Source organism: Chenopodium album, chromosome 16 (assembly GCF_948465745.1).
Source record: "Chenopodium album chromosome 16, dcCheAlbu1.1, whole genome shotgun sequence".
NCBI lineage: Eukaryota > Viridiplantae > Streptophyta > Magnoliopsida > Caryophyllales > Amaranthaceae > Chenopodium > Chenopodium album.
Window position 1 is genome coordinate 22262267 of NC_137849.1, and position 72089 is coordinate 22334355.

The following is a 72089-nucleotide window of genomic DNA, read 5'->3' on the forward strand; positions in this document are numbered from 1 at the left end:
AGGAATATCAATCACCTCCTCATCCACAAGCTTTGAAGGCTCCTTGTTGTCTTCACTAACCTTCTTGCTTTCGACACTCAAAGGCACATCATCACAAACCTCAAGAACATTGTTAGTTGAAGAAACAATCATGCATACATTATTATTGGAATGAGGTGAATTGATGCACATAATTCCATTCATAAAAGACAATGATTCATGCATCGATTTAAGCTCAAAACTAGCCTTATTATTACCAACCCTCAAAGTAATAAGGCCTCCCTTTATATCTATCAAAGCTCCCGAAGTACCTAAGAAAGGCCTCCCTAAAATGATAGGTATGTTGTCATCTTCCGCTATCACAAAGAGCATTTTGAAGCAATTTTCCATTGATTTTGCAAGGGATAGAGAAATTACCCGAATCTTTCATTTTCTTGGGTAAATCATTGTGAATCAAAGCGCTACAATACTCCTCAACCTTTACCGAGTCAATCTCATTGCACTCTCTCTTGCCACTAAAGATTTCCTTAAGGAACTTAGAATACCTTGGCATTTGGGTCATGGCTTCGGTCAAAGGGATTGAAAGATGAACTTCCCTAAGCATGTTAAGAAATCTCCCAAATTGTTCATCGATTTTGTTTCTCAAAAACTTTTGGGGATATGGAAGCTTGGGTTTGATCACCTCCTCATGCACTTTTTCATCACTCTTCTCTTCCTCTTGGGCTTCTTTGCTCACCTTCTTTGACACATCAATCTCTTTTTCCTCACTTGAATCACTCACCTTCTCACCTTCCTCACTCTTCGTAGAAACTCTCTCTTTAAGAACTTTCCCACTCCTTGTGGTGATAGAATACACAGGTTTCTTAGGTTCAACTCCTTGTGAGGGTAAAGAATAAGGGCTAGCATTCACACTCTCTTTCAAGGTATTCGCTAATTGAGTGATTTGTGTTTCAAGCATCTTGTTGTGTGTCATCATCTCATTGAACTTTTTGTCACTTACCGACATGTAAGTGTTCAAAATTTTAGTTTCGTTCTTGATGATTTCTTCCAAGGTAGTTCTAGAAGATGAAGGTTGAGAATAGGAATTCTTACCATTACCTTAAGTTTTTGGAGCAAATCCGGGTGGGGGTCCCCTTTGATTGTTGTTTTGAAAATTTCCCCGGTTTTGGTTGCTCCAATTACCCCGATTTTGATTTTGGCCATTGTTTTGGTATTGGTTACCATAGCCTTGAACTTGGCTTTGTTTTCCATACCCTTGAACTTGACTTTGATTATTATAGCCTTGATTATTATAGTTTCCTCGGAAATTTTGATTTCCTTGATTTCTATAACCACCATTGTTATAATTATCAAAGTTCCCTTGTTGGTGAGCATTTCTATTCCCAAAGTTCCTTGGTCCATCAAATCTTTGTCCATTGTTTTTATTTGAAACAAAGTTCACTTGCTCACAATCATTATTATCAACATCATCACAATTTTCAAATGCATGTGGATAATTAGAAGCATCATGATCATATGACCCACATACGTCACAAAACACACATCCATTTGGCATATTATTCGAAGTAGAAGGAGGAGTAGAGTTAGAAGATGTACCTCTCCCCTTATTATGGGAGGGAAGAATTGGTGCTTGTGAAGAAGCACTCTCAAGCTTTGCCTTAATTGAGGTCATCTCCTTTCCCAAGTTTGAGATTTATGAGGAGAAATTGTTGATGGCATTGAGATGGTCGATTGAATAAGTCGTTGAACCGCTTTTTCTTGTCGACTCTCTCTCACCTTCTTGCCAATCCATGTGGTACCTTACCACATCTTCAATTAAGTCCACCACTTCATCCTCTGTTTTGTTCATGATAAGGCCTCCAGCACCGGCATCTAAGCAAGACTTTCCTTGGGGGCTTAGACCTCCATAGAAGATTTGATGATTTGATAGGTGGGAATCCCATGGTGTGGGCACTCTCTTTGGTACTCCTATACCTTTCCCACGCCTCATAAAGACTTTCATTTGGCTTTTTCTTAAAGCTTTGAATGAGAGCTCTTGCTTCGGCCGTCTTCTTTTGTGGATGTAACCGAGATAGAAACTCCTTAGTCACTTCATCCCTTGTTCTCAAAGAGTTTGGCTTCACCTCTTTGTCCAACAACTCTAGAGCACGTCTAATAAGAGAGAAAAGGAAAAGTGTAAGTCGAATGAACTCTTGAGAAACCCCATTCACCTTGATGGTATTGCAATACTTCTCAAACTCCTTAAGATGGTTGAGGGGACTCTCATGCTTTGCACCACTATATTGACGCCTCTCTATCAAAGTAATCATCGCCAGTCTTATCTCAAAGTCATTTGCCGGTGTCGTAGGAGGAGTAATTCCGCTTTCAAACCTATAAGCTCTCGGAGTTCCCAACTCCGTCAATGCTCTTCTCGGATTAGCACCCATGCTTTCTCGTTCTTCTTCTTCTTCTTCTTGATGGATTTCCTCTCTTGGGGGACTTGAGCTTGAGGAACGATTAGCAACCCTTATCCTTGTTATGGTCCTCTCAATTTCCGGATCAAATGGCACTAAATTTCAATATCGTGCCCTACGCATACAAATCTCAAAGCAAAATATCAATAGCACAGCTACAAATGTATCCTGAAAGGAAGAAAATGTTTTTGTATTTTTCAAATAAATGGCATAGACTCAATCAACAATAGCAAATCACCATGCCTTCCCCGGCAACGGCGCCATTTTTGACGCGGGTGAAACCTAGGTCGTTGGTGTCTAAGATTCCCCGATCAAAACAAAATTTGTAAAACCAAACCTAATCCTAAGTATAGGGGTAAGTCCAAGTCGAACCCAAGGGAATGTGGTATTTGCTAGGGTCTCAAGCTAAGCTATTCCCAAGTCTTAAACAATGGGTTGGTCTAAGCTATACTATCGAATCAACTCAATCAAAGCTTAACAAATAGAATTCAAATATCAAAGCACTAGGGAATTTAGGATCCACATGCACTCATGATAAACTTGCTAATTTGTCGGGAATTTGATAAATCAAGCAATGCGAGGGAAAACGATATTTGCAATCAAAATCACTCAAAGAGTTATTTCCTAGGGTCAAGCTAGATGTCTCTACAAATGACTTCAAAGGAAAATCGCAAATCAAGATCAATCGATAATAATAGCTTTCGAATCAATATTTCGTGTCATTGAAATCTACTATGCAATCTAGCTTGAAAATCAAGGTTATCTACTCCTCTTCAAATCAAACACATGCACAAATTTCATCAACCAATTTAATCACATCATCAAATCAATCAAAAACCCCAAATTAGCTATAGATTATCACTAATACATGCTTCACCACTTCCCTAGCAAAGGAACTACTCACTACACATTGTAAATTTGAAAAGCATAACAAAAGTAATCATCAATTCCATCATCAACATTGTAATCCAACTATCAACAATCAAATCAAACAAAACTAATGAAATTCAACAATATATCAAAAATCAAACATAAAATTGCATTGAAAAGGAAAGAATTCTTACAAAACTTTGATCAATATCAAAGAGGAATGAAGATCAAAATGTAGCAATCATCAAATACTAAGTTTCCCTCTCTAAAATTCTAAGAACAAAGTCTCCAAAATCTTGATCTTCTTTCTCTAACATTCTAATCAAAATCTCATCAAAAAACTAATTCTTTAATTCTTCTCTAATGATTCTCTCTCTATAAATGAAGGAATTCTATATATAGTAAAACTAATTAAGGAGAAGTTAATTAGACGTCCAAAAAGAACCCCAAATGGCGCGGCCTCTTATCCCATTGCGCGGCCGCAACAAAATGGGTACGGAACAGGGAGAAGCAGGCTGCGCGGCCGCACCCGACACCTGTACGGCCACGCCACTGCCTTGCGCGGTCGCTCCTCCCTCGTGCGCGCCCGCACCTGAGAGCAGGGGAGACCTCTTTCGTGCGCTTGTTGATGCTCCCGTGCGCTCGACTTGATACATGTTGGGGGAGGCAGTCACTAGAGGCATTCACAGTGGGTTCAACACCGACTTTGATGTCCATGCGGCATGAGAGCGCGGCCTTGAAGACTTGGCTTATGCACTCCTTGACTTTTGAGTTTCACGGAAGAACCGGGTTGCATCCTAAGCTTTGTATGCCTCAAGAGAACGCCAGCGAGCTTCTCGAATATCACCAATCTCCTAAAATCAAAGAGAAGCAAACAAGTAAAGGAGAAAAGGCAAAATAAACTAAGAAATCCAAGAAAAATGAGAAAACAACTAAAGAAAATGCAAAATAGAGAAAATACAAGTAAAACTAAAGAAAAAGAAATAAAAGAGATACAAAAGCAATGAAAAATCATCCTAAAAGAGGCTAAATGAGTGCCATAAATGACACTTATCAGGTTATATCTCTAAGGCCCAAACCACCATCCATACATCTTATGCTTAATGAGAGCATCCCTTTTTCTCCAATTTATAGGCCTTGCTTGAGTGCTATTTCCCCACCAAAATTTCATTGATGTCGAGTTAATCTTTCGTGCTATGACTTTTGGACACCAATATGTAGAGAAAATGTGTTGAACCATAGCAATCAAGACACTATTTATGAGGATAAGCTTACCACACTAGTTCAGGGCTGCAAATTTTCAAGTGGAAACTTTCTTTTCAATTCTCTCCACAGCTCCACCTAGCCTCAATGACGATCTCCCATCCACATCCATTGCACATCCTAAATATGTACCCAATTCTTTTTTGTCCTTTACTTCTAAAGGTTTTCTCATAATTTTGATAAACCTTGACAGAGTATTTGGGCTAAAGAGAATTGACGACTTTTTCAAATTTATAGTTTCCCCTGATAGCTCAAAAAACTTTTTCAAAGTCTCCTTAAGTAGATGGCACGATTGAGGAGTCGCTTTAAAACAAACCAGAGCATCATCCGTAAAGAACAAATGGCTTATTGACAGAGCTCTCCTCGACACTCGTATTCATTTTAGCTGCCCCCTAGCTTCTAATTTACGGAGTTGGCGTGAGAGAACTTCCATAATTAGAATAAACAAGTAAGGCGAGAGAGGATCTCCTTGTCTAAGCCCCACTTTTGGAGAAAAGGATGGAGTTGGTTCCCTGTTCACTATCACTACATAAGTGACTGTCGAGATGCACTTGTAAACCCACATGATCCACTTCTTCGGAAATCATCATCTTTAGCACATGCAATAGGAAATCCTAACAAACCCTATCATATGCTTTGCTTAAATCAATCTGTAGGATTCCTTCAAACCGACTTCTTCGTTACCTTTTCTTCACTTCCGTTAAAATCTCATGAGCTGTGAAGCAACTATCCACTATTAGCCTGTTAAGTACAAACGCATTTAGAGTTTCACCAATTAGATAGAAAGGGCATGATTTTAGCCTATTCACCATACACTTCGAAATTATTTTGTATAATCTATTGCAAAGGCTTATAGGCCTATATCCTGCCACTCCTTCAAGGCTTATAAGCATGATTCACCTCATGTTACAAATAACAACGCGTGGTCTCATTAACTGTAATGGGAATAATAACCATGTGTCGAAGGTAGTACATTCCAAGTGCACATCCTCTATTGTCGTTTCTCATTGAAAACGAAACAAAGTTGTTGTATGAGTTTCAATTGTTGCATAATGACCCACAATGATGACTAGCATATCTAAAACTTAGCCAAAGAAATATGATTTCATATCGACTAGGAGTTCTAAAATATTTAATATGGAACATGATGATTATGCAAGTAAGAAAGATGATTTCACAAGTTATAACTCCAAGTGGTTCAAAACCATGAAATCTTAAATAGATTCTAAGTCTGTAAGCAAGTGTATGACACTTGATTAATTTACCTAATTAGGTGAGACCCATTATAAGTAATACAGATAAGAAAGAAAAATGTATTCTAACCAAAGCAAAGACTTGTTAAAAGGTTCAACAAATTCATAGTATGACTATGACTACGATGAAGCCTCTACATTAATTATGTTGCTAAGATCTATTAAAGATATTTTAGTGATTTCTACCTTATGAGATTTGGTAGATGGATTTCAAAACACTTCCTTGAAATTGTTCATGATAGAAGATTTGTATACGATACAATCAAAATAGTTTTGAAAATCCAATAATCCTAAGGATGTGTAAGAGGTTCATTTATGGATCAAAGAAAGCATCATGGAGTTGGTATTCTTAATTTTGTGAGTTAATCAAAATTGTTTGATGTTCTCATAAAATAAAGATGTTATGTATACAAGATGTTTAGTGGGAGCTATGAAGTCATCTTGGTCTAGTATAAAGAGCAATTATTCATTGCTTGAAGGGTCAAGTGATGGCTAATGCATTTTGTATGAAAAACCTTGAAGAAGAAGATGAGTACAGTTAGGAGTCAAGATCTATTGTGATGTTTGAGTTTGGTTAAGAGCTTATATTGATAAGATTCTGATGAGATTCAACATTATATTGAAAAGAGTTTTAATCCCATATAACATCTTAAAGATTCAATGCTTTGAGAAAGGTTGATGAAATTAAGGTTTTAAGTGATGCTCCTTATGCACATTGCAAAGGATGCATCATGCATATCATGGCCTATACTCATCTATTTGACTCACGTGTTTTAAGAACAAGTGACGATAGATTTCAATCGAAATCCAATGTAACATTGAAATACAATTAGAAGTTTCTAAATTCTAGTAAAAGGATGAAGGAAGATTCTTAGTGTATGGAGATGAATATTATTATTAAAATTTAGAAGTTGCAAAATTCATATTTATGAGAATGTCTCATGAATTATACTCACTAAACCCCTTCCATGGCCAAAGTATGAAGTCATACTAAGGTTATTGGATTGAAGCAAGTTATGTAATTTAAGTTGTATATGTTTTGAGAAAGCATATTACATAAGTAATACATTAACTTGCAGAATTATGTTTATCAATTGAAACAAAGTTTCAATCTCATTGAATTATGGTTTTTGAAATTAAATAAAATGTCCAAAATAATTATGAAGTGATGGGCTCATTAGGTTGATAACCTGGTGAATGAAACCCCACAGGTGAACTAAATTCATACATTATTTAAGTTCCTAGGTCGAAATCATTAAAGTGGACATAAATGATTTCAAATAATAGACTAGCATGTAATATTGATTGGATAGCGCAGTTTCATGGGCTATAGGGGCATAGTGATGCTCGGTCAATCACATGGATATGCATGATCGAACTATTGACCTACTTTGAAGTTTAAGTATAGAGATTCCGGATATATTAGTGGATTCCTTTAACATGAGTGGAACATTGATTCCATTCAATGATTGATTTAACTATGGTACATTCAAACGTCTACCTGTAACCAGATATTATAAAGGATGTTTCCTGGTTACTTCAAAAGTTGAGTGGGAGCTTTGGTTGCCACAATATTGGATCGAGTCTACCTATTTAATTAGGAATGTGTCATCGCACCTTGAAGAGGAAGAATTCACTAAATGCGTGGCTGCGCTCAAATGTATTACTCAGTAATCATTTGTTTTGTAATTTTAACTCAGTTTTCAAGAAATGATTTATAGATTAATATGCTCTCGACATGTGATGCAATCATATTATCAAATCGGCACATATTGACTTAAGGAATTTGAATATTGCACACTTGTCTCAGACAAGTGGAAGATTGAAGGATTTATGTCTTCGTCAAGTGCAATTACTAGACATATAATGGATTGAATTATGGAGATAATTTAGTTTGTTCTTTTGGGTCATCATTATCTGTTTCTAGACGTGATCAATGATCTTTGGGCTAGTCAAATAGTCTAAAGCCCAATAGAATGGATCCTATAAGGTCACACAAAAGGGTGCTGGATTGAACAAAAGAAAGAAGCCCGTTATTGGTCCTCATGGAGTGGCCGACCATATGGGTTTGAAGAGGGAATAGTTTAGGCTTGGTTTGGACTCTAATTATACACATGATGTATAAATAGAGGCCTTGCCTAGGGTTTGAGATAGAACACATAACATGTCAATTGAGAATTGACTAGTGAGCAACCAAAACTCTAGCCTCACATAATCTCTCTCCTTACTCCCTTCCTCCCATTCGTACAACTGTACAGCCCCCTAGTGCAAGTGGCGCACGGTGGTGGTGTGGTGGTGTTCGTGGTCGGTTTCCTCCTCCCCTCTTTGTAGATAGTGGTTCGAAGTGTTCGTGCCCAACTACCTTGCAGTAGTGGAGGTTCAATCCTACTCCGTGCACTAAGTAAAGGAGCAACGCTTGGGGCTTTATTATCTCCCTAATTGACAGTCAATCGCTTGTGTAAATCACGCGTCAAAGGTATGTATTATGTGATTCTTTATGTGTTATTCTTGTAGATCCTGTTTAGGTGCTAATGAATATGATTCGTGAAATTCCGCATTATAGTACCTAAAACCCTACATCTAGCTATTCTATACTTCTCAATATCCAAAAGCCCAATCACCTTCCTCGTATACAAAGGCACCGGCGGCCTTGCCACCAGCATATCATAATTCAGGACATAAATGCCTCTAAACTTGTATCTCACCTCCCTATGAGCTTGATTCAGTTGTTGTGGACAATGTGTTTGCCTATGCCCAATCTTCCCACAACTATGGCAGAAGGTAAAGACTCCTTCATATCTCAAATCCACCCAAACTGCTTTTCCATCCCCTCTTTCATAGAAGAAGCCTGGGATTAGAGCTAGATCCAAATCAATAGTTACTTTAGCTCTAATGATAGCATGAGGTATATCCTCCCTCGAGGCACTATCAAACTTTATAATCCTTCCCACCATTTCCAGAGCTCGTCCTGCAACATGAGTCTGGCATTCCATTGTGGGAAGACCTTCTACTCTTATCCACATGGCACCAGTGGAGAAATCAACTCGATTTATATCCATTCTCGGTACTCAGCCTTTAAACACAAGGAGAGCCCCTTTATATGGGGTTGTACGAATAGATAACAACATATCCCTATCATCTATGTTATTACAGAAGAAGAAAAAAGAGCCATTTATATGACTTGCTTTCTGCACTAAAATTGGGCGTCCAGTTTTCCAAAATTAGTCGATCCATTCTTGTAGATGTTGTTCTTGAAGGACACTAAGATCAATGACTTTGGCTACCACTGCCAGATTATATCTACCAGCATCCTCTAGGGTATCATACGGTTGTCTTGTAATTTCAATCCCCATACTTTCTAGCTAGTTAACAGACATTTGTGTACGTCTTAGAGAAGCTCTCTATTTAGAATAGAGAGAAGGAAGAAGCTCTCTCTAGAATAAAAGGAAGAATTAAAGGAAAGCTTAAAGGGTGAACGGAGATTTTTAGTGAGGGAAAAACAAAGGGAATTTAGTGAGAGAAAAGAGAGGAATTTTTAGAGAGAGAGTATTGACTAATTATCATATTTTTTTTTTCTTCTTCAATTATCTCAATTACATTTGCTTTTTACAATTTATTTTCCCCCCTATCCATCTATCTCCATATTTTATTACTTTCTCAAAATTCTCCTAAAACTTCGAATATGAAGAAATAGAACAAGTATTTAAAAACGGAGGGAGTAATCGCTAAAATTGTATGCTGATAAAAACGTATTAACTAAAAAAACGCAGGAAAACATTAGACGGGCCCCATGCATCATCATGATATTCATACGATCAGCCTATCAGTCATTCATGCTCTTTCACCAGCACCAGGCGCGAAAATGATGACAGTAACACTCTGCTCAACCTCAACTTCATCATCTTCCCCAAATTTTCCTCCAAATCCAAAACTCCCCAATTCTCTCTCCAATAATCCCACGAATGCCGCCATATCTCGACGACAAACCTCTCTTCTCCTCTCAATCACCCCTTTTCTTCTCCAATCACCACCTCCTGCAGTTGCATTCAACCTTGGAATTTGTGGGTATTCTTAATTTTCTTCATTTCTACCTTTCAATTGTATTTTTTCATCTTAATTTGAACTGAAATTGATTGTTTTTATCTGGGTAAATCCCTAAATTTTGATCTTGTTTGTCAAAATGTTTGCAGCTGGACCAAAAGATTGGTTGAGAGAGCAGAAAAAGAAGTCGATTAAGTATCTTTTAGCCCCAATTGATGCTTCCCAAGAAATTCTTCGCTATGCTTATCGATTGCTAAGTATGTAGATTTCTTTTTTTTTTTTTTTTTTTTTTTTTTTTTTTTTTTTTTTTTTTTTTGGGTTAAACCAGCCAAAATGCCAAATGCCATATTTTAAAATTTGAATTTATGCCCTTTATTTATACAATTATTCATTTTTTTGTAATAAATAGTGGCGAAGGATGTTAACTATGAGCAGAAGGATTTGGAGGAAATTCAAGGGATGTTAAAATCTGCTGCTAGGGATTGTGTTGCTGATGATAGGAATTCTTTGGTAGCATTTCAAGCTAAAACTGGTGTTGAGGTTTGATTCCTCTTATAATTTATTCATTGTCGTCGTTAAATGATTTGTTGATCAATTTTTTCTGGTTGTTGTAATAGCAATAGGAACCTGAAATTCCGAACCCCTTCACGTGGATTATAGATGTTGTATTCGTCCCAGATGATGTTATTAATGTACTCCATAGTAAAGATAAGCTCTCGAATGTAGTAGAGAGAAAGAAGAGCTTGAGATGAGTTTTGTTAATCTAATACTACCTCCGTTAGTCCGTTTTATATTAATTACAACAAAGGGTATTAGTTTTGAGACATTAGAAATTCTTTTGTTGCAATTAATAAGTAATGGAGGTAGTAAATAGTAATCAACTCTCATACACCTTCCTCAATCTTGTTGTGTAAGTTGGGTGGTAAGTCCAAGCTTGAAAGATCAATTATAATGCTGAGTTGTAGGAAGAGCCTTGGTGAGTAAATCATCCTTTTGCGTTTTACTAAGACATAACCCGGCATCTACTTGTTCTCGAGGGCAATGGTAGTCATTTTCTGATATGCATTGTCCTTTCATGGAAGACAGGATAGTGAGCTGTGTTCTGCTGGTCTGTTATCACAGTGCATGACTTTAGGAAGAGTGGGAAAAAAAATCTGCGATCTTTCAAATTTCCTGCTAAGCAGACTATCTTGCAGTACTGGTCATGCTCCAGATGACTTCCTGACAGCCTTCTACTTTTTAGTCTTTCATGGCACCAATCTATTTTCTATAATATGTACTTATGTAGTAAGCACTTAAAGATCTGCTGCTGAATGGACAACCTCTCCAGTCAGCATCAGAATATGCATTTAAAAACCAATGGAGGATCAACATAAATGAAACAATATGATTTACATATATCTTCTGAGTTATTGTACCCTTCGAAGCTCATAGTACTCTAAATTTTAAGTGTTTCAAGTATCTTTGTGCTTTAACGGTGAAGGCTATATCGAGTTTTTGCTTAAATGTGTTAATGACTTCTGCTGGTCAATAACAGTTCATCCACATAAATCAATACCACCATGAATTCTCCATCAAAGTCTCTTTTTGGAAAATCTGATCTTGAGTAGATTGATTAATACCCAACCCTAGCTTAATTTAACAAAGCTCTAATTCATTGTCTGGAAGCTTGCTTTAGACCATATAATGATCTTTTCAACTTGCATATTTGATATGACTTTACTTAGTTATATCCAGGAGGAGGTTTCATGTATATTATAGTTAGTGTGACCCAAACTATACAAGTTCATACGTTATTATCTCATGTCGATAAACAATTCTAGAATCTTCTAGTATTATCTTGTATAATCATGATTTCTAAAGAAATCATTTGGAATAACATATGTTGACAAACTTGGGGCATTTAGTGCTGAAGTTTCTTCATTTTACTAGCATGTGCACAAGAAAGCTACTAGAAATGTTATATGCTGATAAGACTTCTAGAATTTGCAGTGAGAGAACATGTGTGGTGATATAGATTTTTATACACACTTCATCCATCACCATAAATCATTTATTGGTAATATTTTAGAAATGCTCCACCAATATGATCCTCTAAGATTTCATGCTAACACTTTCAAAAACCCTCCTCTCATAATTCTCACTATCAAAAGCAGTTATAACTATTGTTTTAATCAAAAATAATTATATATTGTTGTAAAGGTCAAGTATTATGTAGCAAGTTGTATATTTCATGTTAGATTTATTAACTATTAACTTCTTAAAAATCTTAATACGTAGATCACATTTGTTTATTGTTTAATTCTATAGAGTTTCACACATCTGTCATGGCCTCAAAAATAGTTATCTCCTAAAGTTCAATTACTTCCTTCATTTCAAAATAATTATAACATCTTGACTTAGAAATAATAATAAAACCTTGGTGGATCATATAAGTGAATCACTATCAAAATTTTACCCTAACACTAATATATGTAATTGATGTATGGTAGATGATGTAGTGTAGAAAATCCTACATCACGACACATGCTTTTCTTGCTGCAAATTATAGAATTCTCATAGGCATATAATGTTTCTAGTAGCTTTCTCATGTACACTTACTAGTATAATGTGAACTTTTTTTCTTAAAAAAAAAGCTCCAATTTGCTGACAGAAGGTGCTCCACATTATTTCTCTAGAAATTATGATATCGTACAAGATAATTCTTGAAGATTCTATAATTGTTTACCATCATATTATGATATATATATAAAAACCTGGAATTATGTTATATCATGTCATATGCTTAAAGTGTGGGCTTATGGAACTTAGGCCACACTAACCCAACAATTCATAATGTCTAATATCTAGTTCATATAAGGGCCAAAGGGCAATGAAATTCTAACAATTGCTTGCAACAAGCAAGAAGGTGTCTTTTAAATCTTACCCTTTTGACTTGTTGATACCAATAGCTACTAATCTAGCTTTCAATCTCTCAACAGCCTCAATTTTGTATACCGTTTTTGAGCCAATATCTTTTTCTCCTTAAGAAAGATCTGTTGCCTTCCAAGTATCATGGACTTATTTCGAAAATTCAAGGTATCTCTTTCTTATTTTGCGTGGAAGTTTTCTTTCATACATGGCTCCAATAAAATTAAAATTCTTAATAATTTGCAAAAATCTAGTTTAAGACCTTGTTTTGGAATTGAAGTATTTATTTGAATTTGTGAATGTGCTTGTTGATTTATTAATGAGCTTGGAAAAGTCGGATCTTCAAATGAAATATGAGAAAGTAATTGTATTGGTTTATGGTTTGTAAAAATGTAAATATGCATCGATATATGAGGCGGATGTTGGAGGTGTAATCCTGATATTATCAAAATCGCACCTTTTTTTAAACTTGTTTTATTTATATGATCTTGTGGTGACTTTATATAAAATTTGTCTAGAGAATGTTTTTTCGTTTGACTTTGTGTCTGTAGCTTGTAACCTCCTGTTTTTGTTGATGATAGGTTTGCACGTTTAAATTAGTTATGACTAATGCAGCATCATTACTTGACGATGGTGACTCTGCCAAATTGGAAGCTGAAGCCAGGCTAAGTGATCTTATAAGGTAGATGAAGCATGACACTAATTATTAGTAGCAAATTTTAAAATCTGTTTGTTTCTAATATTGTTAAGGAAAAATTGCCACTATTAATCCCAACTTTGCCTCATCCGCCAATATTAATCACACCTTTCGTTTATTTCCTATCACTCCTGTTTAGGGTAAAAATACCCCACACACATGGCCAAATTAGAGAGGGACAAGAGGCACTCTAGGATGGGTCCAACATGGACCATTCCTCGGCTTACACGTGTCAGATGATAAATGGAATGGCGGCCTTGAGGGCCCTATTCCCAAGAACGCCGCAAAACGGCGCAGCTAGGAGGACACATTTTGCAACGACCCTATAAATAGGGAGATTCCCCCCATTTTGGGGACACCATTTATTGCAACATATCTACATTCTCTCACATCAGAGAAAACACCTGATCTCGGAATCCGAGAAGATCTCACATTTACCTTTTCCGCACCTTTTCATCTTCTACGATCAATACTAACTTGATCATCAGAGGCGGAGCTCCTACCAACCGGAGTCTCCGTGTTTTGCAGGTACAGGCCGCGCAGGACCAGTCTTGGTGATGTAACTCTCCCGAGGGACCAAAAAACTCCCAAAGCATTTGGCGCCGTCTGTGGGGAGAGTACCTCTAAGATGGTTCAAGAGTCTGTATCAGCGCCTGAACCCAACCGACCTAGAGCCGATGAGGAGGTCTATACAGACCACGACTGTGAAGTCGAAACCCATGTGGCCCCTGATGGGTCACTCATCTCTAAGCGCATCCGTCCCCAGAGATAGACTGGAACTGAGCAACAATGAAGCTGGTCCAGCAAGTCTACTGGACCACCTCCCGGTGAAACCCAGACGGCAAGGGGTCAGGCTCCAGTCACCCGAGACGAACTCATGAAATTCATGACAAGTTTCAAGGGTGTAATCAAGGACCTGATTAACGAGAGGACGGCTGGCTCTAGCGAGGGTCAGTCGGCCAAGAAGACTCCTCAAGCTGAGAAGAGAAAGCCAGTAGAGACACGCAGCCTACTCCACATCCAAAGAAGGCCACACCTGCAATTGACTGGTCCAAGATCCTTGTGCCTCAGACGGGCAAAAGGAAGGTCATGCGAGCTATTCAGCCGCATGGTAGCAAGAAAACCTTCTTCGATGCTCGACACATCATCGAGCATAACAAGAGTCAGCAGCTGTCTGAGGCAGTTTCTGCATCGAGCTTTCCAGACTGCTTCAAAAATACCTCAGCAAAGAATTCCTAATCCTTGCATGAGAGCCATACAAGCGGCAAGTCCGTCCATACTGGCCCTCAGATGATTGGTTCAGCCCGTATGTGCCTCAGATGCTATACGGACAATATGTCCCACCATTCATGCAGCCGTCCCTCTTTCGAGGTTAGGGGCACACAATGTCCAGCCCTTGGACTCAGGCTTGGTGAACAAATCTCTGCGTTCACTAGGGAGATAACCGAGGCGGCACAGCCAGCCAAGGTTAAGAATGTCTTGGGATCACCTCATGGCCTACAACAACCTTATGCACATGCAAGGGTTGGATGATTCCATGTAGTGCAGATGCTTCCCGAGTACCTTGAAGGGCATAGCCCAACAATGGTTTGACAACTTGCCAGCCGGATGTATTGACAGCTTCAAGAGGCTTGCCTTCTTGTTTGATTCCAACTTCTCGATGAACATCCCTGCCAAGAAAACGAGCCTCGACTTGAGCACCATATGGCAGGGAGAGAGAGAAGGATTCCGCTCCTACGTCCGGCGGTTCAATCTTGGTGAGAATCCAGATTCAAGGGTTGTCTGACGAAATAGCCTACACAGACTTCTGGTCTGAAGGACGGGTTAACCTTTAATTTTGACCTTGTCAGGAAGAGGGTCTTCACCCTCCGAGAGGCGTTGATGGAGGCGTAAAGATTTATTCAAGCCACCGACCTCTGCTCTTCCGGCCATCAATCGGACTCTAAAAAGTCTGACAAACAAAAGGAGGGTCGATCTGCGCAGCCGGCTCAAAAAGCTGAAGAGAGCAAAAATAGAAAGGAAGTCTAGGTGGTTGATGAATCTCATCAGCCGACCCAGAAGAAAAAGAAAGAATTCAAACCGTACGTCCCAAGGTACGAGTTTAATAAAGACTGTTACTCCATCCTCATGAAGATAAAGGACCGGCTGACCATTGAGAAGCCGAATCCGATGAAGAGTTCCGTCCAGTCGCGGAACAAAAATAAATATTGCCACTTCCACGAGGAAGTTGGCCATGACACCAATGACAAGAGGGTGTTGAAATCTTACATCTTGAAGTCTAAAGCGACTGTGAAGACGAACCCTGGACAGTCTTGGCTAGTAGTTTAGACACTGACAAAGAGCCGGTCTACACCATAGCAGGCGGGTTCGCTAGAGGTGGTCCGACCATTCGGGACACCAAAGATTATCTGAAAAAGATGGTTAATTCTGTTGATGAGGGGCAGGCGTAATCTGGCAGCACCTTCCCAGAGGTCGTCATTATTGAGCGGGATTGGGGCAAAGTCCGCCGGGCGCATGACGACCCGGTTGTCATTGAATGTAAGGTCGCCAACCAACTGGTTGATCGGATCCTTATAGACACGGGTAGCTCCTCTGACCTCATCAGCTACAAGTGTGTCCAAGCTGAGGTACAAGCTGGATAGCCTGCGCAACGTCTCCCACCCTCTTGTTGGTTTGGGAGAGGGGTCGTGCACCCAATCGGACAAGGGAAAACACCTGATCTAGGAATCCGAGAAGATCTCACATTTACCTTTTCCGCACCTTTTCATCTTCTACGACCAATACTAATTTGATCGTCGGAGGTGGAGCTCCTACCAACTGGAGTCTCCGTGTTTTGCAGGTACAAGCCGCGCAGGACCAGTCTTGGTGACATGGTGACGTAACTCTTTCGAGGGACCAAAAAACACCCAAAACAACTCCCAACTTTATACCTTATTAATTTTTATCACCCCAACCAGTCATCTAACTTGATGTAGCAGGTAACCTAGAAACGTGTCCACACGTGAATACGTGATAGGTCCAAACAAAATTAAAAAAAAAAAAAAAAATTAAAAATAAAAAAGCCCAACTACAAAACCCAGCCCCCTACCTCAAACCAGCAGCCCCCATCCTGGAAAACACCCCACCCCCGCGAGTAATTCACCCCCCACCCCCGTAAACACCTCCCGCCGCGCCGGAATACGACGCCCAGCCCCTCCCCCGCCCTTGAAACCCACCTCTTTCCTTTCCCCGACCCTCGATTTCACCCCCTTCCACGCCGATTTCGCCCCCTTCCCCGCCGATTTCGCCTACACCTTCCTTTCCCCGTCGAATTTCGCCCCTTTCCCTGAACCATTCGGCCCCTTCGAAAATCAGTGACAATCAGCCACGAAATAGGCCATAAACGGCCGAAATCGGCCGGTTTAGGGTTGAAATCAACCATTCAGCCCCAACATCAGCCGATTTCGGCCATTTGTGGCCAATTTTGGTGGTCGATTTTGGAGAAGGGTGTTGTTTTTTTGGTGGGGAAACGACCGTAGGGCTGTGATGGGTTTCCGGTAGTGGTGGGCTAGGAAGGGAGTGCGTGTGGTGGCTGGCTGCGCTGGGGTGCGTGTGGGGAGGGTGTGCGTCGGGTGGTGGTGGTGGAGGTGGGGCAGCTACTTGGTTAGTTTTAGGAAATTTAATTTTTTTTTTTTACATTATTTTTTTCTCTTTTTTTTTTCTACCAATTACATATTGACACGTTTGCAAAAAAATCTAATTCACAAATGTTACCTTATTAACCGGTTGCAGGTTATATGGGGGTGATAAAAATTAATAGGGTATAAAGTTGGGAGTGATAGGGAATAAATGAAAGTTGAGATTAATATTAGCGGACGAGGCAAAGTTGGGATTAATAGTGGCAATTTTTCCTATTGTTAAATGCTATATGGGAGCTCAAATCTGTGGCCTGATTCTATAATTACAGCCTCAATGTATTTTTCAAACAAATTTCTTACATTAATTTAAATGCATAAAAGTTATATACATCAGAACTCAATATATGCAATCTAATCATATGAAGCAAGATAGTCGTTAAACATCATTTAATTATAAGATATTGCAGGTGTTATTAGACTTTGTATCTATTGTTATTGGTTAGTTGAAGGGAGAAATATTGTGTTTTTATTAGTTTTTGCTCCCATCTCAATGTAAATTATTTCTTACGAAGTCATGCAATTTGTATTAGGGAAAGTGTAACAAATTGACAATATTTGACAAAATAGTTAGACTTTGGAGCCTTGGGTCTCCTTTCTCTATATTCGAAAAATAAGTGTAATGCTTTCTTTCTCCGTCTTTCTAATCCCCCCCCCCCCCCCCCTTCTTAGGCCTAGACAATGGGAATTTGTTAGGAAAATGTTCCGCTGAGGAAGGGGGAAATGTTTGAGTTGGGACAATTGTCATTGTGATATTTCAAAGATACCATTGATATTGCTTCACTTCATTCTCAGAGGGAGCAGATGCAGCCTCTATAGAAGGGTCTCTCCTGCTGTTGCTGTGTAGTGATGTAACGAGTGATACCTTAGATGAATAAGAAATTGAAGATTTTTATATCATAGGTACTAGCTAATGTGGCCACCTTGTAGCCTCTTGTATACTCACAAATTTAAGGACTTGTGTTGTCGTTTTTCAGTATTAAGAGTTTTTGATATTGAAGTGTAGGATGTGATAGGTACCTTAAGGGTATTATAAAGCTGGTGGCCAACTCAGAGTAATGGGTACAGGTCGACAAGGGAAAATATAACTCATGCGTAAGAAAATTGATAAAGTGGAAACCACGGCGCCTCTAGAAGATTTTCTGAATAATATTAGGTGCGTTATGTGTTCATGGCTGAATCAGAAAAGGGAAATATACATCACATAATGCTATGAATTTGGCAACAATTTGAGTATCATCGTAGTCATATTGTCCTCACAATTCTTTTTCTTCCATCTTCCTCTTCTCACCCCTGTCTCCCTCCTTCCCTTCTATATCATCCAAACTGAATCTTTTGAAGTTTTGATGCATGGGTTTTCAATTGAAATCTGTTTCAAGTAACTCAGCCTCTTAATCCACATCAAAACGTTAAAGCCCTTAAACTCTTCCAATTTGTCTTTGGCCTTAATATATATGAAGGAATTGAGCTTCACCAACTCTGATCCTTAATTCTTATTCCCTTTTGGATCATTACCCCATGTTTGAAATCTAGTCTTTCTCCTTTCCTCCCTAGAGGACAGCAACCATTACTCCCACTTCTACACTTTTCCTCCTCTCCTCCCACAAACAGCCATTCACCACCATAAACAATCACAAACAGACATTGGAGTAGTCTAAGGAAAAACGATGGGTTACCTAGAAGGCTAGAACCCTTGAAAATGGCATTTCTCTGAAGGCCTTAAATTGTTTAGTTTCAAACTTTGATTAAGTAAAGTTAAGCGGAATTTAGATATATATTGGCTATTATTACTTACTACTTTTGTTGGGATTCTTGGGAATACTTGCTGCTGAATTGGTGTCGCTTCAGCATGTTTGGTATCAAAAGAGCCGGGGAATAATTTCCCCTGAGCTAAGGAAAACTCTGATAGTTAGTATTCTTATCCATTTCCAGTTGCCCTTACACTTTTTGATTTGGATCATCTTTTTATGTTACTAACTTGAAATATTGGAATTGTCTTGTTTGTGTTGTTTGAGTGTGTGATTGATCTTCTTATGTATTGCATTTTTACACATTTATTAACTGATTTGTTTATTTTTTGGGGGGTAGATCATTCACCTTTCTGAATGGTGTGGCCAAGGAAGCAGATTTTCAACTTGTCTCAGATAGGTATGTGGTTCTTTTCCATTTTTAGTTTAGTGGGAACAGTATAAGTCCAGAAAAAGTATGTTTAATCCCCAGATTAACATCTCACGTCTGGATGAGTTAAGCATAGAGAGATATCTGTAGAAATTGAAAGGTATAGAAGAATGTGACCTTACTTTAAAAGGAAGTTGAATAATTATTTAAAATCATACAAGATTGCAGTTTTTTATTTAAACCTATTAAAGATGGCAGTAGTAAATTTTATGAGATCTTTATCTGGTTAATGTTTATCCTACTTTTTTGGTGATTATTGCTTATATAATTGGTTCCTTGTTACTTTTATTCCATGATTCTTATCTTTGAGGTACAAATTATGTGACATCCAGTATACCACTCAGTAAAGAACTTATAACTAAAATACATTTACACCTGGTACAAGTTCTATATTCTTGTTGCTAAATCTATCATGTCATTAAATGCCTTGCCATCTTAAGTAATTCCAAAATAATTGTCATCTTTGTTTACAAACAGTAGCTTTGTTCCACTTGATTTCATAAGCTCGTTCACCCAAAATCTTTCATCCAATTCACCCCTTTTTTTAAGACATGTGAAAAGGTTTGGAGTGAGTAGAATTTACTTAATATTATGTGTTAACTTGGAGAATTTGAGAAATTACCTGCAAACTTTTGTTTGTGATTTGTTTGTTGTTATGTAAAGCAGACAAAAGGTTGCAAATGCTGTCATGGATTCGTTGTCGTCTCTCAACAATTTTGAGCAAGGTATCAAAGGATGCATTGACATTTGACTTCCAGCTGGATAACCATGGGTTGTTTCGTCATGGAGAATCTTGTATGTACTTGGGAGTTAATGGATGTGAAACAGTAGACTTTTCTCTGGGAGTGACCCAATCTTTTTAAAGCTTAAACATTAATATCCTGTCAAATATAGTTTGCCCCCTTCACTATTGATACTAGTGTATGCACCTGCTCTTTTCAGAGTCATTACCATGTTGGTTCCTTATTCCTAAATTGCAATAGAGAAAAAAAAGCTTGAATTATTTTTACCGAATTACTAGCAAATGTTGATAGGTAATTCTGAAACTGTGAATTGACATTCAATGGTGTTGGACAAGTAATCAAATCAGGGTCACTCTCGAGTCTATCTGAAGGTACATTTGCATTCTTGCAGCTGTGAGCTTTGATTTTGTAGGCTTACTTGATTAACCATGCCCACGTATTTTTCTGTCCCTCATTGTTATGATGCATTATTGGGAGATATGCATTTTTTAATCTTGATGTATTTGACTCGTTTATGTTATTTTGAAATTTTGATTGATAAATCATTTTTAACTTTTGACCCCAAGGACTGGACCAAGTACGGATATATAATATGAAGTCATATTTAAAAGCCCTTTTAATATTTTTTTTTTTTTTTTGGGTTCTTTGTATAGGATGTGGGTTTAGAAATAGAAGAGGACTACATTACTTGTGTCTAAAATGTTAAGATCATATGGGTTCTTCATTTTCCTATCAGTTATTCATAATGGGCTGGCAGCATCAGTAGTTTCAATTATAATTGTTTTTCCAAGATGCCCCTTTGTTGTTACAAAGTTCACCGTTAGATCATCATTTTGTTTGAGGTTTTTTTTTCCTTTTGTTCCTGTCCATGGGTCCAGTCTCTTTGTCATTTATCATTAGCCTTGTTTGGATTAAGCTGCGTTTAACTTTAGGTAAAATATGTGCTTGTTGTCTTGAACAGAACAAAAATAAGGTTGGTTTGCTGCAATTTCAAATATGATTCCATTGTATATTTAGTGCTGCAGTTGGAAAGAAAAGGGACCAACAAAATTTTGCTCCCCCTCTTAAAGGTTTCAAATTCCAAGTTGTGATGTTTTTGTTTGGTGTCAAGTTTAGTTTGTGACTTCTGCTTAACACTATGTTTGGATATAGAGTAATGGAGGGAAGGGAAGAGAAGAGAAAAGGAAGGATGCACCATCCTTTATTTGGATAGCTAATGCAAGGAGGGAAGGGGAGGGAATTGGAAGGATTCATTTTCCTTCCCCTTTTAATAAACCAAATCTCTCTATTGTTGGAGAGATTTGGAAGGAAAATGGAAGCTCCCTTCTCCCTCCCCTCACCTCCCTTTCCCTTCCCTCTTTTTCCTTCACCTCCCTTTCCCTTCAATATTGTTATCCAAACATAGTGTAAAACTGTAAATGTGAAATCCTTGGCTCTCTTTTTTTATAAGTGTTGTTGTGCTGACCTCTTGGTGAGTTGGTGCTTCATTATAAAACCCTTTATTACTTGCCCAAAAAAAAAAAAAAAAAAAGGGAACATTAACAAAAAAAAAAAAAAAAAATGAAAGCTGACAGGAATATGACGGCAAAGATTAGGATCACCTGGAATCTGTTTGATTTTATTTTTAGAATTTCTTTTGCAAATGTCATGATTTGGCTGATTTTAGTCCATTGAGGTGCCAATATCTTTTGATCATGTGCTTTGTTTGTAAATGTTCTAATTAATATATTTATCCACGTGGCTTCTTTAGATTCTTTTCGAACTTCTCTCACCATATGTGAATGACATAGAGACTTATCAGTTTATGTATCAGTTTACAATAAGATCAATTAGCTGTTCTAATTGGAAATTTAGAAGCTTGTACTAGATACAGGCGACAGCATGGTGTTCCATCCTCTGGGTTTACCTCGACTGACCTTGGTATGGTGCGGAGTTTATCAAACATATTCAATGGATCATTCAGAAGCCCAAAATGGGCGTCTGAATCACCAATTTGAGATAGCTTTACATCTGAAAATCCTAAAGAAGGTAGGAGTTCATCTGGCCAATCACAGTGGAATTGGAAAGTAGACTTTGAAAGCATGGTTGATTGTTTGTTCATGAAATCTGCCAGTAACACAGTAGTAGTAAGAGTACTGTGGGAAGCTATGGTCTTTAGCACGTCGATAGCATCACAATTGGACAGATAGTAGAGAATTCCTTCTAGAATCCACACAGTATTCTTCTCCGGCTCAAATCCAGAATTTTGAAGCTTTTCCAGCCAATCATGCCCTGTGATGTCAGCTTCCACTCTGGTTAGCATCTTAGCTTTCATTTCCATTTCTTGTTGGTCTTCCTTGGGTACCATTGCTTCCTGTAGAAGGGATGCCTTTACTTGCAGGACTTGAGGAAAATCTACTTCAAAGACGTGGCTATTCGTCAAGCAATCTAACCGATATGCTCTTGTGTCCATACCTGCAAATAATTATTTAGAATCAATGAATTTTGATGTTGAAAGATTCAAAGAAATCATAAAACAGTTTTATATAATAGAACAATATTGGATTCTTGCAGGTAGGATGTAGCTTCATTGTGGGGAAATCATATTACTGCATTGAAGGACCAATCTTCCTATGATTTGCATTTATCAGCTCCCAAACAACGAAGCCTTAAGTGATGTTTTCTCTGACAGGTTGATTTGTGATAGGTATAATACTGGAGGATATATTAATTATCTGACTCGTCAAATAATTAATATATCCTCCAGTATTATAATAAGGGTTAAGTGGTTATAAAATGCTATCATTTGGCGTGTAATATCCTTATCATTGGGTCTTTATGTCTTTGTCTTCTATGAGTTTCGAGAATAACTTTATCTGATTTTTTAGATAATTTGATTGCCAATGGAGTGACTGTTTCATTTGTATGATCTACCATTCTACATGATCTAACGAATATAGGTGGGTGGCAGCTATGGCTTAGATCTGTTGGGTTGGACCATCTTTGGAATCCGCCTGTGCTCATATTCCCCTCTTTCGCCCACCACCCCTCCCCCGGTCCCCCTTTTAAGAAAAGGGAAGCTTGAAAGCAACAGAAGATATGGCTTTGATAGCATGCATCACATTTTCCATTAAAATGGTGGAATTAATGTATGTAATCCTAGGCCCAAATATAGTGTTAAAATTTGATTGTCCATAGTCTTTTTGAATTTTACAACTGTTAAGCCTGCTTATATTTAACTTGGTGATCCATTAATTGGATTACATTTTCTTCCTAGTGGAGTTTGCAAATGTGTCATATATCATTATTTAATGCAAAATAGCTTTATTGCAAGTAACTGCAGGACATGACAGCAAATTGTTTCTGGTATTTTATTATCTACAATGAATATTTCCATGTATAAAGTTTGCACAAATGTGAATAAAGCATAGAAGTGACTGACCTGCACCAAGGAGAACAACCTGCAACACATCATTGTTGAAAAAACTAACTGCAGCTTCAAGTTTTGAATCAAACCAGAGGGTTCGAACTGCAAGGATCACGCCAGAGACTTCACGGGCTTGGTTGAGGCAGTCTTTCCGTATCTTCTCATAAAAGCTTGTAAGCTGACTCTCTCCTGCAAGTAATTCTGCTAGCATGTCATTTGTCACATGCTTCCACAAGGCCCTTCCAGCTGCAGTTTGGCATGCTGTACGTTGTAGGGGATTCCAGTCACTCTCAATGGCTGCATGAAGTTTCTGAACTCTATCGACGGAGAGCAAGCTCGGAAGCTTTAGCTCTGACCAGAATGGCGGGGCTTCAGGATATCCATCGTTTTCAGTGGCCATGGTTCTAAACCACAGATGTTTTTTTAAGATAACAGGAGAAATGTACTTACTGAAAACCATTTGTATTTTTATTCTTAAGGTTAGAGGTGGATGGGTGTACTTTGCTCATTGTAGGTGGGGATAAGATCAAAAGGGAACCACACACTAGTTTGAAATCTTTTAAATCAATTTGGTTCATGTAAATGGAACGTTTTGAGCAGAGTCCACGACTACCACAAATTGGCTTCAGTGTTAAGCTTTCTACTTGTTATTTAGGAGTGTTATTTTATGCTCCAAAAGAGGGAAAATAGAACAAATGAAGGGTTTTTTTTTTTTTTTTATTGTTCAGTTTTGTGATTGGGTGGGGAAAATTGATCATTTTGTCCAATAGTGATTTCCATTATCCCTCTTTCATTTTTTTTTTTTTTTTAAATGTTATTTTTCACAAGAATTAAGAAAATAGGTGAAAATGAGAAACAAAACCAAAAAAAAAAATTAAAGAAAAATAAATAAAGGTCATTAATTGAGTATAAGGGGTAATTAAGAAAAGAAACAAAAATCGAGATAGGTAATTGAATATTAAATAAATGGTGGTATAATTTTCTATCCAAAATGAGGGTTATAGAAAGGATTTTGCTAACGAACGCCCCTGGAGCGTTAGATTTGCATTTAAAATATTTTTTTTAAATAGTACTAATTTGGACAAAATCACGCGTCGATCGGTGTAATTAATATTAATTTTAATTTTATATTTCTTCACTTAGTTAGCTTATCCAACGCGTTTGGGACGTTCGTTGGTTTTTGCCTTGTATAAAAAATTATACCCCTTACACTTTTGTCTACTCAATTAGTGTAACAATGAGAACACAAAAGAGGGGCTACTCATATTTTTTCAAATTGGGATAGTTTAAAGAGAAACTTATCAATTAATTGACAACGGGTTAAAATTCGCAAGTAACTTGAAACATATGAATAATAAATTTGTTGCAAATAATCTTAAATGGAGACGAGGTTATAGCCTCCTCAGTAACACTGGGTCTTGAACAAGTATTGATTGAAGTATTGAACCACACTTTGAAAAGAAAAAAAAAAGAGAAAGAAAGAAAGAAGGAAGCTTTACACATTGAAATCATTTAAAAAATCATTAGATGATCAATTAATATAATCTTCCAAATATACATGTGTTTCTGTGTTATATGATACAAATTATATATCATAAAAATACAAGTTCTAGTACAATTTTTCAAAGAAGAGCGTATCTACATTAAGAGATTACCATCCATACTAGCATTACATTCTCTTCAGTAAATTTCGGAGCACCATTTTCATATAAACATGCAGCGACAAAAAGAAACTTAATCACCTGATACATCTCACTAGTTTACAGTATTATCTTTCCCTGAACACATCCGCCTCAGAAGTTTTACTCATCGCAGTCCTATAAGCCAGTCATTACTGTTCGCAAGTAGTAGATGAGGTATCTCAAGAAGGTTGTTCAGAACTTATGCCAGGAAGCTGCTCATGCGATGCATTCATGTTGACTTTGATCCTGTTATTACAGGGAGAAAATAACACACATTGATCCTTGATACCAATGATCTAATTCAACACAACTGGCATACTTCAATTTTCATTGAGATGTTCAATTTTATAGGCATTTAAGGACTAAGGCTTTGCTGTTGATGTTGTATAAGCCCTTTGCTTCTAACATTATTTTGTTTATTGTACAAAATAGGTTACAATAAATTGAGATGAGTGTAAAACTGAAAAGAGAGCCAAAATTGTAATTTCCAGTCAGCTATGTAGTGTTTATTGCAGAAAAAACAAAGAATAATAAGTTCATGTAGAAGTAAGGTAATGTTATGATATACCTGTTGTGGATGTTTACATATTCATCAGTTTCATCCAAAATTTCCTCCTGTAGTAAAGCAATGAGAGATTAAATTAGAAACGGGGGATAAAAGCAAAAAAGAACAATGGGGGCTGACAGATAAAGATGCTTGAAGGAAGCTAAAAAATTAACAGCTCACTTAAAAAGACCGGTTCATTCAATGCACCCACAGAATTAAGAGAGCATCAATCGGCCAATCTTAGGGTCACAAGACTCAAGACCCCTAAAGAAATTATCTATTCTTTGCTCTGGCTTCTTTGACATATCACACATCCAGCACAACTGGTTCTGACTATTACATACACCTTTAAGCTCAATTGTTCCCTGCGTTATGCTAGGACTTCAATGGAGAGATTCAATCTTGTTTAAGGAAATACTTGTTTAAATACTTCTAAATGTCTCCCATAACTTAATCTTGGATATATTTAGTTCTTTTTTTGCTTCAGTCTTATACGATAATAAGAGCTTAACTTCTGAATAATTTCACTGTCATAGCCTTCAAGTTAAAGACCCTTTCAATGGACCTAAGTCAATCTAGTTCCTTCTAGCTCAGATTCAATCTTGAGAATCGAGATTATGACATATGTAGGACTTTATATTTCATCCTCCCCCAGCATGTTCAATTGCAAAATTACCGGCACTACTAGCCTTCTCTTTACGGAATTCATCACTATTATGTTACATATACCTTCCTCACACCTTAGGCCCTAAAGATAGTCAACGAACAAATTAGCTGACCCAATTGATTATGAATTACTCATGTATAGCCTTAAAGCACGAATTTAATTGTTTGGCCAATCAAGCATAACTTAATCTATGCCATGTTCTTCCAGAGGATTTTCCAAACAACTCATTTCTGCCTCCATTCTAAAGTGAAAAAAGATGTTTGTCTTAGGAACGAAAGTTGGTTCTTTCAGCTAAAATTTATGTTTCAGCTCTTAGAGTGCATTGTAGGCTAAGGCCATGTTCTCTTTACCTTAAATAACTTATTTTCAGTTCAAATTAGTTCTTATCAGTAAAACAAGTTTCAATCAGTTAAAAAATCAGTTTTAAATCAGTAAATAATAGTGAATCAGTAAAATGAATCTATAATCAGTAAAGAAAACATAAAGTTAAACACCACTGACATCAGAATAATAAAATAATTTTTTTTTTTTTTTTTTTTTTTAAGAAATGGCATTAGTCAACCAAGATAGTTTTAGAGATGAAGACAAAATATCCTCACAGAGTAACCAAAAGAAAATTTACAAACTAGTCCACTTTATGAAGCAGAAATCAATTATAATCAGCTTTTTGTCCCAATGAAATTGTTCTTCGAAAAAAAATTAGGTGATTAGAGTCTTCATGTTCTTTGGGGGCCTTGACAATGTGGTGACAGATTAGAATTTATGGTAGGGACTAGGGAGGACAATTGAGCAGCCACCTAACATTTAATAACTTTATTTACAGATTGCTTGTTGCTACAAATATGTGGTGACTGTCCATGTTTCATACTAGAGCTTGGTTTACATAATGCCTGGATTTTTAGAGTGCATACAAATAAATAAAGCAACAGGATCAAATAACACTGTAAAAATCAACAGATAAAATCTTCTTTCTGCCATTGGATTCCTTTACTAAAGCAGGTTCCATAAGTGATTCTATGTTATTACTAGATCATGTAGCTCACAAAGGTATGCCTTACTGACATAGATCATGTATAAGAATTAATACATACCTTGAGCAGTTCTTCAATTACATCTTCCATGGAAATCACACCAACCACGACTTGATTAGGAGGAAATTCTGGAATAGGCATGTTCTCAACATCCAAAATACAGAAGGAGCAACCTTTATGTCGTTTGAGGGTTGTAGTAACAGGAATTTTTTGCACTTTCTGGCCTCCACCATCATTAGTAAGTGCATACACATCTGTCGCCTTTGGCTGGACTACATCACTACCTGAACTATCATGATCTGAGAATTACCAGAATTATCACAAGATTTTAGACTTTGTTCTCTTCAATTCAAAACAGCTTATTTCAGGAAAAAGAATTTTAAAACGTTAGTTTTACAGCTAACAGCTAACAAGTTAAAATAAATTAATACCAGGTCAATTAGTAGTAGTTGGATCAAAATTTGTTTTAATTGGCTGATTAACTATGGATTAAAAATTGATTTAAATATAAAAAAGAACACAGTTGTAGTAATATTGAATATTAAGACTTTCGGAGGCTCATGAACTCTAATTCAACAATTTTTGCAATATAACATGAGGGTCCCCGGCATGAGAATATCCAAACTTTGAAAAATTTATTTATTTCGTTTAAAATTAATTGTAATGCATCCAATGAGATCGTTTTTATATTATTATCATCAATTAACATGAATTAGGGTCTGAATACAGCCATTGACAAGAACTTGTCAGTACATATATAAATAACCTTAATTTAGCCACTAAAGATATGTTCACTTCACCTAATCTGATCTGAAATTAATATATTCTGATCTAATCTGGTCTGGTTTTACACTCAGTGGCATAAACTGGTCAACATAGACACATTGGTGTAAACTTTGTCACTAAAAACCCATTCCAATTGACAATGTTTGCTATACAATTATCAAGATTGTGTCACTGAATGTATTTAGTGACCAGTTTCATGTTAATTTCATTATGTAGACAAGTTCATATCAATGGTTGTAGTTGGACCACATTTCATATCAATGAGTAAATTACTATATAGTGGTAACTGGTAGATTAAGGAGAGTTCATGACCAAAGCTAAATAAGATCAACCTGAGCATAAGTATATTGCCGTAGCTTCACTGTAGCACAGATTTATGCATTTATCGAACTTGGAGATGTATGAGAAATTACCAGCTAAACAGTGAGCTCGTGGATAAGAACTTTGGGGTTCTTCATTAACATAAGCTTTTGTGGTATTACTGAGATTTTAAAATTAAAAAACACACACACACACACACACACACACACACTAATACCCTTCTCAGCATTTCTCATTCAATCCCCTTTATTACATAGTCAATGCTCCTGAACTTACCATCCAGAGGCTTTCCATTTGTCTGATTTAAATCCTTGTAAACAACAGCAATGTGACTGTGGCCCTTCTGAAACTGGTTCAGGATGTCATACAGTGGCATACTTTCAGGAACCCTGTAGTACCAAAGAAAGCAAGATAAGTGACTACAAATTAAGACATTGGACACATGTGAATCAATTAGACACCAAATAAAAAAGGAATGCAAGTTTTTTAAGGAGAAGGAAAAGGAGATTCTAAAGAAAGGGGTAAAAGATAAACAATAATCAAAGTAAAAACATACAGTGTACATAAAATCACTTCGTCTACACCCATTTTAACTTATACTTTCCTGTCCAAGTGTAAAGACAATTTATAAAAAGCTTGCATTTTTTTGGGCCAAAATGAAGTGTCAAATGTCCATATTAATTATCTATGTCGAAACATCATGTCCAACATAATAAGTTTTAACATAACCAAGAACACAGTACATGGGCACCAAAGATTCATAATTCCAACAAAAATTTGTAGACTTTTTTAATCATTTTTCTACCTCCAATATTTTTGAAAACCTATCATATTTTATCATTTTTCTTTCATTTTGCAGAAACGGAAACAGCTTTGTCATCGTCATCATCATCATCAAAAAAATGACAGTTTAACTCAGGAACTTTTAGATATCAGGAGTCCTCTGACAAACCTCTAATGAAACAAGCAGAACACCAACAGACTGTAGATAGAAAAAACTCTTATAAAGTATGTAAGTATGTTAGTAAGTAAGAAATGCATTTTTTTTTTTCTCCACTCTACTTTTTAGCTTTCAGTTCCTGCTTATGGTTAAAATATACTTTTTTGCTTTCCTAACCTCCTAACCTGTTTGGTGAAAGTTGCATTAAGTGGCCAATATTGGTCATAACAGTACTTGGTTCTGAAGGATATCTTCCAGCTCAAGCAGTAAGCACTAAGAAGTCAACTATGTGCTTATTATACAGCTCAAACTAAATTACCAAGCTTTATATTCTATAAAATTAGCACAAGCATGAAAAGCAAAACAATTCCTAGATAAACCTTGTGAAGTAGCACTGTATTGCAAAAAAACCTCCTCTCAGAAGCTCTATTCAGTAAAAGTTCATTGTGTCTCTAACAATTCAGAAACACCCAAGCATGGAGCCTTGCTAGATGTTATGCAACATATGTTAAGGCAATTAAAACTCATAATTAATTTGTAAGAACTAATGATGCTGAAACTCTCATACTAGATATGCAATTCACCCAAAAAAAAAAAAAAAAAAACATCACCACCACGATGATAACCTTGTCCATCTTCTCAAAATGGATTCTAAACATTTGATTAGGGTGGCCTTCTAAAGTTATTTGCTATTCCGAACAACCTAATACAATGACTAGTAAACAACTAATATTTGCCAACTGAGTACTATAATATCAAGTTTAACATAATCTAACCTTTTAGATAGCATTTTCTTTTAGGAGAGACTCAGTCAAATGGTTGAATTCACATAGCTTTACAGAAAGAAGAAAAAAAATATGTCAAGAAAGTCCTATTACCTGGGAATTTTTCTAATGGTCATCTTTCTTAGAGGCACTCCTTCATCAGGGTCAACACCTAAAAGATTTTTAACCTGTACAGATGACAGAAAAATGAAACATATAAAGGCAACACAAAGAAAATTGCATACATACAGATGTATTGTTCTAAGAATACAAAAAGCACTTCCATATGAGCAAAAAAAACCCAGGGAGGACACCTGCAACATGTATCAATCACATCATGCCAGTGTGAGACAGAATTCTGCTAGAAAGGATCCCAAATTAAAGGCACCTATACAGCTTGAAAAACAAGGACTTTACTACCAGAACCCTCTCACAAAGTGCAATCACTCCACTCAGATGCAGTTGCGATTTTGAAATGGTAACAGAACTACTTTTGCAGGCAATGTGGATAATTTGTGGTTGTTGCAAGCTTGCAACCTAACATCTCCATCATAGTAAGTTAAAATTCTAATACAGTGCAGCCAATTTATAATACCATGATCGCCACAACACTTTAGGCTCCTTACTTCAATGATGAATATATAGTCCAACGCCCCAACATCATATTGGACACATGATAATTAGCCATTAATGCTCAATGGTTGAGTTTAGCCAAGGAAATTGGCAATCTCACAATTCACAAAATTTTTTGTCCCAAAAATGTTCTCGCATTTAAGAATAACCCACAGACATTGTATCCTATACAATAGGAAAACAGCTTTGAAGCCATGGTTCAGTTAACAATGATACCTATCTTTGGGATGTACAAAATCAGTCAAAAGGACAACATGAAGAAAGAATACCATCAACATTCCTGACGAGGAAGCTCACAATAACTATTCCCAACCTCCCTTTCTTAGACCACTTGAAACAGAAAAACTATAAAAGCATATGCAATAAGTGAAAGAGTCTTAAGATTAGGCATTATTATATTAATTTCTTCTTAGCTAAGGAGTAAAATCTATCAGAGGGAAAAAAATTGTCATAGCCAAACAATTACATTGAAGAAAAAGGCTTGCTAATCAGGCTACCACACTTTACATCATGTAAGGAAATGCCTAAGGAAAATCCCTATAGAGGGCAACAAAAGAAAGCAAACTAAATCACTTTATCCAATACATATGCTGCTGTCAACCCTAGCACTTTGGTTTAAGCTCAAAGTGCAGCTAGGCAGGTTGATTCCACAAGGAAACTCCTCCTTTATTACTTTCAAACCATAAACAAGAAAACATGATATGTTCCAAAGTAGAAGGTGAAAAGACCCATTGAACATCCATCACTTCAGATAATTTATCCATAGAATCATAGGACTAAAACCATATAGCATGCCATATCAAAGGGAATGCCGTATTTGTCCATTAAGATTGCATATCAAAATTACCTAAAGCAAACTTTAGGAAAAAGAATGCATATGATCTTAAAGATACAACTTTAATGGATATTCCGCCAAAGAGTGCCACATAAGTAAGGTGAAAGGAGGACTATGTATATCCTGCGAGATGTCTCCGACAGGGAATTTGTCACATTCATTATTAAGTTTGAGAGGAATACTGTGTTCGGTCCATCATAATGTGTTAGTTATAAATATTGAATTTGTCACGTTAGGCCCATTTGACGGTCAAGAACATGTTCGACTATTAAAAACTTAGATGGTGTGCTAGTAAAAGTTTACAAAACCAATATTTTGAAAATATATATTCAAACAAATCTAAGAAGATCCCACATAACTATATTTTTTTTCTTATATATCAATGGGAATTTACAATCAAAGTTGATGAACTTTGACTACAAAAGAAGGAAATGGAGCAAACAATTAAGAATCATACTACTTTGACTACAAAAGAAGGAAATGGAGCAAACAATTAAGAATCAAAGAAATTCCTTAAACACAATGACTTAATTGATTGAAGAGCAGTCGCATAATTATCACAGCATGGTAGCAGATCATACTACTTTCCAAAAGTTAGATATTCCTAGTCCCACTGCTACAAATGGGTAAGGACTGTTAGAGGTCTTAGGGAACTTTTAAGAATAAATTAAAACACAAAAAAAACAGAAAGTGAGAATGTGTAATAAGGAAAAAAAAATATGCCAGTACCAACTTGATCTACATCTATCAGGCCCTGTTTGGTTCAGCACTAGGTGTCATTGTGGATTTCAATATCAAACCCTTGAATTTGAGATATTTGATTCCAGAAAATCTACACTTAATACCTAGTGTTAAGTTCAAATCCACCATTTTGCAATAGGATAAAAGATTTTGAAAAATGTATATAAAATCTCTCTTTTTCCTAGAGCCCATCACAGATATAAATTAAAAAAATAAATAAAAATAAAAAAAGCAAACAAATAAAAAAACAGATTAAAAAAGTTATGTAATCTGGACTCCAGCAACCCTTCTTCCTTGTTATCCTTTTTCTTCTCACGTCAAGCTAAGGCCACCATATCAACCAACCAAGACAGCCACCAGCAAGCTCCAACACCAGTCCACAATTTATCCTAATTGTTTGAACATAACCAAGGAAAGAAGACCTAGATACTCCTATATTATCACCATTAGTAGGCATTCAGAAGATAGTGGCAGCTGTTTTGGTTTCTGTGGTGGTGGCATCAGCATGTGATTGTGCAAGAAGAAAGTCTGACAAGTGACAACGATGTAGCAATGGAAGAGAGCAGGCTATGGAATTTGCTTGTTGGGGTTTGAACATCCAGTATATTTGAGTTTCATTAATTATATGGTTAAAAAAAAAAAATTGATTCAGAATCAGAGGTGGGGGTTTGGCTTAACCCCCCCCCCCCCCCCCCCCAACTTCTCTTAAGAATGGAAACCCCGTACCTAGTAGGTGTAGAGTGTGAGCTCTACTGGTTTCAGTTTTTTGTATAGTTGTGAATTGAACAATAGGCTTGAATTCAGTTGATTCCAAACCCATATATGATACCTAAAATATATAAACTAACACCCACAAAGAGCAATACCCATACTCCCGACCTAGGATAACGATCTAATATTTACTTTTTATAACATATGAGAGTATGCAGAGTAGTCTTCTCAATACAAGAGAATCAAAAGCCAACTTTCAATTTTGAAACATCTAATGCAGGTGATATGTGACAGATACTATGCAAGCAACCAAAGTACAGATAATAATGAGAACTTGTCAGCAAATAAGCAATCTAGAAAAAATGGAAGTTGATATTTACGTAAGTTGCAACTCTAGGTGAAGCATAACATGATATAGAAAAGGAAATACCAGGACTAATCCGATTATGTTCAATGGGTTTTGATAATAAACAGGAACTCTACTGTGTCCCATTGCCATAATAGCATTAAGTGTTTCCCTGCAGAGGAAATATGATATTAGAGAAATGAAGACTGTGTGAGCCACTATGGAAGACTCAAAATCAGCAATAGACCCACAAATTAAGAGTTGCATCCAGATCAAGGGAAAATGCCTTCGATATCAAGGTCATGGCATCCTTTGCAGTCTTCTCAGTCATTTCAAGGGCACCTGTTATGATAGTAGTCTCATCATGTGTTAAATCCCCACCTTTCCCAGCCTATTTAACAAACATTTAGAGCAATGTAAGGCCAACTGTTAGCAAAATGTCATCAAGTTCCACCAAAATTGGGGAGAAGAGGTAAATCAGAGATGACTCTTTTGCAAGGGAGTTCCAACAAGTATACCTCATTCCCATGAAAATTAACAAAAGTTTTAAGCTCAGCTCTTCGTAAGAGTGCAGTCTGTCCCTTGCCCAACATCCAGTCTAGAACCTAATTTCAACAAGGAAGATAATATTAATATAAGAAAAGAGTGCCTGCTGATTCAGACAAGATTTACAACTTACGGTTCATCCTCAAATATGGAACTCTAGCTAAGGATGAAAAGTAATTTTATTAAGTAGGGAAGGACATTATGATCTAAATTCGGCAATGCCAATGCCACTTTCATAGCTTATCTAGAGCAGTTATTAGTAGTCTAATAAAAGGCTTGTGTTCACGAAACATGTTTACACTTAGATAAGAAATTTATTTCATAAAAAAAATTAAAGAATAAAAAATTAAAGAAGCTGAAACAGAGGGAAAGCTATCGTATATAGAAAAAGAACAAAAGAAATCTGAAAGTAAATTTGTAGGAGAAGCACACAATGCCACATGACACAGAGGCTAAAACACCAAATGAACCCAAAAGTCCATAACACCTTCACCAAATTAATTTAAATACTTAGTCATGAAAGATACAGTCATCACTTCAGCCAAAAGCACCCAAATTACTGTCAGAAAAAAACATATTTCTAAAGCACCTTTCAATGGTCTCAAGAAACCAACCCATCTCGCTTGTGGCCAATCATAAAGGCAGAGCAGAACCAGAATTCTCCTTTTAATGCTTCATCTGATGCTTATCACTTCCAAAAAGTACCAGCTATCTTGCAGCAAATGAAGAGATAAGCATCAGATTCTGCATATACATAAAATGTGATCACAAACACTGCTTCAGAAAGGTTTAAGAGAATGATTTAATTTTTTCTTTCCTTAGGTCTCTTTTTGTACATGGGTGGAACCCCCTTTGTATCTTTCTAATTTATATCTTTATTTCTAAATCAACAACCAAAAAAAAGTGTTACATAAACTAGGAGATAAGGCTCTTGTAGACTACTGCAGAAGCAAATAATTACACCTACATCTTGTTTTGAGAATGAAAGCCTTGAATTTTATTGGAACCTTTAACTTCCAAACATTCAATGATTTTACGTTTTTTCAAAAGGACTTGAAAGCAAAAAAACAAAATGTGACCTGATGATTGAGCAAGCCAAATTCTTTGATCAAGATGACCAAAGAAAACATAAAATCTTCAAATCTTTATAGGCAAGACACATCACCCAATTTCCTTACATATAAATTTCCATAGAAAATGAAGATTCCAAAACAAATGTCGACCCGTAAAGATCAGTTACAGATAATTTTTTCCAGGACTGTAGGCAGCAAATTTCAACAAGTGCATGGACATTCTTGGACACCACATTCCCTACAAATAAACTCAAACCTCCAAACCCTTTTTCCCTTGACCAATTGACTAGATCTCAAATTACAAGATGATCCCTTTTCTTAAGTGTTAGAATCCACCTGATCTACCTTATGCATACTAAGGCCAAAGGGGAACCTTCCACCAGGGCCATTTGGGGCCCGGCCCCTGGTACATTATTGCAATTAATTAGCTATTAAACTTAATAATGTTATTTTATTTATAAAATATTGGAATATAGTGATTAGTTTTGAGCAACTAGTAAAATATTCATATCCCGGCCCCTTTAGTATTTTTTACCAAGATCCGCCACTGACTAAGGCTACATTCTTTTCTGCTTTTGCTGGAAAAAATGGTTAAAAAGTAGCAAAAAATTAAAGGAAAAAAAAAAAAAAAAAAAAAAAAAAAAAAAAAAAAAAAAAAAAAAATTCTTTCCTTGTTTTTAGCTAAACTTATATTTGCTACACTTGATTTTGTTATAACTTATTTAGATAAGCTAAGTACAAAAGAGCCTAACACATGCCTGTCAAGTATTTCGCTCTTGTTTACCCTTCGTGTGATCCAATGATCTAGTTAAAGTAATCTAAAGGTACAACAATCATTCACTAGCAGGCATTGTTGTAGACAATTTAAAGCCGTATTGCGAATGTACTCGAATTAAAAACCTACAAATCATACTTGCCCTCATCATATGCATCAGTTTTTCCAAACAGAATCTTACCTTACTAATTGGATAAGAAATGGGGAAAAATAACCAAAGTAATACACGAACAAAGGGTGCCAATGTAGCTCCAACCACTAGCCCATACCGTGTGCAAACTGCCTGTGGCAATATCTACAAGGAAAGAGGCAAATAAAAACAATAAAGCATTGTATGCAAACTAAAGGTCTTTTTATACGAAGTATAAAAAGTGAGAAAAATCTCTCACCTCACCAAACATAAGAATCAGAGTTACTGATATCACAATTGCAGCCCATGGGGGGACAAGTTTATCCAAAAATATGGGAAGAGCCTGCAAAAATAAGGAAACACAAGTCGATATAATCAAAGCTAGATAGCTAGAGGCTAGAATCAACACTGGTTCAAATTATCGTCCTATACCTCCATTGCCAAAGAGTTCCCAATAAGAAGAGTACAGAGCAGGAGATGCTGATTCTTTACCACTGGAAATATTTTCGCTGCCAAAGAAAGATGGGTCATAACAAGTCAGTGGGATGATAGCAAAAAAACACAACCATCCATCACTCAACCATCCAATAAGCCCTCCTTTCTTATCATACCAATCATGTCAAATATATTGTTCTGGTTAAGACTCGCTTTGTAAGAATAAGGGGACGGTCCAATTTCGAAACATTCCAATAATTAATTATCTAATAAAAATGACCAATTATTTGCCAAAACTAGAGCATGGTACCAAATTGAACCTTTTCAATCAGAGTAAAGGAAAACTATCCTGTCAAATCATATAAAACCCAAAAAAAATCCTCTGAAAAAATCCTATTTTCTTGATAAAATAGTTTACTCATAATCCACATACATACAGTAGCAAACTATACAAAACTTGGTACCAATTCAATATTCAGCATCAGCAGCCAAAGATGTTTGATCATTCAACTAATAAACTATAAATTATTGTCCCCAAAAGGATAATTAATTCCTCTAGGAACATAACACAATATAAACCCAATTCAAATAAACCTACCAAAGAAAAACTCAAAAATTGAAAAACTGTTTGATCATTTGTTAAATAATTAAATGAAAGTACTGTCATCCGGAAAATAATTAATTCCTCGAAAAACTGTCGCATCAATAATATAATTTGAACAAGAAAATAAAACTCGATGAAGAGGGTAAGTAATGCTAAATCCAATCCAAATAACCCCAACAAGAAAAACCCAAAAACAAGGTTGAATTTAGCATAAAATAAACTGCAAAATCAACAAGAACAATAATAATGAAATATGATGAATTAAAGAAAGAGAGAGAGAGAGAGAAAGTGGGGACCAGCGTGAATACGATCCTGAGGACGGCCAGCCTTAATGAGGACTTCAAGGTCAACAAGAGCGAGAGACATGAGACCGAGGGTCAGACCAGCCATCAGACCAGCAAATATAACTAAGCTTACTATTATCACTAGATTCTCTACATATACTGATAACGTCATACCACCAGCTCCATCGCCATGATTGTTCATCTCTCTCTCTCTCTCTCTCTCTCTTCCCTGCTAATTCAACTCCTTACTCACTCCTCACTTTTCCCTTTTTGTCTTGTTTGGTGATTTGATGATGCCTTTTTTGCTTAAATTTCCGACAGGTCCACACGTTAACGCACGGAATAGGTTAAAATGTAAAATAGGACTGCACTGATTTTACTAAATTTTATATATTGTAACAATTATGTATTAAAAAAAAAAAAAAAGAAAAGAAAAAGGAAGTTAACAATGGTACACTTAAGGTTTGGGCGATTATCAATGATACACCTACTTAACTTTTGTTTATCAACGGTATACCCATGATTTCACACACTCATTTAAGTAACCCTAACATTAAACAAACGTTAACCATAGGTTAATTTTGGCTTTTTTTCAATTTTTTTAACTTAAAAAACTCCCTCCTTTTTTCCCTCTTCACTTTCCCTCCTTTATTTAAACTAACCTACCCACCCCCTCAAACTGTATATATTGTTTCCCTCCCTTCTTTTTTTCCCTCTTCACTCTTCTCCTTCTTCACTCGAATTTCCCTCTTTTCTTTTTTTTTTTTTTGTTATTTTTTTTTTTTTTTTTTGAATCTGAATGGCTTCTTCTGGCATGGGGTCTTCTAGCAACAAGAATGGTAGGGGTTTGTGGTTCAAATAAGTGAATTGCAATTGTGACCCCTCAAGATATGTTGATATCAGATTGTCAAGCTCTATTTCAAACCCAGGAAGACCCTACTACAAGTGCAGGCTGTGTGAATTCTTCATGTGGGTCAAGGAGGACCATATTGTTACTGACATAGTAGGTAGGGTTGCTAATACAATTGAAGCTACATGTGTTCAACTTTCGAGGAGAGAATTCAATGAGTTCATGCACAAAACAGATGAATTTGCTGACTTTTTCATTTGGTGGTCAAAGTTGCCACTGTTATGTATTTGGTGTTATTAGTGGTAGCTCTAAAATAATGTAATGCTGCTGTAATTTGCAATTTGATATCAATAAAAGCTAAGTCATTGCTGAGCTTTAATTTCAATATTGTTGAACTTAATTTCAATAAAAGCTCTGAAACAGATTGTAATTTGCTAACTTTTATTTTCAATATTGCTGAGCTTAATTAAAGGACAAATGTAGAGCAAATCCAAATACATAATGATGCTCATAAATACTGACCAAAATAATCTGCATTTGCCATTCATTGCATATGTCCAAAGCATACAGTACCAAATTCATTGTCAAAAGCATAATTCAAAAAGCTAAAATTAAAACTGATTGTCAAAAGCTACTACAGATAAAAACCAACCCAAAGTATCAATACACAAAAATCTGAGCAAATCTAAGCATCAAGCACTGTGAAGCATCTAAGTTTGGGACTGTGACTGGCTGAGAGGGGGTTAACTCTGCACTTGTGAAGCATCAAACACTGTTGCCATTTGTTTTACAACATCTTTGTTGGTGGGACCTCCCTTACATGTCCTAGAATTATGACTAAAAGATCCATATAGTCCACACTTGATTGTCCTTGATCTTTTCCCAGGTTTCCCCTTCTTCTATTCCTGCTGGGCCTACCAATCCCTCTTTTCATTTTTGGAGGGTCAATGTGAGGGAATGCATCCATTCTTGGCCACTAACTCATATCAGGCACCAAATTTATGTAGTGGTTGTAGAGTTGCTTGTATGTTTTCAAAGAATACCAAGAGCTGATGTAGTTGTATGGATCAACCTTTTCATGGACCATTGCCCTGATCCCAAATAGCTGCCAAGTACCACAAGAGCATATCTTGCTGTTCAAGCTCAATGGGAACTGAGATTTTCCCTCATGTATCTCATACTCTCTTGGACTGGATGGGTATGCTTTGCAAGTAGTGGTTTCCTTGGTGATGTCCTTCACCTTCTTAGCTATCTTAGAACACACATCATCATCATTCCAAGACTTTGATTTCTCATGCCTAGTTAACATCCTGACCATACACACCCTTCTAATTCTTTTGACAAGAAACAAGATCAATTTAGCATATATGAGCATTTATAAGTCAAAATGAATAAAAAGTTTTAGATTATACCTTCCAGCAGATTTAAGACAGGTCTGCACCTGTTAACCCCAAGGGTTGAGTTAAAACTCTCCACAAAGTTTGATGTGTTTGAGTCATTACAAAAATTTAGATCAAACTTGTGTTTGCTCCATCTAGACTGATCACCAATGTCAGCAAACCACTACATCACCTCTTCAACCCCCTCTTTTTGAAGCTTCTTCATGGCTTTTCTAAAACTGAATTTGCTAGTTGCATTACAGGCCCTCCAGAACGGGATATACATCAATGAACCTAGGAAGAGCTTTTTCAAATTTATGCTAAGGTGTCTACAGCAATACCTTCTCCTAGCTGCAAGCCAAACTTGCTTCAAAGCTATGTCAACACCCTACAAGAACAAGTTCAAATCAGATATTCAAAGTCTAAGTATGTTTGCAACTGTTTAATAGAAAGCAGAAGAACAAGTACCTTTTGTGTATCAGATATTATAGTCCAATCTGTCATGTTTGAGTCTTTAAGAAGGTTGTGCAGATTCCAAAAGAAGTATAACCAGCTTTCCTTGTCTTCAGCACTCACTATTTCATATGCCACAGGGAAAATTTCATTGTTTCCATCAATTGCAATAGCAGACAACAAGATACCCCCATAGTTGCCTTTCAAATGTGCCCCATCAACACCAATTAGTGGCCTGTAACTACTTAAGAGACCCTTCCACTGCCCAGCAAAAGAGATGAAGATGCTGCTAAACAAGTTCACCCTTGGGATGGTCTCACTCTCATGCCATGCTACAAATGCTGCTAATTCTGGGTTAGTACTCTTGATCACCTCTGCATATGTAGGTAAGTGAGTGTAAGACTCATCATGCCCTCCAAACAGGACATCTCTCACATACCTCTTCAATTTGTAGAGAGAAGATTGCTTCATGTATATGCCATACCTTTGAAACAACAGCTCATTCAAAGGTTTCCCAGGGATATCTAGATTAGCCCTGATGTCCTCCATCACTTTATATGCAGCCCACTTGACATTGCACATTGGGTTGTATGTCTCCAAACCCCTACATGTGTGCACATCAGGCCATATCTTCTTTATAGCCCATGTTCTGCCATCTGGGAGCTTGCTTGCATGTAATCTCCAGTCACAGCATTTGAGCATAGCTGGTGACTGTGTACCTCCTATTGTCTGTAAACATAACAATCAAGGCAAACCCTTCTTGAACAGCATAGTCCTTCAATGTTTCTCTCAAAATGACCTTTATCAATGAAAAGCATCCAAGGTTTCAACTAAATTTTCCCAAAATCTTTTTCTTTATACATTTCTCCATTTTTGTATAGCTTGTTGAAGTAGTTGTCTTCATCATCAGAATCAATAAAGCTATGCCAATTTTCTTTAACAGGTTGAATGTCATCAGAAATGATGAGTTCATTGTTCGAATCTTCATTTTCAGACCCTCCATCAGCAGAACCCTCAGCATTATCACTATCAGAACCCTCACTGGAATCATCAAAGATCACTTTTTTCCTTACAGCACTAACACTCCTGCCCTCCTCAAGCTGCCCCTTTTTTTGTAGGTTTTTCCCAAATACCCTTCCTCAAAGTTGTGGTCTTAGGCATCTTCCTATCAAACAAGGTGGTTTGAGGTAAAGAAATGGTTGGGTTAGATTTTGGGACTGTGAATCTGGGATTCCTTCTCACAGCCAGAGTTTTGAATATGGTGTGTGATGATTCTGGGGAGGGTGGAATTTTTTGACCAAGAGCATTACTAACAGCTGCACTAAAATTCTCACCCTTACCCTTACCCTTGCCTTTACCCTTTCCCTTACCTGCAGCAGAAGTCTCACCCTTCCCCTTCCCCTTGCCATTGCCCTTAGGTGCTGCAGAAGTACCACCCTTTCCCTTACCCTTGCCCTTTCCCTTAGATACTTCACTTTTTGCACATGCCTTCTCAAATGCCTTCTTACCCTTAGTGTATTCCTTACTAGACATGTCAACACCAATATCCCCAAGCTCCTCTTGCATATCAACAGTAGTAACAGTTGGATCATAATTAAACCTCTCTAGGGAACATCTCATCTACAGAGGGGTCAGTATCAATATCATCTAATGATGGGTCAGTAGCATTAACATCATTGGTGGACTGATATTTCATTCTCAATCTGCTCTTAGGTTTGAGTTTGGTCATTGATTCATTTGAAGGTTGGTCAGGATATGGTTCATTCAGAGGTTGTTCATTTAGAGGTTCTGGTTGTGGTTCGTTTAGAGGTGGAGGTGTTTCTGGTTCATTTAGAGGAGGTGCTTGATTAGCTTGTTCAGCAGCTGCTTTGTTCCTCCTAAACTCAGAGACTAAGTCATTCATATAAGTTGAGTTTAAGGTAGTGTCAACCAAAATCTCATAAAAGTTAGCATCAGGGAAGGTTCTAAACATCCTAAACATACCACCATCATCATTAATAGGCCAATGTTTATTTCCCTCTATATGAATAAGAAAAGATAGGGTTCAATATAACTACACCTTTTTTCTGTAACCTATCTTCAAACTCAATCATTAAATCCATGAGATTGCAAAGATCAGGATCCACTTCAATATCAAACATTATGAACCTTATACTTAAATCTAATCACAATCTTGTCATCCATTCTGCAAAATTAGGTCAACAAACCACAACTCAATTCCAATTTCAATTTAACATAGCATGCAACACTACATAACAAATAATCTGACCTAGGGTTATCTATCACTAACAAACTTAGAAATATCAACTCAAACACACCCAAATCGAATTATGTATGCAAAAAATACAAAATAAAGCAACAAATCATAATCATAGGCATAATATGCATAATTTAACCATAATCGGCTAATAATTGTACATGGAAACCATATTTCAACCATTTAGACAAAAATTCATATACTACCAAAAACCAAACAATTTTAAGCGAAATTCAGAAATTTAAAGGCTAAGATCAACACTTACCTTTAACAATCAACAATGAAGTGCAGAATTCCCACGAATTTTTTTCCAAATGCGTGTCAATTTGGGCACCTCATAGAAGCATAAACAGGGGAAAGAGTGAGGAGGAAGAAGAAGATTAACGATCTTCTGAATTAGGGTGCTTTTAATTTAGGTAGTTGGAGTTTGGAGGGAGAGATTTAATGTCTGTGGGGTAGGGGGCAATTTAGTCATTCCATTTTAATTAAACTAACCTAAAATTAACCTAGGATTAACGTTTGTTTAACTTTAGGGTTACTGTAGATGAGTGTGTGCCATGGGTGTACCGCTAATAAACAAAAGTTAAGTAGGTGTACCATTGGTAAATGCCCGAACCTTGGGTGTACCATTGATAATTTCCCAAAAAACAATATACCTATGATTTTAAAGGAAACAATATAGCTCACGCCAAAAAAACAATATAGCTAGGATTTTAATTTATACCTATGCTAAAGACGTCAAGATTATTAATGCAAAAGTCTTAACAAATAAAATGAAATGAAAAAAAATTTATGGACTATGTGGTTTTCTACTACCCTTATAAAAAATGAAAATTTTAGATTAGTACCCATATCATACACATACATGATATTTTTATTTAGAGTTATTCAATTGTCAAGGATTTTTTTACATAATACATGATTAGTATATACTTCCTCCGTTCTTTTTTACTTGACCCGCTTTGACTTTTATGCTATTCATTACTCCTCATTTGACCGTCTTTTGTGAATAACATATAAGGAAAAACATATTCATGTGGGATCTTTTTGAATTCGTCTCAATAAGTGCTATCATTATATATAACTTCTATAATTTTTACTTGTGGAGGATTAAAGTTATTGATCGTTAGTTTTGCATTGCCAAGTGTGATAAAAGAAATAAGTTAAGTGTATAAAAACATAAATCCAAATTATAAATTCTTAGTACTATTAAAAGCAAAATCAAACATACATTTTAATTGTATCCATCTAAAGTGCTACCAATCATGAAGGAACACACCTCTCTAATAGGAGAAAACTCAACCATCCAATATCTATTGCCAAGTAACTTCAAATCCCTCAACACACTCATTGGTTCGGCGATACAATTCTTGGGCGCTTCTTGAGCAACAGAGAAGGCACCCACGAATCAACCCGAAAAGCATTCCCAATTTCAACCCCTTCTTTCTTCAGCAGATCACAAAGTTGGGACTTATAGGTAGACAGATAGTCATATAAGATCTCTATAGGCTCGTCTTGACATACACTTTCCAAATTGAAGACATTGATAATTTAAGATGTGTATTGGGATGCGTGACTCTCTCCATATTGCAACATGTTAAGAATAGAGGTACTAAATACACAAATACTATTCCCTCTATATTTTAATAAGTGTTATAGTTTGACCGGCACATAGTTTTAGGCAATTTAATTGACTTAAATAAAATAAGAGGTAAGTGGGGTAGTTGGAGTATTAAAAAATTGTAAAAGAAAGATAGTGGGGTTAATAGTTTTTTTTTTTTTTTTTTGGACAAAGGGGTTAATAGTTTATTGAAAAGTAATAAATGTGAGAGAAAGTATATAATAAAAAAAAAGTAGTAGTGGGTTTGAGTGGGGACCATGAGAGGAGAGAGATATAATATTTAAATGTAGTTTTTTGCCAAAAAAGAAAGTGTAACACTTCTTAAACACGGTCGAATTTGGTAAGTGTACTTATTAAAACATGGAGGGAGTAATAAAGATGAAGATTTATCTCAATGAAAGGACAAACATTACTTCATAAATAATCAAACAACTATTTTTATATTTAAGGAAAAGACAACTTAGATGATTACAAGTTTATAACCAAGAAGCACTATCATGTCACTTATATCTAAATAAGCCTATTAGTTTACACAAACTATTAGGTGCGGACGTTCGCACCCGATAGTTCGTGTGGCTTACAAATCATCCTGACATTTCTTCTTCACCTTCTTCTCATTCTAAAACCTAAATCTATCTTCTTCAATCTCTTTAAACCCATCAATTACATTTATCAGAAGATTATTACCCACACTCCTATGCGAATCCCAAAATCGTCAACATTGGACGATGGTTGGTTATCACATCTCTAATCTGAACTATTTAATCGAAATGGTGGTGGCGTGGGTGCTATTTACGATTTCCAATTGTTTTCAAATTGGTAAAGGGGTAGTGGCCGAAATTTATTGCGGTGAGGAGTAGGGGAGTTGTAGGTTGGTGGTGCGCATGAGCAGGGCTGCCGTAATTTGGAGATTCGTTGGTGACGAGGGAAATTCTAGGTTGTTAGATTCTAAAACTCCTTCAATCAAACAAAATTTAAAACCAAACCTACTCCTAGTATAGGGGTAAGTTCGAGTCGAACCTAAAGGAATGGAGGCAAGTGTTACGGTCTAATGTATTCAGAAGATTGAGTAATTGGTTTGGTAAACAAGAACAAATCAATCACGACAAATTCTAGAATGAAAATCAATATCAAGACACTAGGGAATTAGGATCCACATGCATTCACGATAAACATGCTAATTGGATAGGAAGTTGATCAATTGAATAATGGGAGGGAAAATAGTAATTGCAATCAAAAGCACTCGAAAAGCTATTTCCTAGGCATCAAACTAGTGGTCTCTACGAATGACTATCAAAGGAAAATCACGAGTCAAGTTCAATCGATAAGTGTAGCTTCCAAATCAATGTGTCGTATTAATGAAAACCACAATGCAATCTAGCTTGATAATCAAGGTTAGGTACTCCTCAACAAATCAAACACATGCGCAATTTCTATCAACCAATTTAATCACAATATCATATCAATCAAAATCCCCAAATTAGCAATTGTCTATCATTCAACATGCTTCACCACATCCCTAGCGAAGTATCTACTCACTACACATTGTAGAATTGAGAAACAAAACTAAACAAATCATCAAATTCATCATCAACATTGTAATCAAGATATCAACAATCAAATCAAACAATCAAATAGAAATTCTACAGTATATCAAAGATCAAACACTAAAATTGTATTAAAGAGATGGAAATTCTTACAAAACTTTATCAAAATCAAAGAGAATGAAGATCAAATGTAGCAATCATTAAATCACCAAGTTTCTGTCTCTAGAATCTAAGAACTAAAGTTTCCCCAATTTGAGCTTCTCTCTCTAAAAATCTAATTCTATTCAATTTCTCATACAATTTTCTCTCTAAAAAGGAAGAAAATCTATATATAGTAAAACTAACAAAGGAGAAGTTAGTTAGACGTCTAAAAAGAACCCGTACAGGCGCGCCCTCTCCTCATATTGCATGGGCGCGAAGAAATGGGTACGGAACGGGGGAGCAGGGGCTGCGCGCCAGCACCTCGCTCGTGCGCGCCCGTGCCCCTACCTTGCACGCCCGCGCTATGTCGTGCGCGGCCGCGCCTGGGAGCAGGGCAACCCTCCCTCGTGCGTCCATTGATGCCTCCGTTCGCTCCACTTGATGAACATTAGGGGTGGCAGTTTCTAAATGCTCCCACGGTGGGTTCAACACCACTTTTGATGCCCACGCAGCAATGAGAGCACGACCTTAAAGACTTGGAGCTTGCACACCTCAACTCTTGAGCTTCAAAGGGAGAGATCGGCTTGCATCTTAAGCTTCATAAATCCCGAGAAAGAGCCATGGAGATCTTTGGACATCACCATTCTCCTTTAAACAAAGAAAAACAAACAAATAAAAGAGAAAAAGCGAAATAAACTAAGAAATGCAAGAAAACGGGAAAACAACTAAGGAAAACAGAAACTAGAGAAATAACATATAAAACTAAAGAAAAAGAGATAAAAGAGCTATAAAAGAAATTAAAAATCATCCGAAAAGAGGCTAGATGAGTGTCGTAAATGACACTCATAAGTTGAGATTAATTGATTGTTGTTGATTGTAAATTGCAGGGGTTGATGTTGTGGTGGCTAGATTTGGAGGTGATTGGTGGTGAAGTTGCTGAGGTAGGGAGCTGGTGCGTGTCGGGTTGAGTTGGGGCTGCAAGTGGCTGGTAGAGTGTGTTGCGGCTACAACGGTGGTTATGGTGGAATCGGTGGGTTGGTGGTTGGCTGCGGTGGTGTGAGTTTGGAGGTGGTTCGGTGGCTGGATGCTGCGATGGTTGAGTTTGGGGGCTGGTGAATAGTGAGGAAGTGTGTGAGTAGTTGAATTGACTTATTCATTTGTGTGTTGTTGGCTTATTAATGGGTTGTTGATATTTTGGGTTGTTGGCTTATTTTGGGTTGTTGGCTGATACATTTTGGGGTGTTGGCTGATACATTATTCATTTGAAATTTATAGAGGAAAAGGGGGGAGAGAGGAGAGAGATGGAAATAAAATATGTTGTATGTTATTAATCATATTAGCCAACAAAGGATGATATAAGCCATTAAAATGAACATATCAGCCAATTGATGTCTGATATCAGTCAACATTAGGGACATATCATACTTTAATAAAAATGTATCAGCCAACAAAAGAAACCTATCTGTTTTGGGTGTTTTTGTCCCTCTGGAGAGTTACAGCTCGAGGATTGATCCGACTGCGCCTGTACCTTCAAAACAACGGAGACTCCGGGTGGTAGGAGCTCCGCCTCCGACGATCAAGTTAGTACTTGAATGTGGGTAGGAAAAGGTGCGGAAAATGAAAAGTGAGATCTTCTCGGATTCCGAGAACAGGTGCTTCTCTGATGTAAGAGAATGTAAGGTCTGCTGTAACAATTAATTCCTGCCCCGAAAATGGGGGAATCTTTCTATTTATAGGGTCATGGGGAAACGTGCCCGTTATTAAGTTACTCTGACCTAGCTTTGCTGGACTGCGCCGTATTACGGCTTTCTCAGGATTTAGGCCCTTGAAGGCCGCTTTTTTCTCCCAAACTCTAGGAGGGATACGTGTCAAATGGAGACTGGTCCAATTCGAACCAACCAAGTATGACACGTGTCAGGACTTGATTGGCCCACGTGGCATGGGTAAAATTACCCAAAACATTTGCCCCTCACAGATGTGACGTGGCGTGCCACGTGGCATCTATGACACATGTCACTCAGCCATAGGCCTTCAGCCATGTCACGCTTTTTTTTTTTTTTACTGTGAAAATTTAACCTTTCACATTCCGGGGAAATTACCAGGATGCCCCTGTTTTTTACCCCTTTATAAATACACAATTTACCCCCCTCATTTTGGACGTTTCCAAAACATTCTAGAGAGAGAAAATCACCAATCCTAGAGAGAGAAAATCTGCCGTCTGCCAGCGTCCACAAGCGTTGTTCATTTTCCGCCTGCATCAGCCGGTTTACGACTGCCTGTGCCCCAAGCAAGTAAAGTCGACTTCAGCCAAATCTCAGTCGGTCATCATCGTTTGCCCCCTTTTCAGAGACAAACGTAAGGTACCACCTCTACTCCCTTTAACTCATTTACATTTGCTTCAATTCATTCAATAAATGGACTCATCAACAACACACACGGCACGGCCTAGGTCAGTAGTCAGCCGGTCTCTTGGTACGGTTGAGTCTAGGACTGGGAGTGCCGACTCTGGGTGCATGGAGCAATTTTATACTCCTCAATCGACCATCTATGTGTCTGTGCAGGACACGATGGCTAGAACTAAACAGACAGCCACCAGACGGCGTCGAAGAGACGGTACTTTGGAAGTGTCGTCTGATGAGGTAACCCCGGTTGAGGGGTCAGAGAGCTATGAAAGCTCAGGGGAATATTCCCCGTCTGGGATTCCTAGAACCCCAAGTGACACAATCCTATACGATGAGGGTATAGACGGAGAGGGAGCCGTCTCCCAGATGGACCTTGATGAAGCTGGCCCCGAAGATAGAGACGGGGAAGAGACTGCATCGGGGTCAGCCGGCAACACGGGAGACGATGAAAGCTCCGCCTCAGGGTCTAGCTCTGAGGATGATAGTGATGCCCCTCTTTCCCCGCTTGAGGATAGAAAGGCCGAAGAGAGGAAAAAAATGGGAAGCAAAGGATGATCCCTTTCAGATCCATATCTCCGCTAAAGACAGGGGAGCAATGCTAAGAGGCATTGAAAGCTTTGTACAGAAACGACCTCTGGGAAATGGATATACTATCCAGGTGCCGCCTGAGCTAGGCACCATCTCCTGGAAAGATGACCAGGCCAGGAGAATGCCAACGCCTACTTTGGATGCTATGAGGCGGCATTCCTGGCAGGCCTTCGGTTCCCGCTTCACCATGCTGTGAGAGCCATACTCAAGGGTTATGGCCTGGGCGTCTGGCAGCTTTCCCCGAATTCATGGGCTAATATTCTAGGGTATGTTGCCGCCTGTGAGATGCAAGACTTGAATCCCAGTTGGGAGGTTTTTGCTCACATGCACTATCTCAGTCGCAACCCAGGCGGTTGGAGGGCGTGGTACACCTTGACCACTCTCCCTCAGTACCAAATGACATTGGACAAAGTGTCCATATATGACGGTTGGAAAACACGTTTCTATCTGTTGTCTGCCCCAACCCGTCGAGAGAACCGGGAGCTGCACCGGTATGATAAAAACTCCGACCTACTAGGTCGCAAATGTGCCCTTCCCCGGATTCCAGGGGACGACTATGACGCTATCATGGAAACCAAGTTTTTTGAGCCCCATACGGAGACACTCTCAACCGGGGACGTAATAAAGGTCCCTAATAATTGGATTCCCATGTGTGCATGGTTTAGAGATGAGGCGTTCTTATCCGCCTGTGGGCTTAGCATGATATTTCCAAAGCGTATGTTTGATATACATCCGGTTTAACTCCACTTGTACTATTGTTAGCCAATTATGATTTTGCACTAATCATGTGTTCATTATTTTTGCAGAAGAAGCTTTGAACATGGTGGCTGATGAGAAGACTCCCAAGTGGTCCTCTGCACAAATCTGGAGGGACCTGGTGGAGGCTAAGGCCACCAAGTTGAAGGCTTAGGTAAAGAACCGTCTAACTATTGAGTTATTTTTTCCAACAGGCATTGCTGGTTGTGTATTTAATACTTCGCTAATTGCAGGGTGGAGAGGCACCTAGGTCCTTTACTAAGAACTTAGCCAAATGGGGACGGGATGAGACCGTCTCCACCCAAACCAAGCTTGCAAAATCCGCCAAAGCGGCTTCAGGTAAGACGGGCCCTGAAGGCTCTTCTGAGAGGACCCGCCTCCGCGTCGGGGGGAGAATTGTCACCATTGGAGGATTTGGAGTGGGCTTTGATATGGTCCTATCTGGCCTCTCTACGCCTGGGGGTGATGCAATCCCCAAAGCTCCTGAAGGTACATACAATCCCTTCGAATCCCCGCTTGAGCTGGGATGGCCGTTGCGAGTGAAATCTCACTCTCAACATACTTCTTCATCCGACAGCCGGCATCATGCCCTTTCACATATGGTGCAGATCAATCCCCCCGATGGACGGATGTCCAGGCGCATGCCCGGTCCATGCTGGCAGCCGTTCCCAAGAAAGAGAAGGATGCCATCCCGGGCATTGAGACGTTCAATGTTGAACGTATCACTGCACTCCTGTCTGAGGTATACCTTATTCCCCTTTGCTGGAACTAAGTGTCTACAGGCCATGATCAGGGTTGATGGACTCAAACGACCATATGCCCGGAAGAGGGAGGAGGTAAAGAGAGCCACTAGATCAGCTAGGGATTCTCAAGATGTTGTTGAATATCAATGTACAATTAATGAACTTGAAACTAAAGCCGAATTGATGCAACATGTGGAACAGATCAAGGGTCTTCAAAAAGCCTTGGATGAGGCTAAGGAGAAGGCCAACACGGCTGAAACCAGCCTCAAGAAGGCGGAGGAGGACCTCAAGGCCTTGCAAGGTGCCTCCCAAGAGAATGTAAAGCTTAAGGCGGAGGTTGAGAGGCTAAAGAAGGATGCGGAGCGAGTCCAAATGAATATCAAGGCAACAATCAAGGCGGAGCAAGACCGCCTGATTGCCGAAAATAAAGCGGACTCCGACGCCCGGATGAAGATCACCCGGGAAACTCTCTACCCCAACAAGGGTTGTGGTTTGTGGGCTCTGGTTTTTCAATATGCTGAAAATGTAGTGTATTTAAGAGAGAAGGGGGAGCCGGAGCCTGAGTCCTTCAAGGCCTGGGCAAACGCTGAGCTTGAGGAACCTGCCAAGGAGCTCCCCGAAGTAGGTGAAGCCATTGAGCTTCAATCTGATGGGGAGAATCCCAAAGAGGAGAACCAGGCGACCCAGCCTTGAATTTTTTGCGGCAGTATGCCAAATTTATGCTTTTTCGGCCTACGTGCCGAGTACTTGTGTATTTTTACCGACTGAGGAGTCGGGTGACAATTTTTATTTTTTCTCGGATGTTATCCGGTAAACATTAATATCTGGTTTTTACCGGCTTGAATGAAATTTGTCGACTGAGTCGGTTTGATGAATTTGCTATTTTGTTTCAATTTTCAAATTTTTGCCCAACTTTTTAAAGCATGCGGCAATTCAGATAGTATACCGGCTACTCTTGCCCCTGGCGGCTGTGTGGTTGGTTTCAGTATTTTGATTGATTGAATTTGGAATGCTTGATACTTTAAAGAGTATGGAATATTCCTAAGTCAATCAATCACAGTAGTGATTTCCCCAAACCAAGTACTCAACCGTCAACGACAGTCGTTTTACCCAACCGGGTATACGTATATAACTTCTTTGTGAGCCAGACGGGATATCGCCGCCTGACAGTTAGTGGAGCAAGGAACATATTGTCCGCCTGCCTGATGGACCCAAGACAGCTTAATGGCCGTCTGGGATACCTGCAATCCATTGCACCCGATTCGTCTGCTCCATTGGGGTGACTGGTACAATTTCGTTGAACAGCCTAACAGAGGACTTCAGTAATTAACCGGATGATGTCACTTGACATCTGATGTTAAGCTTAATCATTCTTTTAGACTGTTTTGGTCAGACAGTTATGAGTTGACCAATTTGGTCGTTCAATCTCTGCCGTTTGCATATGCTTGTAGAGCAAACGATAGGATGCCCTCTGCGACAATAACACCCGGAGGGGCGTCGCCGGACGCCATACTCAAATAGGAGCAGACGAATTAATAAAATAAGTTTGCATTCGGCCATTGGCCTCGATTTGAATGTTATTTTAGCCACTAAGTCTCTTAACTTAGCTTGGTTTTACTTATTATAGGGGCCGTCTGTGCATTGCACTGGTTGGTCCACCAATTTTTAAATATTAGATTAGCCGCTAGGTTTTTAACTAGCTTATTTATTCAATAGACCGTCTGTGTTTTCAAAAGGCGGTAACATTATGATTGCGCATGTATATATACAAAGCAATTAACAATGAAAACAAAAAGCAACTTTGCGTTGATAGGCTTTTTATTTACAAAAATTTACAAGTCTTAGAAGTACTACTTTTTCAAGTTATCTACATTCCAAGTTCTAGGCAGCCGCCTGCCGTTTGGAGTTTCCAGGCGGTAGGTGCCATTTCTTACTTCTTCATAGATCCGGTAGGGGCCTTCCCAATTAGGAGTTAGCTTTCCATGCCATTGGCCCTACCGGTTGCCTCCATTTTTCGTAACACAAAGTCCCTAACTTTCAAGGGTCGTTTGTGCACTCTCTTATTGTAGGCATGAGTCATTCTCAGACGGTAAATCTCATGGCGCAAGGCAGCATTGCCCCTGCGCTCCGGGAGTGAGTCCAATGCAGCCGCATGGCCTCCCAGTTTGCCTCTTCATCATATAGCATGACTCGTAGAGTCGGCTCATAATGCTCGATGGGCAAGACGGCTTCAGCACCGTAAACCATGAGAAATGGGGTTTCCCCGGTTGCCCCTTTTTCAGTTGTCCGAATGGCCCATAGGACATGAATCAACTCTTCAACCCACAAACCACCAGCTCTTTCAATTTTCTTCTTAATACCGTCTGAGATGAGTTTGTTGAAGGCTTCAATTTGGCCGTTTGCTTGGGGTCGGCCGACTGATGCAAAAAAATGTGAGATCCCTTGATCTTCCAACCAAGTTTTAAGCTGAGGCGTCTCAAATTGAGGTCCATTATCAAATACCATAAACATAGGTACCCCGAACCGGGTGATAATGTTCTTCTAGATGAAGGAAATGACATCTTTTGTCTTGATGCCTTTGACCGCCTCTGCTTCCACCCACTTGGTGAAATAGTCCACAACAACAAGAATGTAGCGTTTTCCGCCTGGTGCAGGCGTATACGGACCTAGAATGTCCATGCCCCATTTAGCAAACGGGACTAGGCTGTGGATTGCCGTTAGATCAGTAGCCGGGCGACGGATTAGCTTGCCAAATCTTTAACACTTGTCACACTTTTTAACAAATTCCATGGCATCTAACTCAAGAGTGGGCCAGAAGTAATGCCGCTTGGCCTTGACAGCTAGGGATCTGCCGCCTGAGTGAGAGGCGCAGTATCCCTCATGAAGGAGTTATGTCTTCGATAAGGAGTTATGTCTTCGTTTTGATAAAGCAATCAAACAGTTTGATTTTGTCAAAAGTGAAGAGGAACCTTGTGTATACAAGAAGTCTAGTGGGAGCAGCATTGTTTTCTTAGTCTTGTATGTAGATGACATACTACTCATGGGAAATGACATACCAATGCTTGAGTCAGTCAAGGAATGGTTGAAGAGTTGTTTTTTCCATGAAGGACTTAGGTGAGGCTGAATACATATTGGGGATCAAGATCCATCGAGACAGATCTCGAAGGATGATTGGATTGAGTCAAGAGACTTATATTGATAAGGTTCTTGATAGGTATTCCATGAAAGACTCTAAGAGAGGATTTCTCCCCATGCCTCATGGCATTACACTCAGTAAATCTCAATGCCCTAGCACGCCAGAAGAGATGAGACGTATTGTTGATAAACCTTATGCTTTGGCAATAGGGTCAATCATGTATGCCATGATATGTACAAGGTCGGATGTTGCATATGCTCTGAGTATGTGTAGCAGGTTTCAGGCAAATCTAGGAGAAGCACACTAGACAGCTGCTAAGAACATCCTTAAGTACTTGAGAAGGACTAAAGGAATGTTTCTAGTATATGGTGGCGAAGATGAGTTGGTTGTCAAAGGTTATACAGATGCGAGTTTCCAAACAGACAGAGATGATTTCAGATCACAATCTGGATACATTTTCTGTCTGAATGGAGGAGCAGTGAGCTGGAAGAGTTCGAAGCAAAGCACTATCGCAGACTCTACGACAGAATCAGAGTATTTAGCTGCTGTTGAAGCAACTAAGGAAGCAGTTTGGATTAAGAAATTCCTAACCGAGCTGGATATCATACCAAGTTCTCAAAAGGGAATCGAGTTGTATTGTGATAACAATGGCACCATTGCTCAATCAAAGGAGCCTAGGTCATACTTCAAATCCAAACATGTAGAGAGGAAGTATCACCTCATTCGAGAGATCGTTGACAGACGAGATGTCAAGATATGCAAAATTCATACGGATGAGAATATTGCTGATCCACTTACTAAACCCCTTCCATTTCCAAAGCATGAGAAACATGCTAATGAATCTGGATTGAGGCAAATGATGTAATTAGAAGTTGTATTTGTTTTTGGAGAAAAATAAGTTACATATGTAATACATTCATTTGTAGAATTATGTTTAATCAGAAATTTTATTATTTCTCTTATTTAATTATGGTTTTTCGATGTTAAATAAAATGTCCAAAATAGTTATGGATTGATGGGCTCATCAGGTTGATGACCTGGTGAATGAAACCCCACAGGTGAACAAAATCCATATATTATTTGAGTTCCTAGTTCAGAATCATTAAACTGGACATAAATGATTTCTTAAATTAGACTAGCATGTAAGATTGATTGGATAGTGCAGTTTCATGGGCTATAGGAGCATAGTGATGATGCTCGGTCAATCACATGGATATGCATAAATGATGCATGATCGAACTATAGACCTACTTTGAAGTTTAAGTATAGAACTTCCGGATATATTAGCGGATTCCTTTGACATGAGTGGAACACTGATTCCATTCAATGATTGATTTAACTGTGGTACACTCAAACGTCCATCCGTAACTGGGGATTATAAAGGGTGTTTACCGGTTACTTCATAAGTTGAGTGGGAGCCTTGGTTGCCACAAGATTGGATAGAATCTACCTATTTATTAGGAATGTGTCTTGGCCCCTTGAAGAGGGAGAATTCAGAAAATGCATGGCCGTGCTTAAATGCATTACATAGTAATCATTTATTCTGTGAATCTAACTCAGTATTTCAATAAAAGATTTGTAGACTAATATGATCACGACATAAGATGCAATCATATTATCAAATCGACACACATTGACTTCAGGAATTTGAATATTGCGCACTTGTCTCAGACAAGTGGGAGATTGAAGGAGTTATGTCTTCGATAAGTGCAATTACTAGATATATCAAGGATCACGATTATGGAGATAATTAGTTCATTCTATAGGGTCGTCAATGTTTGGTGCTAGATATGACAATTGATCTTTGGGCTAGCTTAACGGCCCGAAGCCTTATAGAGTGGATCCTACAAGGTCACACATAAGAGTATTGGGTTAAACAATTTAGAGGCCCATTATTGGGCCTCATGCGTTTATGACATACCAAGTTGGTAATTGGGCTTGAATAGTTAAAAGAGTCTAATGGGTTTTGGACTTGACATGGTTTATTTCTAGATATGACCTATAAATATAAACCAGGCCTAGGGTCGCATCATATAACAATTGACATACAGTGAATTGTCACACAAGCAACCAAGCTTCCCAAAACCCTAACTCTCTCTCTCTCTACTCAGCCCTCTCTCTCTCCTCCCTGTCCGTACGGCCCTCCTCCCCGGGTGGCGCGTGTGGTGGCGCGTGGGTGGTGTTGTGGTGTGTTCGTGGCTCAAATCTCCGTTGAAGGTTGATTGAAGTGTTCAGTCACAACTTACTAGCATTAGTGGAGGTTTAATCCGTGCTCGTGGACTAAGTAGAGGAATCACACGTGGGGTTCTTGTTCTCCTTATTGTTCTTGTTCGATCACTTGTGGAATCACGCTTCAAAGGTATAATTCTTACTTATTTATGTGTTATGCATGAGATCCTTGGTTTAGGTGCTTTATTAATATGATTCATATATTTTTCTGCAATTCAGTACCTATAATCTCCTACACCGCATGCAACTCTTCGAGAACTTCTTTCCCCTTTTCTGGGGTAACACACTTCAGTAAGGGCTTCAGAAAACCCGCCTTGAAGAGCTCTCCTTCTCTTATCTCGAAGTTTGCTGCACGCTTTTTCAGCACGGCTGCCTCCTGGGGTGAATCAGGGAGCGTGTTGTCTGCGAGATATGCCCGAATGCCATCCATCCAAGTAGAACTTCGGTCCAGAATTCCAATGGGCTCGTCATCAGATATGCTTCACTTTTCCATTACTTCCCAAAAGACTGACCAAGGTGTATCGCAGGAAGCGGAGGATGCCAACTTAGACAGAGCATCCGCCTGGTTGTTTTCAGACGGGGGCACTTGACTTAGATGAAATTGTTCAAGTGTCCCAGCTTCAGCCTTGACCGCTTGCAAATATTTGATCATAGCCGGATGGGTGGCTTCATACTCACCATGGTATTGGCTAACGACCAATTGAGAATCAGAGCAGGCGTCAATTTTTGTTGCCCCTGCCGCCTTACATATGCGGATACCGGCTAGCAAGGCTTCATATTCGCCTCGTTGTTGAGGCTTGGAACTTGAACCGTAGTGCATACTCATATTTGTCCCCTTCCGGGGATTCACAGATTATGCCTGCACCGTAGCCGTTCATAGTAGAGCTCCCTCTACATGCACCTTCCAAACCTGATCAAGTTTATCTGGAGAAATCGGCCTTGTCATTTCGACAATGAAGTCGGCAAACGCCTAACCCTTCACTGCCTTCCTTGGTTCATAAGCGATTTCAAGACTTTGCATTTTAATAGCCCATTTGAGCATTCTGCCGGATGAGTCCAAGGTTGTCATTGGCCGCTTGAGGGGTTGATCTGTGTAGATCACCACCGGATGTGCCAAGAAGTATGGTTTCAACTTCTTGACAGCCATGTAAAGAGAAAGGCCAAATTTTTCAACCATGGGGTACCGGAGTTCAGCATTTCTGAGCACATGGCTAATGAAATAGACCGGGAGCTGATTGCCGTCTCTCTCAGCAAGGAGAACAGCACTAAGGGCATGATCTGAGACGACTAGGTACATATAGAGCATCTCCTTTGGCAGAGGGCTAACAAGCCTTGGCAAGGAGTGTAAGCGTTCTTTCAATTTTTGAAAGGCCGCCTCAGCATCATCTCCCCATTCAAATCCAGTCTTCTTCCTGATTGCTTGGAAGAAGTAAAGGCATTTGTCACTTGACCGACTGAGGAATCTCCCAAGCGCAGCCAAACAACCAGTAAGCCTTTGAACTTCCTTGACAGGGCGGGGTGACTTCATGTCAATCACCGCCTCTATCTTCTCGGGGTTAGTCTCTACCCCCTTTTGGTCAATCAGGAATCCGAGAAACTTCCTAGACTCAATACCAAAAACACACTTTTTGGGATTTAACATGACCTTACGCCGCTTGAGTGTGGTGAAGGTTTCTCGGAGATCAGCAAGGTGATCCGTCTGTAGCTTGGATTTGACTATCATGTCATCAATGTACGCCTCTACATTCTTTCCAATCTGATTAATGAAGACTGTATTAATCATCCGTTGGAAAGTAGCCGGCGCATTCTTCAAGCCAGACGGCATCACCGTATAACAGAATAACCCCTAATCAGTGACGAAGGCCGTCTTTTCTTGATCTTTTTTCCACAGGGGTATCTGATGGAAGCCGGAGTAGGCATCCATAAAACTCATCAAGGCATGCCCGGCTTTAGAGTCGACCAGACTGTCGATATTTGGAAGCGGGTAACTGTCCTTTGGACATGCCTTGTTGAGGTCTGTGTAATCAACACACATACGCCAGGTACTATTCGGCTTCTTTACAAGCACCACGTTCGCAACCCAGTCAGGGAAGTTACATGGCCGAATGAACCCAGCGTCCAGCAGCTTTTTAACTTCGGCAGCTGCTGACTTCTTTCCTCACCGTGATTTCTTTTCTTTTGCCGAATGGACTTTATTTTTGGATCCACGGCGAGCTTGTGGACAACAAGATCCGGGCTGATGCCTGGCATCTCCTCCACTTCAAAGGCAAAGATGTCCTTGAATTCCTTTAGAAGATGGTGCAAGTCTGCACCAAGCCTTTCAAAGGCAGTCGTCCCCACCTTAATAGTTCGCTCTGGATGGCTTTCGTCCAGAGGAATATCGATGTGTTCACCAGCCGGCTAGGGAAGGAGATTGTCTGACCGCTCCCCGGTCAGTGATTGCTATTTCTTCTCCTTTTTCACCTCCACCAGCTTTTCAGTTTTTCTTTTCTTTGCGGCTGCTGGAGGGGGTGAATCAGGGTCCTTGACATCGTCAAGGTCTATTGGCTCCTTCAGCTGATCGGCTGCAGCAGCAGTCGGCTTAACGTTTGAGAGATAGCACTCTCTTGCCGTCTTTTGATCCCCGTTGAGGGAGCCAACAGTGCCATCATCCCTTTCATACTTGAGAAGTATGAGGGCTGGGATTATGACGGCCTTGCACTCGTTCAGAGTGGGTCAGCCAAGAATGATGTTGTAGGCGGGCAGCTCTTTAACCACCAGGAACCGGACGACCATGTGCCGCCCTTGTCCCTTCTCCCCCAGTCGGATGGGAATGTCAATTTGTCCGAATGGGTGCACGACTCCTCCCCCAAAGCCAACTAATGGAAGTGAGACGTCGCGCAGACCGTCCCGCTTGTAATTAAGCCGAGACAAACACTTGTAGCTGATGAGATCAGAGGAGCTACCCGTGTCTATGAGGATCCGACCAACCAGCTGGTTGGCGACCTTGCGTTCAATGACGATTGGGTCGTCACGCGGTCGGCGAACTTTTCCCTGATCCTTCTAAGTGATGAGGACTTCTGGGAATGTTCCACTTGAGGACGTCTGTCCATCATCAACCGAGTGAATCATCCTCTTCAGATGATCCTCGGTGCCCCGGATGGTCGGGCCACCACTTGCAAATCCGCCTGCTATAGTGTAGATCGGATACTTGTCGGTATCCAAACTCCTTGTAGGCTGGACAATTTTTGACGACTGCCCCGGATTCGTCTTAGAAGCCACTTTGGACTTCAAGACATAGGACTTCAGCAAGCCCTTGTCAGCCAGACGGTCCAACGTCCGCTTAAGGCTATAGCAGTTGTTGGTGTCATGGCCCACCTCCTGATGGAAGTGGCAGAATTTATTCTTGTTCCGAGACTGAACAGAACTCTTCATAGGATTCAGCTTCTCAATGGTTAGCCAGTCCTTCACCTCTGTAAAGATGGTGTAGCAGTCTTTACTGAATTCATACCGCGAGACATACGGTTTGAATTCCTTCTTCTTCTTTTTGGACGGCTGATCAGATTCCTCAACCGCCCAGACTTCTTTTCTCTTTTTGCTCTCTGCAGCTTTCTGAGCCGGCTGAGCAGACCGACTCTCCTTTTGCCTGTCAAACTTCTTAGAGTCCGACTGGTTGCTGGACGAGTAGAGGTCGGTGGCTTGAATAAAGCTCTTCGCCTCTATTAACGCCTCTTGGAGGGTGAAGACCCTCTTTCGGACAAGCTCGAACTTACAGGTTGACCTGTCCTTCAGACCCTTGAAGAAGTCTGTATAGGCTACATCGTCAGACAGCCCCTGGATTTGAATTCTCACCAGGTTGAACTGCCTAACATAGGAGTGAAGCCCTTCTCTATCTCCCTGTCGGATGGTACTCAAGTTAAGACTTGTTTTTTTGGCAGGGATGTTCATTGAGAAGTTGGAGGCAAACAGGAAAGTAAGCTTCCTGAAGCTGTCGATACATCCGGCTGGCAGGTTGCCCCAATGCCCTTCAATGTAGTCGTGAAGCACCGGCACCACATAGCATCCTCCAGCCCTTGCATGTGCATGAGGTTAGAGTAGGCCATGAGGTGGTCCTCCGGGTTTGTGGTACCATCATAAGCACCAACCAACACATTCTTAACCTTGGCCAGCTGTGCCACCTCGGTTATCTCGTTGGTGAAGGCAGAAATCTGTTCACCAAGTTTGAGCAGACGAAGATGCCAGTCCAAAGGCTGGACGTTATATGCTGCCTGACCCCCAAAGAGGGCCGGCTGCATGAAGTGAAGAGAATACGGACCGTAGACCATAAGGGGTACATACGGTGCGTTCCCAATCATCTGAGGGCCAGAATGGACGGTATTACCGCCTGTATGACTCTCATGCAGGGATTGAATATTCCTTGCAGATATATTTTTGAAGCTGTCTGGAAAGCTCGAAGCAGAGGCTGACTCAGACATCTGCTGACTTCTCCTGCGCTCAATTGATTTGCCGAGCATCAGGGATAGATTTTTTGCTACCCACCGGTTGATTCTCCCGGCGGGGACTCCTTGGACCCTTTTGGGGCAGAAGGATCTTAGACCAGTCAAGGGTTGCGGCTGCATTGTCCTTTGGATGCGGTGTTGGCTGCCTGTCCCTGACTGGCTTCTTCCTCGCAGTTTGAGGAGACTTCTTGGCCGGCTGAACCTTGCTAGAGCCAGCTGTTTTCTTTTCAATCAGGTCCTTGATCTCACCCTTGAAACTCGTCATGAATTTTATGAGCTCGTCTCTGGTGACTGGAGCCTGACCTCTTGCCGACTGGGTTTCCCCTTCCAGCTGACCAGGGGACCTACTGGTACCCGCCTGGCTTTCACCACGTTCCAGTGTCTCTATGGGGCGGATGCGCTTAGTGATGAGAGAGCCATCTTTGGCTATGTACGTTTCAACCTGAGGATCATCAGCCTCATCATTTGTAAAGACCTCCACCTGGATAGCCTTGGGGTCAGGAGGCGGTACAGACTCTTGAACTATCCTTGAGGTACTCTCCCCATAGACGGAGCCTAATGTTTTGGGTGTTTTTGTCCCTCGGGAGAGTTACAGCTCGAGGACTGATCCGACTGAGCCTGTACCTGCAAAACAACGGAGACTCCGGGTGGTAGGAGCTCCGCCTCTGACGATCAAGTTAGTACTTGAATGTGGGAAGGAAAATGTGCGGAAAATGAAAAGTGAGATCTTCCCGGATTCCGAGATCAGGTGCTTCTCTGATGTAAGAGAATGTAGGGACTGCTGTAATAATTAATTCCTGCCTCGAAAATGGGGGAATCTCCCTATTTATAAGGTCATGGGGAAACGTTCCCTTGATTAGGTCACTCTGACCTAGCTCTGCTGGGCTGCGCCATATTATGGCTTTCTCGGGATTTGGGCCCTTAAAGGCCGCTTTTTTCTCCCAAACTCTAGGAGGGACACGTGTCAAATGGAGACTGGTCCAATTCGGACCAACCAAAGTATGACACGTGTCAGGACTTGATTAGCCCACGTGGCATGGGTAAAATTACCCCAAAACAACTATCATGTCATCGATGTACGCCTCCACATTCCTCCCAATGTGATTAATGAATACTGTATTGATCATTCGTTGGAAAGTAGCAGGCGCATTCTTCAAGCCAAACGACATCACATTATAACAGAATAACCCCTGATCAGTGACGAATGCCGTCTTTTCTTGATCCTTTTTCCACAGGGGAATCTGATGAAAGCCTGAGTAGGCGTCCATAAAGCTCATCAGGGCATGTCCGGCTGTAGAGTCGACTAGACTATCGATCTTTGGAAGTGGATAACTATCCTTCGGACATGCTCTGTTCAAGTCAGTGTAATTAACGCACATGCGCCAGGATCTTTTCGGCTTCTTCACAAGCACAACATTCACAACCCAGTCAGGGAAATTACATGGCCGAATGAACCTAGCGTCTAACAGCTTTTTTACTTTGACAGCTGCCGCCTGACTTCTCTTCTCGTCGTGATTTCTTTTCTTTTGTCGGATGGGCTTCTTTTCTGGATCCACGGCGAGTTTGTGGACAGCAAGATTTGGGCTGGTGCCTAGCATCTCTTCCACTTCAAAGGCGAAAATGTCTTTGAATTCTTTCAGCAGATGGTGCAAGTCTGCACCCATCTTTGCAAAAGCAACCGTCCCCACCTTAACAGTTCGTTCTGGACGGCTGTCGTCTAGAGGAATATCAATGTGCTCACTAGCCGGCTAAGGACGGAGGTCGTCTGACCGTTCCCCGGTCACTGATTGCTATTGCTTCTCTTTTTTTACCACCACTAGCTGATCAGTTTTCCTATTCTTAGAGGCTAGTGAGGCCGGATGGTCATCCTTGATATCATCAAGGTCTGTTGGCTCCTTCTCCTATCCGGCTGCTGCAGCCGCAGGTTTGACGTTCGAAAGATAGCACTCTCTAGCCGTCTTCTGATATCCGTTTAGAGAGCCAACAGAGCCATCATCCCTCTCATACTTAACCAGCATGAGAGAAGGGATGATGACGGCCTTGCACTCGTCCAGAGTAGGTCGGCCAAGAATGAGATTGTAGGCGGTTAGCTCTTCGACCACCAAAAATCGGATAGTTATGTGCCGTCCGTTGCCCTTTTCTCCCAGCCGGATGGGGAGATCTATCCGTCAAACTGGGTGCACCACTCCTCGCCCAAACCCAACAAGAGGATAGGAGACATCATGCATGCTATCCGTGGCAAGAGGAAAATGTAGGTCGTTATCTACCTCTTCCTAGAGCCAAACTTAATTTGTAAACACTTGACCAACCTTAATACAAGTATATGGTAAGTCAAGGGTCGAACCCAAAAGAATGAGTAGGAACGATGCTATAGCCTATGTCAAGCTAAATCGAAGAATATAACTGGTAGTGGTTGGTAACTAAGATGTCAAAAAGCTAAACAAATCGAAGAATTCAATATGCTAAACACTAGGGATATTGGTTCCACATGCAAGCTCGATGATTATGCTAATTTATAGATCACTCAATCAATTCAACATCACAAGGGACAAACAATAGTTACAATCAAAGGAATCCAAAAGCTATCTCCTATAAGCCAAGCTAGGGTTCACTATGAATGGCTACCAAGGAAAATCACAATCAAATTCAATCAATTAAAGCAATCCTCAAATCAAGGGTTCATGTCATTGAAATTTGCAATGCAATCTAAATTAATCTTATAGGTTGACCACTCCTAGTTTAATTAATCACATGCACAACTATGTCAACCAATTTAATTGCAACATTCAAATAAATTTAGCATCATCAACTAGCAAAAATCATCAATCAAGCATGCTTCCCCTTCTCCCTAGCAACTAATCTACTCACTAATCATGGTGAAATTAAGGAACAAAACAAATTCAATCAAATTCATATTCATTCAAGCTTAATCAAAGAAAATCAATCAATCAACAAATTCTAGAGCAAGGAATGTAATCTCAATCAATAATTCAAGAAACAAGAAGGAATTTCATTAAAAGTAAATCAAAGGAAAGAAATATTACAAACTTTCATTGAATTAAAGAAGGAATTTCAAGATCAAATTGAAATCTAAGATGAAATTCAAGTATAAACAAGTAAATCTTAAGCTTCTCTCTCTACTATTTCTAGAAAATTATTTCTCAAGTATAAAAGTTACGTCGTCATAAAAAAGAAAGTCAAAAGCTATAAATAGGAAAATCGAGCGAAGGGGGCCGCACTGGGCCGTGCGCACGCACAGACCAACCACGTGCGCGCACAGCTGGGTCTGCATGCACGCACCCCTGTGCCGCGCGCGCCACCCCTGTGTGGAGCAAGAGGCCTTGGCTCCTTCGCTTGCTTGATCAAACTCCGCGCTCCCGAGCATCCCCATCATCAGTGCACTCGAGATGATGCCCGCGAACAAGGCAGTCCCAAAATGAGCAAATTGACTTGATTATTCACCTATAAAACACAAATAAAATAAAGAGAGAAAGCATAACAAAGTAAAACTAAAACTAAAACTATGAATTATCAACTAAAAATATGAAAAAATCGTAAAAACTAATCGAGAACCAAAGTGAATTATGAAAATGGAAAATCAAATAAAACTAAGAGAATTATATGAAAATGATGAAAGAAAATAAAGAAAATGAACCTAAATCTTATTCTTTTGAGCGCCATAAACGACGCTCATCAAATTCCCCCAACCTAAACTTTTGCATGTCCTCGAGCAAAACAAAATCAAACCCAAGGGAAAATGATGACACTATTCAAGCAAATAAAGAAACAAGAAAACTAGAGAAGATGAGAATATACACTTACTCACTTTTTTAGGAATCACGGTCAATTTTAGCAACTAAAGACTAGCCATTTAAACCCCTAGATCGCTCTAGAGGACGATTGATGCTCTCGTAAAGGTTTTCAAAGAGGTTAACCTATAACTCTTTTTATTAAAAAGGTGGCAAAGCAAAAAGAAATGAAAAGAGAAAGTTTAAAACCTTGAAAAGAAAAGAAATGCTTATACAATGGACTTTTGCACATGATCAAGGCACGAAGGATATCAAACTTTCTAAAACAACAATGGTAAGCACGTTCTAAGATGTCGAGGGTTGATTGAAACATAGGGTATGCTAAGCGTAAAGAACTAATGAGGCCCAATCCACTTTCATCCCAACCAATCTAACCACGTTCTCCCTAATGGCTTCAAATCTTCCCTTAGTAAGTGTCTCTATGGTTCCTCGAAGGAACCAGAAAAGAATAGAATTTGAGGGTTCTCGACATCTCGACCTTGCATCCCTTTTCCTTAGGCTTTAAATCATAATGTCCTCCCTCGGTATATGACTCAACCACTAGGTTGAAAGGACTTTCCCAAAGGTTGTAACGTAAGGGCAAAAGGTTAGGGGTTGGCTTAAAATTTAGAATTTGGTGGTACACCTAGGTTATGAAGCAAAGGTTGGCCACACCTCGACACCAAAACCAAGAAATCACCAAACAAAAACAAACTAATACCCCCAAGCTTATTCAAAGCTATATCCACAAGCATATATACAAAAAGCGTAAACGCTTCTCCCCCAAGCTAAAAGGAAGCATTGTCCTCAATGCTTGAAAAGGGAATAGAATCACATCAAACTGTTTTTTGAATTTTCTCTTTTTCACTCTTTTTGTTTTGTAATTTTCATTTTATCAAAGCAATTGTCCTCGCCTCTTTTAACTGTGGACGGCTTTTTCGATTTTGCATTTATTATGTCCTTGCCTTTTTTAACTTTGGACGGCTTTTTCATTTATTCATTTGCCATTATTCACAATATATACAAAAGACGAGCGTGCTTACAAATAAAACAAATATCCAACCTTTTAGACCACAAATGACCATTTGCGTCACAAAAACCAAGATTGGAACAAAAAGAAACAAAAGGCTCAAAGTTCTAAAGATGTGGCTTGAAAAGAAGGGAAAAGGCTCAAATGGTTAGCAAGATGGCAAATGTAAACCCAAAGAACTAAAAAGAAAGAAGAAAATCCTAGAAATGAAAAATTACCACCCTGAAAAATGGCCTTTGTCCTTCCTAGTTGGTTCGGTCTCGTGTTTGAGAATTATGAGTCAAGATTCAAGATTAGGCATGCATAGGTTAAGGATCCACGCCGCACAATAAAAAATGATGAAGGCTTGAAAAAGAAAAATCCTCACACGGTTGTAGGAAAAACTTACGAAAGTTGTCAAATCCACCAAAGGAAGCAACTCTGTCTTACCACAAACCAAAAGAATCCGGCTTCAAGGTCCCAAAAGGTCTAAACCACTACCTTAGCATACCCTATCCTAGAGTCAACCAAAGATACTCTCAAACCGTGCAAACCATTGTATTTAGGAAGAAAAATAGCCAATGTGCAAGTTCAAGTGGTACTAAGTCTAAAGTAAAAGCAAAAAGATGAAGAAAGAAAAGCAATGCCTCAAAAACACTTTATTCATATTCACAAAAACAAGTTTTTTTTGTTGTTTTTTTTTCAAGGGAAAGAAAAGGACTAAAAACAAAATAAAAAGAACAAGGGATAAAAAGAAAAGAAAAGAATAAGAAAAAGAGAAAAGGAAAACATGAAGGCCAGGAAGAAGAAAAAGAAAAAGAAAAAGAAAAAGAAAAAGAAAAAGAAAAAGAAAAAGAAGAAAAGGAAAATGAAATGAAAAATAGAAAAGTAAAGGAGAAGTAGAAAGTAATAAGGAAGCAATGCTAACACACATAAATCCCAATCAACAAACAAGTGAACATTCATTCGACCACAACGCCAATGTTCCCAAACACACTAGGGTGTTAAAAAGCAAACAACCTCGAACCATTCAACTTCTCCTAGAACTAATCCTAGACTAAGAAACCAAGAAAAGAAAAAGAAAAGAAATAGAAAGATCTCACCGGGCGCCAATGCTATTGCACATTAAACAAGGCGAAAGAGCACCTTTATGAATCATCGAAATCCAAAGCATAAGCAATAAAGCAAGGTGAGAAATAAAAAACTATATACAAAGAAAATTGTTAGTAACTTCAATATAAAAGAAAAGAAGAAAAGAGAAAACAAAATGCATGAAAATAAAGAAAAAGTAAGTAATAAAAGCAACAAGAATAGGATCAAATGAGTGTAGGAAGCAAAATCATAAGAATGAAGCAGTATCAGGGAACAAGATATCAGACATTCATCATCAAGAATCATCATAACAGAGACACAAAGAAACTCAGCGGACAGCGATCAGCGAAACAAGTAACAAAACCAATAACCGGGCAGAGAAATCAGCAGAAATACAGCAGCAATTCATAAAACCAAACGACACAGAGATCAATACCCGAAGCATAGGAGACCAGGAATGAACTACAAAAGCTGGGGGGATATGGTGAAGCACAGAAACAAATGACATAATTCACCCCCAAGCTTAAACTGGACTACCCCCCTAACTCTAAACCTAAAGACATATAGGCTACCGAGAAACATCATATAAAGCACATAAGAAGGGGGGGTAGCCATGGTAGTATCACTCCGCATTATGGTAAGGGGTAGAATGAGAACTCCCCTCACCGGTCTCCATCATATGACTAGAGCTAGCCATCGCGCTCACGTCCATGGGAGCCTTACCCCTTAACCTACCTTCCCTCCTAGCTCTATCAACCTCAAAATAATGAGACCAATCATCTAAGATCGGCTCACCCGACCTACCCCACCTTCCAAAAGTCTCGGGGTCCGGAAAGGGCGAAGGATTAGCCAGATCATATGTATAATCACAACCACCGGGCCGCCGATAGTCGTAAGTGGCCGGGGCGGTGCCTATGATAGAACTAGGGTGAACATGAGGGCCCTCCCAATAAGGGTAGCAAGGCCGAGGACCAATGGTAGGATAAACAGGCTCCCATTGAGGGATAGGTCCTTGTTGGACCGGGAGATATGGGTAATTCACATAGGGCTCGATCTCCCCCCTCCGAACATATATATCGTACAATTGATTTGTATGATAGTTATAACCAAGATTAGGGGTTTGCATAGAAGGCATAGAATATAACACATTAGCAATAGAATCAAGCCTAGCATGAATGGTTGACAAATCAAAAGTAGAAGGAGTAGGAGAGGGGGAAGGAATAGGTGTACCTTCTGGTTCAACCGTGGGATTAGTTTGAACATTCGATGAGAAAGCATTGGTTGAGCGGCCTCTTGTATGATTCGTCATACGTCGAGTAGAAGGATCAATATCTCGCACCGGAGGCCTCCAAGACAAGGAATCTTTCTCTTTTGGTCGGGTAGTTGCCTCTTTGCATGGGATTAAGAACGATTCTTTAATTCGGGAAACTTTCCAAATGAAAACATCATCCTTTCTAGTATGATCGAGGAACTTTTGGTTCACAAGGGCGGAGATGTTGAGGAAATGAGAAGAAGATTTTTCTCGAGGATCAATAATTGGGGGAAGCTCATTTAACAAATTCTTATAGTCGTCATTGATGCAAAGAGCTAGGATAGAAATCATCCCTCCCAATTGGATGCTCCCCGATAGGCTAACTCCATCACAGATATCCAAGAATCGATTGATCAAATGCTCCGTGAAATCCACTAGCTCAATCTCAAAGTTGTTTTGGTCGGCTATCCACAACCAACAAAGCTCCTCTCGAGAGATAGCTCCCAAAGAGTCCTTGGAGCAAAGAGCGTAAGCGAGGAGACGGTTGAAATACCGCATAGCCGGATGAATCATGGAAGCGGTCTTGGAATTTTGAGGCTCATACTTCCCTTCCTCCGAGATACTTCTCCACCAACGTTGCTCATTATATCCATGGTCATTTTCCATTCTACTATGCGCTGGAGAGATACAATGTTCCGCGTCCGCGGCCCATGGAAACTTGAAGTATGAACATAGTTGAGAATCCGTCAATGAGTGATCATGATTGAAAAGTTGGAAAGTCAAAATCCTTGAGGAATCGTCACCTGGTTCTCGGACTACTTCAAGAGAAGAGAGAAATTCATAGGTCACCCTAGCATAAGTAGGGGCGCTCAAATCCAAGAACTCTAAAAGATTAAGGCCCTTTGCAAGAAGCCGAACGTCGTCATCTATGCCGAGAAACTTGGTTGTTGCTTGATCGTAGAATCTTGTTGGTCTTAGCTTTCTCTTGGATAGACGCTTGAAACGATCCTAATGTGATTCTTTAGAGAATTCAATGCCGTATGTTTCTTCTACCTCGGGTGGAGGTAGAACAACATGCCTAGGTTTGCTTGAACTTGATCTTACCCGCTTCTTGTGACGGATTGGAGCCATCTACAAGAAAGAAAATAACTCATGAACAAATCTTACATTTGTCATATTTTAATAATAAGCAAAAGTAATTGCTCAAGAATCAAGCACAAATGCAATTTTCTCAAAATAGAAACAAGAGATGGTTACATATGAACAATGCTATTAATATAGAATCATGAGGTTGAAACAAGTAGGCATGGATGAAAGGCAAGATTGAACATAAGAGACCAAATCATGAATCAAATTGAGCAAAATAATCATAAACATTGAATTATCAAAGCAATAAAACCATCATAAAGAATACCCATGAGAGAGAAAATGACCAACAATGGTGGATCAATGAGTCAAGCAAGGTATACAAATTCATCATGAAAAAGCTTCAATTTATCATCCAATAACATCATTCAACACAAATTACAAGCTAAAAAAACCAACAATGGAGTTACCATGAAAGGAAAAACAAGGGTTTCAAGCTTAAACAATGAGGAAGAAGATGACTAGAAAATAAGAAATTATACCTCAATGAAGCCTTGAATTACTTTCAAATTGCCCAAAATGAAGATTTAAGAACAAATAGAACATCCAAAGACAAGTTATAAACCTCAACACAAAGCTATAAAATTCGAAAAATAACCCAAAAATTTCGAAATTGAGGTTCAAAAATCTAGAAATTTTGTGGTTTAAATTTGAAAATGTGAAGTGGTTAATGTAATTTGTGATGAATTGAAATGAAAAAGGATTACGGTGCTTGAATTTCAAAGAAATTGAAGGGTTTGAAAGGAGAAAAAGGGGTATAGGAATGAAGGAGTAGTCGGGGAGAGAGAATGGAGAAATAAGGTGGTGCGTTTTTGGGGTTAAAAGGGGGCGCTAAACGCACTTGGCGGATGGCGACGGTGCGTGCGTGAGGCGATAGTAGGGGGGCTTGGCGCGAGGCTTGGGTTGGAAAATTGGCCAGAATCGCTGCCTACCTGGTGCATGCGCGCAGCCAGGAGGTGCGTGCGCACTAGGTAGGGGCTGGGTTGGTTCAAAAACAGGCCAAAACTCTAACCCATGTGGTGCGCGCGCGCAGGGATGGGGTGCGTGCGCACCAAGGGGGTACAGGGATGGTTCAAAAACCGTCAAATTTTGTCAAAGTTACTGAAAATTTTCTCACCCCTTTGGTGCGCGCGTGCAACCTATGGTGCGCGTGCACCAGGCAAGAATATTTCGGCCATGAATATACTCTCATGTTTGCATAATGAGATATTTGAAAGCGAATTCGAAAAAGAGTAGAAAATCAATAAAAATGCAAACATGAGAGCATAAGACCCCAACAAGCTTTTCCACCTAAACTTAACCAAACCTCGTGAAACCTTGAAATAACACAAAATTGTTGGAAATTTTCTTCGATCTAATCTCATGGTACCTAAAATCAAGAGAAAAAACAAAAATAAAGAGGAATAAGAAAAATTCTCAAGGATAAAAGAAATATAGAAAAATGTAAAATCAAAAGAAAAAGGTTAGAAAACAGGGTTGCCTCTCGGGTAGCGCTTGTTTAACGTCATAGCTCGACGTCCTCCACCAATTAAGGTGGTTGTCGGAAAAGCAATGAGTGAACAAGGCCAACAAAAGCACCGTTGAAATACTTCTTGAGACGACGGCCATTGACCCTAAACGGAGAAGAAGAATCCATCATTGAGACCTCTACAAAACCACTTGGAAAAACATTTTTGACCAAATAGGGACCGCTCCATCTTGACATGAGCTTTCCGGGAAATAACTTCATCTTTGAATTGTAGAGAAGAACCTTATCGCCAACACAAAAATCTTTCTTCTCAATAAGCTTGTCATGTGTTTCCTTGGAACGAGCTTTATAGACACTAGCACAATCATAAGCATCAAACCGAAGCTTCTCTAGCTCATGAAGATCTAACCACCTTTTCTCCCCGCAGTTGCCAAGTCAAAATTTATCTTCTTGATTGCCCACAAAGCACGGTGTTCAATTTCAACTAGGAGAGGCTTGACTTGCCACAGACTAGGCGGTATGGAGTGGTACCTATGGGGGTCTTGAAAGCTGTTCGATAGGCCTAAAGAGCATCATCCAACTTATCCGACCAATCCTTTAGATTTCTTGCAACCGTCTTTTCAAGGATGATCTTGATTTTACGATTAGAGACTTCCACTTGACCGCTCGATTGGGGATGATATGGGAGGCCGAATCTTTGATGGACTCCATGCTTCCTCAACATCTTTTGAAAGGCAGGTGAATAAAATGAGAACCGTTGTCGCTTATCACCACCTTTGGTACCCCAAATCTTTGAAAGATTATCTTCTTAAATAACTTCATATCCACCTTGTGGTCATTAGTTGGGGAGGTAATGGCCTCAACCCACTTAGACACGTAATCGACTGCCACAAGAATATATTGATTTCCGAAAGATGAGGGAAATGGCCCCATAAAATCAATACCCCACACATCAAACACTTCCAACTCAAGTATGGGTTGTTGAGGCATTTCATTTCTCTTGGAGATGTTCCCAACTCTTTGACATTGGTCACATGTCTTGACAAAGCCCCATGAGTCCTTAAAGAGATGTGGCCACCATAAACCGCATTGAAGGACCTTAGTGGCGGTCTTAGAGACACCCATATGGCCCCCGTTTGGATCCGAATGACACATTTTCAAAACACTAGGCACCTCTTCGTTTGGCACACAACGTCTAAGTAAGCCATCGACCCCTCGCTTGTATAAGATGGGATCATCCCACACATAATGCCTTGCCTCTCTCTTGAGCTTCTTTCTTTGGTTCTTAGAAAAGGAAGGAGGAAACTCCCCACATGCAAGAAAGTTCACTAAATCGGCAAACCATGGGAGCTCCTTTGCTTCAATAGAATACAAGAAATCATTAAGCATCCTATCCTCAATTGGAGAACCATCATCATGAGTTTGAGAATCTTCTAAACGAGAAAGATGATCCGCAATAACATTTTCCGCTCCTCTTTTATCCTTAATCTCAATGTCAAAGGTTTGGAGCTCAAGAACCCACCTGATCAACCTTGGCTTAGACTCTTTTTTGGAAAAAAGATACTTGAGAGCCGCATGATCCATGAAGACAATGGTTTTGGAACCCAATAGATAAAAAATGAAACTTCTCAAAAGCATGAACTATAGCCAAGAATTCCTTCTCCGTTGTAGTGTAATTCCGTTGAGCTCCATTTAGAGTCTTGGACATATAATAGATCACATGAAGTTTCTTGTCCACTCTTTAACCCAAGACACCTCCTATTGCCGAATCACTTGCATCACACATCAACTCAAATGGTAAATCCCATCTTGGAGCTTGAACAATAGGAGTAGAGATTAGAGCTTTCTTCAACTTATTGAATGCCTCCAAACACTCATCAAACACAAACTCGACATCTTTTTGAAGAAGATTATTGAGGGGCTTTGCAATGAGCGAGAAATCCTTGATGAATCTTCTATAAAATCCGGCATGCCCTAAGAAAGATCTCACTCCCTTTACCTTCACCGGAGGTGGAAGCTTTTCAATGACTTCAATTTTAGCTTTATCCACCTCTATCCCCTTGTGAGAGATCTTGTGGCCAAGGACTATGCCTTCCTCCACCATGAAGTGAATTTTCTCCCAATTCAAGACCAAGTTCACCTTCTCACACCTTGCAAGACATTTTTCAAGGTTTTCAAGGCATGCCTCAAATGAAACACCTCTTACGGAGAAGTCGTCCATAAAAACCTCTATCTCCTCTTCCAACATATCTCCAAATATACTCATCATGTATCTTTGAAATGTCGCGGGAGCATTGCAAAGGTCGAACGGCATTATCCTATAAGAAAATGTAGCATATGGACAAGTGAAGGTTGTTTTCTCTTGGTCATCCGGGTGGATAGGGATTTGGAAAAATCCCGAATAACCATCAAGAAAACAATAGAACTTGTGCCTTG

General features: G+C 39.2%; 4 protein-coding genes across 4 annotated transcripts; 1 reads left to right on the forward strand and 3 right to left on the reverse strand.

Moving 5' to 3' along the window:
• The first annotated feature begins 9627 nt into the window (after positions 1-9627).
• On the forward strand, positions 9628-20332 carry LOC145586310 (uncharacterized). Its single transcript, XM_081643097.1, has 6 exons — positions 9628-9879; positions 10009-10116; positions 10269-10399; positions 13351-13451; positions 19229-19288; positions 19985-20332. The coding sequence occupies exons 1-6, from the start codon at positions 9681-9683 to the stop codon at positions 20067-20069; spliced, it is 684 nt and encodes a 227-aa protein (XP_081499223.1). The 5' UTR covers positions 9628-9680; the 3' UTR covers positions 20070-20332.
• A 1449-nt stretch (positions 20333-21781) lies between these two features.
• Positions 21782-23959, reverse strand: LOC145586309 (uncharacterized). Its single transcript, XM_081643096.1, has 2 exons — positions 23483-23959; positions 21782-22515 (listed from the first exon to the last, which is right to left on the reverse strand). The coding sequence occupies exons 1-2, from the start codon at positions 23925-23927 to the stop codon at positions 21887-21889; spliced, it is 1074 nt and encodes a 357-aa protein (XP_081499222.1). The 5' UTR covers positions 23928-23959; the 3' UTR covers positions 21782-21886.
• Positions 23960-24975: 1016 nt separating this feature from the next.
• LOC145586311 (DUF21 domain-containing protein At1g47330-like) lies at positions 24976-37593 on the reverse strand. The gene is made up of 12 exons (XM_081643098.1): positions 37331-37593; positions 36428-36504; positions 36255-36338; positions 36047-36160; positions 33990-34076; positions 33723-33862; positions 33556-33643; positions 30320-30393; positions 28778-28890; positions 27455-27693; positions 25718-25764; positions 24976-25395 (listed from the first exon to the last, which is right to left on the reverse strand). The coding sequence occupies exons 1-12, from the start codon at positions 37518-37520 to the stop codon at positions 25329-25331; spliced, it is 1320 nt and encodes a 439-aa protein (XP_081499224.1). The 5' UTR covers positions 37521-37593; the 3' UTR covers positions 24976-25328.
• Positions 37594-39144: 1551 nt separating this feature from the next.
• LOC145583989 (uncharacterized) lies at positions 39145-40702 on the reverse strand. The gene is made up of 4 exons (XM_081640930.1): positions 40016-40702; positions 39741-39935; positions 39581-39609; positions 39145-39502 (listed from the first exon to the last, which is right to left on the reverse strand). Exons 1-4 carry the CDS (start codon positions 40700-40702, stop codon positions 39145-39147), a joined length of 1269 nt encoding a protein of 422 aa, XP_081497056.1.
• Positions 40703-72089: the final 31387 nt, after the last annotated feature.

Bases quoted from the DNA above. Each gene is read 5' to 3' on its own strand.
- LOC145586310 (XM_081643097.1), top strand. From the start codon at position 9,681: ATGATGACAGTAACACTCTGCTCAACCTCAACTTCATCATCTTCCCCA. The intron at 13,452-19,228 runs GTAGATGAAGCA...TTTGGGGGGTAG, and splicing joins AGGCTAAGTGATCTTATAAG to ATCATTCACCTTTCTGAATG. The intron at 19,289-19,984 runs GTATGTGGTTCT...TATGTAAAGCAG, and splicing joins TTTCAACTTGTCTCAGATAG to ACAAAAGGTTGCAAATGCTG.
- LOC145586309 (XM_081643096.1), bottom strand. From the start codon at position 23,927: ATGGTTTTCAGTAAGTACATTTCTCCTGTTATCTTAAAAAAACATCTG. The intron at 22,516-23,482 runs GTCAGTCACTTC...AATTATTTGCAG, and splicing joins GGTTGTTCTCCTTGGTGCAG to GTATGGACACAAGAGCATAT.
- LOC145586311 (XM_081643098.1), bottom strand. From the start codon at position 37,520: ATGAACAATCATGGCGATGGAGCTGGTGGTATGACGTTATCAGTATAT. The intron at 27,694-28,777 runs GTAAGTTCAGGA...GGTAATTCTCAG, and splicing joins AAATGGAAAGCCTCTGGATG to ATCATGATAGTTCAGGTAGT. The intron at 25,765-27,454 runs GTATGTATTAAT...GCTTTACTACAG, and splicing joins TAATTGAAGAACTGCTCAAG to GAGGAAATTTTGGATGAAAC.
- LOC145583989 (XM_081640930.1), bottom strand. From the start codon at position 40,702: ATGCTCAAATGCTGTGACTGGAGATTACATGCAAGCAAGCTCCCAGAT. The intron at 39,936-40,015 runs GTACTTGTTCTT...TTGTTCTTGTAG, and splicing joins TAATATCTGATACACAAAAG to GGTGTTGACATAGCTTTGAA. The intron at 39,610-39,740 runs GTGATGTAGTGG...TGGGGTTAACAG, and splicing joins AAAAAGAGGGGGTTGAAGAG to GTGCAGACCTGTCTTAAATC.